We start from the raw sequence: 70,154 nt of genomic DNA, 5'->3' as shown, positions 1-70,154 counted from the left end.
ATTCTGAAATACTGGAAAAATTCAAATGGAAGCTTCTAGCTGATAACTGAAGCCCTGGGAACAGAGTTCAGGTAAGAAGGAACCCGAATGACCTGAACCCAAAGGATTAGCATGGAAGCAGAACTTAAAGCCATCTCTTCCAAAGGCTTGGCAGAGCTCTGAAGAGCCTACAAATAGAAAAGCAAAGGGCGGGATCCCTGGGTGGCGCAGCGGTTTGGCGCCTGCCTTTGGCCCAGGGCGCGATCCTGGAGACCCGGGACCGAGTCCCACGTCGGGCTCCCGGTGCATGGAGCCTGCTTCTTCCTCCGCCTGTGTCTCTGCCTCTCTCTCTCTCTCTCTGTGACTATCATAAATAAATAAAAATTTAAAAAAAAAAAAAAAAAAAAAGAAAAGCAAAGGGCCACAGCTGGAGCCTGGTGGCAGTCCAGCCAGTGGGAGGGGAACTTGACAGAAGGGAAGCTCCTCAATCCAGCCCAGACACCCCAATCTAAGGTTTCTTTCCCTGACTATACACCTGACCTCTCTCTTTTCCACCTGATTACAAGCTTCTTAAGGGCGAGGGCTATGTTATTGATTCCTAGGCCTATGCCTGGCATATGGTTGGGCCTGAGGAACGTTAAGTCAATCCTGGAAATGCCTCTGTTCCTCATGCATAAGGAAAGACACAGGATTGAAAGAGCACTGACAGTTAAAGCCCTCTTTGTTCAAGGCCCTAAAGACTAGTATTTAGACTCGGGTCTCCTACCACAGATCTACTCTCTGGTCTCCAAATACCATCCCCCAACAAGGTCACAGCAAGGGCTCTATGGGATGGGAGATTGTGGAGCAGGAAAACCCCAAAGGAGAAAGGTGCTCCATAAAGGAAGGCAATCAAAGGTGCCATGCCTAGGTCAGTACCCACACCTTCCAGAAGGCGGGCCCACCCTGTTCTCTCACCTGGGAGGCTGCAGGGGACTCCGCATTGGGTGGCTTGACAAAGAAAGGAATCCGGCCCCTCTGCCAGTCATTGAGAACCATCTTACCCACAGTCTGAAAGTCAGGCTCTCCACCCTGAAATGCACAGAAAGACTCCCCGTTAAACTCTGAGAACAAAACCACCTCCCAGTGTGGAGGCATTTCAGCTGCCCCCGGTTGTTCATCACTATCTGCTTGCCAAGTCTCATACCGCTCACACAACACATTCAAAAACAAAAAGGTCCAGGGGGTGCCTGGCTGGCTCAGTCAGTGGAGTGCATGCCCCTTGATCTCAGACTTGTGAGTTCAAGCCCCATGTTGGGTATAGACTACTTAAAAATAAAACCTTTAAAACAAACGGGCACCTAGGAGGTTCAGTCAGTTGTTCCCCTTCAGCTCAGGTCATGATCCCGGGGTCCTAGGATCAAGCCCCATATTAGGCTCCAAGCTTGGCAGGGAGCCTGCTTCTCCCTCTCCCTCTGCTCCTCCCTCTGCTTGTACGCTCACTCTCTCTCAACTAAATAAGTAAAAATCTTAAAAAAAAAAAGTTTAAAAAATAAATAAAACAGACACACAAAATACCCCAAACACAAAAGGTCCGTGCCACATATGGAAATGTGTGCCATGCCATCTGCCATGTGTGCTGGTCTACATTCTCAGAAAACCTTGCTCACCTTCAGTAACTTCCCAGTCCGGAATGCCAGCTTCTCAAGGAAGTCCTCAGCATTCTCCCAAGAATCAATCTTGTATGTCTTGCTGATATATTCCGGCTTTGCTCGTTCAAGTACAGCACCAATGTGATCTTCCGGAGTCTTTATTTTTTCAACTTGAACCTAGATGTTAGCAGGAAATTTTGGGCTTACAGACTTTATATGGAAGCAGTGAAGTTCACATTTGCAACAATATCTGAAAACAGACCTCAACACTGCGGTGCAAGTGGGGCCTGGCAGGGAGGGTCTCCAAGGTGGCCAGCCGCGGTCGGCTGGAAGGTCCCTGCACGCTGGCCACCACCATGGAGCCCAGGACTCGGTGCTGATCCCTGCTCACCACAAACTAACTGTGGTTCCACAAGCAGTCTCAAGTTGGACCGTCTCATGCTACTCACTTGCAGAAACGGTGAAAAGCCTGCCGATCCCAGGACACAAAGAGAATTCGATAGTCTAAGGAAAGAGGGGAGGAATGTGCACAGGATGTATGGCCAGTGGCCCTGGCTAAGGTTAAGTGGAGCCGTTTAAAAGTTTTGGTCGTATTCAGAAACAAGTGAGGAAACGCCTGAGTTCCAAAATGACTCAGCCCATAAACCCTCGAAGATGAATGATCACTAAACATAAACAGGCCCTGCTTCCCCCTGGATCCTGTGTGTAAACTACAAACTCTTGTGGGATGACATTGACCAGATATGCCCACAGCTCCACTGACTCCCCAAGCAGGCTTCAGAGGAAGGGAGAGGCCGCCCTACTGAGCACCGTGTTCCTAAAGTCTGGTCATATGGGCGGACTCCAAACTGTCTTCTGAATGAGTGAAACAGAAAAATATCCAGTGTTCTCCACAGAATGCTCCCCTCAAAGGCAACAAAGAGCCTCTCAGAACCAAAATACTCACCACTCCTTTTAGCACGATGTCCGTCTCTGAGTCTTCAGAGGGATAAACCACACCTGGACAGTCGATAAGGAATATCCGGCGCATCAACGTGATGTACTGCCAGACCTGAAGTCCAAAAAAAAGCCAGAGACTCCCCTGGGTCAAACACTAGGAGTCTAATTTCACAAACCCCTGATGCTCACAAAGCTAGGAAGGGAAGGGGTCAGGGCTCAAAGCCAAGCAACCTGCCAAGTCACGAAGCTAGAAGTCTCTCCTCTACTTGGGCCACGCACGAGGCACTTCCACTGAGTCTAAAACTACAGTTCCCACCAGCAAAGAGTTTAAAAATGAGACAGATAGTATCAAATCAACTGGTCCCCGATTTTTCAAAGCATTCTTGGAAGCTTAATACCAACTGGCTCCCCTTCCTTTCAGTAGAACCACACTGCTCCCCAAATACTCTGGGTTTCAGGGTCCGTCCTCAACTGCCAGAATCTACCGTAACACTGAATTTTCTTTGATAACCCAGGTACCAAATATTCTTGGGTTAGTTTTGTTTATCAAAGAATAAGGCTGGAGAGACAATTTAAAACAGACTTAAATATGAACGGCACCTCCCAGATCATGCCAAAGGCACACAGTGCCATACAAAGTACACTCAATCTTACCAAAATGGGCAGAGACAACTCTGGTACGTTCCAAACTATCACATGGAGATCAAACTCTCCATGCTGGACTTCATTCACGAGAAGCAGAAACCTCCATGTTCCACCCTCCGTGGAAATAAAATATGGCAACATAAATAAGGACCCCTCGAGCCAGACGTACCTTTGTTTCACCTGCAATGGGGGCCACATTGCAAACTTTCTTGGAGCGCAATGTGTTTATCACAGAGCTCTTGCCGACATTTGGATAGCCGATGAAGCCAACGCTGATCTGCTTCTTGTCAGTGTGCAACTGTTCAAGGAAAGAATATACACCACATACACACAGTCACGAGCATCTCTTGGGAAAAAGAGGTTGTGTTACTTTGCTGGTAAAATAAAGAACACGAGGCAAAAGTGTCACTAGAACTTGATCTGATCTAAAGCCTAGACACACACGACCTACATCGTCTTAGTGGGCTGCACACACACACTTATTAATAAATCAGAGGTGACTCATTTCCTCAGTTGTCCATGTGCTATTGTTCTTGAATGTTTTAAGGTTAAAAGTATGTAGGTCGAGTAGCCAAGGAAGAAAGAACTTGTTAGTCATCAGCTTAGAACACCATCCACAGATACACCAACTGGCAATCCCAAGACCCATCCCTCCTTTTCTCTGCACAATGCGTTTTGCGTTTTCATTGCCAAAAAACAAACGACAGAAGAAAAAGGAGTAACCTCAGAAGTTAGACCACTGGGTGAGTCAAGGAGATAGAGTTCAGCAACACTCTACAACTAGCTGAGATTTCTGATGAAAGATGGTGGACCAAGGGCTCACACTGGCCTCACTCCCGCCACAAACTCCACTATGATGACAGCAATGGGAATGAACACATAGGAACCCAGAGAACCAGGGATATAAAACCAAGGAATGAGGGAGAAGATATTTGCAAATGACATATCAGATAAAGGGCTAGTTTCCAAAATCTATAAAGAACTTATTAAACTCAACACCAAAGAAACAAACAATCCAATCATGAAATGGGCAAAAGACATGAAGAGAAATCTCACAGAGGAAGACATGGACATGGCCAACATGCACATGAGAAAATGCTCTGCGTCACTTGCCATCAGGGAAATACAAATCAAAACCACAATGAGATTCCACCTCACACCAGTGAGAATGGGGAAAATTAACAAGGCAGGAAACAACAAATGTTGGAGAGGATGCGGAGAAAAGGGAACCCTCTTACACTGTTGGTGGGAATGTGAACTGGTGCAGCCACTCTGGAAAACTGTGTGGAGGTTCCTCAAAGAGTTAAAAATAGACCTGCCCTACGACCCAGCAATTGCACTGTTGGGGATTTACCCCAAAGATTCAGATGCAATGAAACGTCGGGACACCTGCACACCGACGTTTCTAGCAGCAATGTCCACAATAGCCAAACTGTGGAAGGAGCCTCGGTGTCCATCGAAAGATGAATGGATAAAGAAGATGTGATTTATGTATACAATGGAATATTACTCAGCCATTAGAAACGACAAATACCCACCACTTGCTTCAATGTGGATCGAACTGGAGGGTATTATGCTGAGTGAAATAAGTCAATCGGAGAAGGACAAACAGTGTATGTTCTCATTCATTTGGGTAATATAAATAATAGTGAAAGGGAAAAGAAATGTTGGGAAATATCAGGAAGGGAGACAGAACATAAAGACTCCTAACTCTGGGAAGCGAACTAGGGGTGGTGGAAGGGGAGGAGGGCGGGTATTGGAGGGGAATGGGTGACGGGCACTGAGGCGGACGCTTGGCGGGATGAGCACTGGGTGTTTTTCTGTATGTTGGTAAATTGAACACCAATAAAAATTAATTTAAAAAAATAAATAAATAAAAATAAAACCAAGGAATGAGCTGGAAATGAGCCCATAAAAACATACGATGTTAACAAAATACTAGCAGCTAAGAGGTAGTATCTAATTTGGCCCACTACAAAGATGAAAGCTAAGGTAGAAAAACAAAAAACCAGCAAAAATACTGCCAAAGAATCACAAAAGCCCTTGGGAACTGGCGGGACAGCTACCGCTAAGGGAGTCTGAAATCCAGACTAGTGAGAAGTCTGCAGAGCAGTGACACCGTGCTACCCCTCCCTCCCCCAAGGGCACCCAACTTCTCTGCCCCAGGGCCTTACCAGATACTGATTTTTTGGAAACCCTGCATCTCCAAAAATAATCTTTCATTTTCAGACCTAAATGGGAAGCTACAGGCCCCTACTCCCACTGAGTTCCCAGAACCCTGGCAGTCAAGCTTATACAACTCTGAGCTGGAGACTGGGAGACTTCTTTGTGGGGGAAACTCAGATTCAAGAGCAAAGATCTATAGACACTGATACCTAGGGTGCCCTCCAACACAATATTGGGTTTCTACCTCGTTACCTACAGTGAAATCTATTGCTCAAAAACACCCATCCCCCACTTAAAACTTCCATTGGCTTTTTTTTACTGGCTCCCCCTTAAATATGATTGAAGAACCAAGACATTTCAACACAGAAAAACACAAAGAACCTGGCAGGAAACAGTCAATGTAAGGAGAGAAAACAATTTCAAAAACCACTATCCTTATTCTCAGAAACGGATGACAATTTATCTGTGAAACAAGAATAGGGCAGGACAACTCTCAAGTGAGAAGTAAAATACATGTTGCTAAAGAATGGCTAGATGACCGAGTCAGAGAAACTTTCCATAAAATACAGCAAAACATCACAAAGGCACTAAAATAAAGAAAATAAAATTCAAAAATTAAACCAGGAGATAAAACCCATGTCCTGAACGAGATGATTGGGTGGAAGCTGGGGGCATCTCCAAGAAATAATACAGAACATCAGACAAAGTCTCATCCAGTGTCAAACTCAATAAACAGTGGAAGACTCACCTTAAAGTGAGTCAATTTTTTAAATGGGAATTTTTTTTTTAAGAGATCCCATCCACAAAGAATTAGGAGTCAGCATGGCCTCATATTTCTCAATGGCCTATCAGAAGTTACCAGAAGACAATGCAGTGGTGCCCTCAGCGTTCTGGGGAGAAACAGTGTGAGGACAGAATAAAGGTATTTCCAAAACACAAGGTCTCCTCCTAAGCACTGCTTCTCAGGGAGTTTTTGGAAAATATGTTCCATTAAAGGGAAGGAGTAAACCAGGAAAGAAGAAAAACCAAGAAAGAAGATCCTGTCCTGATCCCTTGATCCCAATGAACAAGGGCTCAAGCCCAGGAAAGACCCATGGCAAATGCTCAGGATGACAGTGAAGGAGATCCCAGGAAGGAGACTCTGCAGCCGGCCTCTGAGCAGACAGTCCTGACTAGAAGGGAGGTAGCCCATCATTCTCAAAGCTCCTACCCTGCCAGAGGATTTGGTGACACGTTAGTGACAAACGACAAGGAGCTAATTAACACCAGAGAAGACAGAAGGTTCTATTAGAAAGGAATTATAATCACAGCACTATGTGGATCAGCTGTGACTGATATTTTACAGTCATAATAACGTAAACACTGAAGGAAATAATAATCTAGCCAGATGATGTATGACACAGGGAGAACACAGCGGGGGGAGCATGCACCGGGAAAGGACGGCTGTTAAGAAACTCAGTCCTTATTTTCCACAGCAGAGACTTCGCTAATGTCTAATATGGCAGGTGGCGGGGTGGAGGTGGGGAGGGTGGAGAGATCAGAAATAGAATCGTATGCAGGTATTAAAAATATGGAAGAAAATAATGGAGGTAACTAACGGCCACAAGTTGAAAGCGTCTGCTTCCAGGAAGTGGGGACGGTGGTACAGAGGATGTGCATCCTTGTGAGAAGCCAGGAAGGATGAATGAGACACACAAACACCAAGCTGCAGGTACAGAACGTGAAGCTCTGTGAACGTCCGCTAGGGCGACCTGGTGGCAGGGCCTCCCCAAGAAAGTGACATTGGATCAGGGATCGGCAGGGACAGGGTAGAAACTGCATAGGCCTGAGGGCAGAGGCAGAAGGGCAGGCCTCTTTATAAAGCCAGGATGAGGAATACAGAACATGGGGAGGCCCCATCCCCAAGCAGAGGATAGACCCTCAGGTGCCAGGGGAACAGCAGAAAGGAAGTAATGCTCGTCAAAGACGGGGGCCATGGGGGCGATGGCTGAGCTGGAAGGTACTTTCTGAAATCCCTTATGACCCTGAGGCTCTAGGAGTGTTTACATCTTCTCTTGAAAACACACTTCTCATTACCAAGATGGGGGAAGTGTGGGTAACCTTCTGACGCACACCGGCCAGAGAAATTCTTCCACAGGCCCAGACCTACACCCTCCAGGGGAGACATGTAAGGTCCCAGTACCTTGCCGAACTGCCGAAGAAGCTGAATAAATGCTCCTTTGCCAAAAGGGTTGGTAAGACTTGCGTGGAAGGCAAGTGTTGGATAATCCTGGGAGAGGACAGCCACCCAACGTTTCTAAAAGGGAAAGAGGAGATACTTGTTTATTCATAATCCAGGAAGACTCAGAGCTTGAGTTACAGACTGTATCTCAAATATACAGCTGTCTAAGGAAAATGTTAGCTGTCATTCTTAAAAAAATTTTTTTAAAGAATGACGGCTAACGCTTTATCTTTTGTCTGACAAACATGGAACAATTACAAAAATGCCTTCGTGGCAACTAAATGCAATTAATGTAACAGATGGCTGTGGCAGCTTCTACCCTCAGGGGAAGGGACACCACCCTTTATCCAGTGCGGTACTGCAGCTGTCCCTTCGCCAGCCATCAGAGGATAGAAGGTGACTGCCCCCTGTGGGTGAAGCATATTTTAGTTCTGTTTTCAGCGAGAATGCTTCCAGGACTACCATGTCAAGGAGTCCAGCGCTTTAAGGTCTTAGATTCTAAAAACCATGAAATGGACTTATTTACAGGTAACTTGGCCTCCAATGAGCTGAGCAGCCTGGCTGTCTGTTCTGGGTAAGCAGCTATACTTACTGTTGCCCAAGTTGGAACAAGGTCACATTTGTTAAGAACAAAAATAAGGTGCTTCCAAGGTTTCTCCTTCTTCAAGTAAGTCTCAATGTGAGGGGAACGGGTACCCATCGGATCTCTAGCATCAAGAACTTGAACTACCACATCTGAGGAGTCTATCACCTGCGATTCAAAGAAGTCAAAATGATTTGCTTTAGTATAAATGAGAAGTGGGAGGCCAAGGACATTTAAAGGAACCTGGGGGAAATAAAATAATAATGAGAACTTAAAAACACAAGTAGGTTGTGGCCAATCTCAATGCCCAGTCATCGGAATTCAAAACTTTTCCTGTCCTGTGAGTAGAAAAAACTTGCTGAATTTCAAATCGGAAAACTTTTTTAGGTGAAACCCACCGTACTTCGTGACTACTGTTCATTATTCAATGAACTCATTTACTTCTTAGACTTCTAAAAGTTTCTATTGTCACAGGTTTTATGTATTTTATCAAAAGCTACGCAATTTAGTTTGCCTTCAGGGTACTACTTTCCTGTTATGTTACTGCTGGATTATGGGACTGTCCTTGAAAACCTCTGTCACCGAAAATTCTCTCTAGTATGTGGACATAAAACTCAGCCAGTTGAAGAGGACTGGGCCAGGACTCAGGACACATGAAGGCTCCTCCATGAACCAGCTGGGTGAGCTGGCTGAGGTATTCAACCTTTCTAGATGCAGGTTCTCATCCATAAGGAGAGGTGCAGCTCTAACGACATATGATAAATCTAAGGTCTATGTAACATAGCTGTCAGTGTTATTTAAAAAAAAAAAAAAAGGTAGTTATCCAAAATAGTTACATGCCTAGCCACATCTATCCTGGTTTTGGTGAAGAGGGGCAGTGAGGATGCAATGGGCAGTGGAAAGTGTGCTTACTTGACAGAGCTTCCATATATCAAGATCATTTTTCTCATATAAGATCGTGAAAGCCAAAAAATAAAAAAATAATAAATAGATATATAGATAGATCATGAAAGCCAAAAGAAGCACTCAACAAGGGACGCCTGCCTGGGTGGCTCAGTGGCTCAGGTCGTGATCCCAGGGTCCTGGGATCAAGTCCCACATTGGGCTCCCTGTGAGGAGCTTGCTTCTCGCTCTATGTCTCTCCCTGTCTCTCATGAATAAACAAAAGATAAAAAAAAAAAGCACTCAACAAGAAAGAACTGAAAGTCTTACCTTATAGAGTTCTCCCCATATTCTTTTGGACTGTCCCTTTTTATATATCTCTTCTTGAGCTTCATTTCTAAATAAGAAAACAAAGTGAGCAACTGAACCCTATAAAGAGGATGTTTAAGGAGAAGTTGACCATATGTCACAGGAAAAGAGCATCAAAGCTACCTGGAGACAGGACAAAAGCACATTTCATCATTTAAAAAGTGACTATATCCAAATGTCCATCAATGGATGGATGGATGGATGGATGGATGGATGAAAATTGTGCTGTATACACAAGGGAATATTATTCATCAATGAAAAATAAAGTACTGATGCAGGCCACAACATGGATGACCCCAGCGACATTCTGGTCATGAAATAAGCCAGACACGAAAGGAAAGAGACTTAGGACTGCACTTAATATCAAGTACCTCTCATAAGAGGAGTCAAACTCCTCAGAGACAGAACATAGAATGGTGGCCCCCAAGCAGGGGAAAGTTACTATCCACTAAAGACTTTCAGTTTGAGATGACATGAAAGAGTTCTGGAAATGGACATGGAACGGTGATGGCTGCATAACCACGTGGATGTACTTAGTGTCACTGAATTGCAGGCTTAAAAATGACTGAAAGGATAAATACCACAGTAAAAAAATTGGATTAAAAGAAAAAACTCCAGAAACAACAGGTGTTCGCAACGATGTGGAGAAAGGAGAACACTCGTGGGCTGTTGGTGGGAATGCAAAGCAGAGCAGCCACTGTGGAAACCAGAATGGAGCTTCCTCAGAAAGTTAAAAGTAGAACTAATACATGATCCAGTAATTGCACTCCTGGGTATCTCCCCAAGGAATACAAGAACGCTAATTTTGAAAAGATATATATGCAATCCTATGTTTGTAGCAGGATTATGTACAATACCCAAATTATGAAAGCAGCCCAAGTGGCCATCAACTGATGAATGAAGAAGTTGTGGTATGTAGACACAATGGGTATTACTCAGCCAGCAAAAAGAGTGAAATCTTGCCATATGCGACAACGTGAATGGAGCTAGAGAGTATAATGCTCCGTGAAGTCAGTCAGTCGGAGAAAGACAAATGCCATAGAATTTCACTCACCTATGGAATTTACGAAGCCAAACAAGCAAAGAAAAAAGAGGGAGAAATAAACCTTAGAAACAGACTCTTACCTTTAAAGAACAAACTAATGGTTATCAGAGGGGAGGTAGGTGGGGGATGGGTGAAATTGGTGATGGGGATTAAAGAGTGCAGTAATCATGATGAATAAATTGATAGAATGTTAAATTAAAAATACTTAAGCCGTAGATCATACATTAAAAATATGAAAAAACTTGAAAATTTCAAAGATAACAATATTTTATTCTTCAAAGTCCTATTTTAAGATTTTGTTTTGTTTTTTAAAGATTTTATATATTTATTCATGAGAGACACAGAGAAAGAGAGGCAGAGACACAGGCAAAGGGAGAAGCAGGTTCCATCCAGGGAGTCTGACGTGGGACTTGATCCTGGGTCTCCAGGATCACACCCTGGGCCAAAGGCAGGCGTTAAACCACTGAGCCACAAACAAAATCAGGGATCCCAAGATTTTGTTTTTAATCAATCTCTATACCCAATATGGGGCTCAAACTTATAATCCCCCAAATCAAGGGTCACATACTCTACCGACCAAGCCAGTCAGGCATCTCCAAAAATAAAAAAATATTTTTATTTTTTAAAGAAGATTTTATTTATTTATTTGAGAGAGGGAGACCATAAGCAGTGGGGAGGGGCAGAGAAAGAGGGAGAAGCGGGATTCCCGCTGAGCAGGGAGCCCAATGAAGACTCAATCCCAGGACCATGGGGTCATGACCTGAGCTGAAGGTAGATGCTTAACTGATGGAGTCACCCAGGCGCCCAAAATATTTTTAAAAGTGACTATAGGTAGGGGCCCCTGGGTGGCACAGTCGACTAAGCATCCAACTCTTGGTTTCAGTTCAGATCATGATTTCAGGGTTATGAGATCAAGTCCCCAAGTCCAGGATAGGAACTTACTTAAGTTTCTCTCTCCCTCTGTCCCCTACCTCACATGTGCGCACTCTCTCTCAAATAAACCTTAAAAAAAAAAAAAAAAAAGTGTGACTACAGGTATCCAACATGTCACAGAAGATCGTGAAAATGAATCAGCAGGACCTGAATCATAACCTATACTCCCAAAGGAAGCAACAGATTTCTGATAAGGCTGAGAATCTATCTGCTAGCCTCACCGACATTTACCTAGTGTCTCAGAAATAAAAATATCTTGTCTTCTCCTCCATTATCTACTGCACGTTTTGGAGGAGGAAAAAATTCACAACAGCAGAAGCACACAAAATCCAAATACTTCTAGGAAGAAATAAACTTGCCACCTCTCTTGCTGGGCCTCAAATGGCCTGATGTTATCTCGAGGAGGCGCACAGCTGGAAACGGGCCATGGACAGCACCGGGGCGGCCCTGCTTGCTGCAGGCCAGCAATAGCACTTCAATGCTAAGGCACCTGGCACACTCACGAAGGGGGAGGGGCAACACTGGGCAGCTCCCTCCGAGGGCACTCGGCAGCTGCCTACAAACACGCGTGCTCTGACGCAGTAATCTCCCCCATAAGAAAGCATGGGGAATAGTTAAGAAGATTCAGTCACATTGATGTTTTACCCAAGCCTTATTTACTACAGGACAAAACTACAAACAGCATAAATGTTCCACAGTGGGACTGTCAATTAAGTACTGACATGGAAATCTATTCATATTCATTTAGAAAAATATATTAAAAGGCAAGTTAAAATATAGTCATAGGTATTATATTTATAAATAAACACGGAGTGTAAAAAAAGATCTAGACTCATATATACAACAGTGACTGATTCTTGATCACCTTTTGGGTACAAACCCTTGTGAGAATATGACAAAGCTATCAATCCTTTTCCCCTCCCCAAAACAAATATAAGACCAACAACCACGACCACCTTTATTCACGTACACTTTCCACATTATCTTCAGAGGGTCCCAGGAAACTCAAAGGCCGTCTGTGAACCCCCAGTGGTCCAGAGTCTCTGTTTAAGGAAGCCCTGACATTGACAATTTTAACAATTTAATGACATGGTCGGTGGGATTAGGATTCTTAGTTTCTTTGTGTTGCAGTTCTAATTTTTTTTTTTAATTTTTATTTATTTATGATAGTCACACACACAGAGAGAGAGAGAGAGGCAGAGACATAGGCAGAGGGAGAAGTAGGCTCCATGCACCGGGAGCCCGACATGGGATTCGATCCCGGGTCTCCAGGATCGCGCCCTGGGCCAAAGGCAGGCGCTAAACCGCTGCGCCACCCAGGGATCCCTTGCAGTTCTAATTTAACTACATATTCTAAATTGTCTATCCTAGACTCTACTGCTATTACAACAAAGGAAAAGAATATTTATTTATTTTTATTTTGGGGATGAAAAGAGACCTAGAGAAAACAAGCCACCTCAACTTATTTTCAGTCCGGCCCCAGCTTCATGACTTTTTCTAGTCAAAGGGAAGAAGAACACTCCCCATCTATGAGTTAAAGCACTGGGGCGCCCCGGTGGCTCAGTCTGTTGAGCAACCACCTTCAGCTCAGGTCATGACCCCCGGGTCCTGGGATCGAGCCCTACATCAGGCTCCCGGTTCGGGGGGGGAATCTGCTTCTCCCTCTCCCTCCGCCACTTCCCCTGCTTGTGTTCTCTCTCTCTCAAATAAATAAATAAAATCTTAAAAAAAAAAAAAAAAAAAAAAGGAGTTAAAGCACTGAGCTCCATGTAGGTAAAATAAAGGTAAAGACAATGTTTTGTTGCAGAAGAGCAAATGAGAGCAGTAAGAACATTCAAACTGTACCTCACACCAGTGTCTTCAGTGACCAGGTCACGATCCTTGCCCTCATCATAGCTCTCAGTGGACATTTCTGCATTTTCTAGAAGAGACTGCATATCACTCGCAAGTAAGTTTGGTCGCTTCCTCTGTGACTTTGGGCCGAATGTATTTTCAAAGCTTTCAGTATCAAGAATGTGCACCTTTGAGTTCTAAAGAGAAAAGAGAATCCTGCATGAAGCTGAGGAAGGTACCAAGCAAGAGCAAAAGTTAAAAACCGACCCGGGAAAGGTTTTCTTCTTTTATTTTTCCAAGGCTCAACCCATACCAAAAGCTACTGCATCCACATACCTAAAAGGGCAAAAGCCCCTGTTCTCTAATTGTGAAGTTCTGTAAGCCTCCTTGGAGAAATATAAAAGTAATACAAATAGTCACAGCAAGTATGAATAGTTGTGTGAGACTTGCCAAAAACTCTGCTTTATTTCATTTATCATAAACTTCAGTCAAATGTAATTAAGGCTACAATGATAAACATTAACTTATCTTTCCTGACCTTTTTTTTTGAGCTTTCAAACAAGTGCATAAAATTCTCCAAACTCACAGATTTTGTCAAGGACAATCATACTCAAATTTGTGTTTTTTTTTTAAAACCAACTGTAAATGCCAACTTTTTCTTGGAAGTTAATTTCTTTCATGGCTAAAAGGAATTGCTTGTTTTGTAAGATGCATTTTAGTTTCAGATAACATTTTCCCTAATTTAGGTAACATTTTTATTAAATGCACATGGAAAGTCTTCAGATGAAAAACATCTAGCAAAAGTCCAAAATAATACTTTAGATGTGATAAAAGGAACCTGATACTAACTAGAACTTGCTGTGCCTGTAAAGGAGTTACGGGCATAGGAATTTTTGAAGCAGGATAAAAGTCAAAGTTTGAGTTAGGATCTATCACGTAACAGACTGTGAAGAGCCGGCAGAAAATACCCTCAAAAAAAAAAAAAAAAAAAATTGCCCTCTGCCCCTCAGTACAAAGCTCCTCTATAGGCACCAGCCATTAAACATGGATGCTAGACCAACCCCCGTGGCTTCTGACCTTGATAGCCCCCCTCCAATTCCCAAAGATCCTCAAGCTATGGTCACCTTTTCAGATCCTCTAACTCATCTCTTAGTTCAGTTTTACCTGCTACCCTCCAACAAGGCAACATCCCCAAACAGAAGGGTCAAGTTTTACACGGGAACTTGGTGCTAATGTCACTGGGAAAATTGTGATCAAAGTTAATCCTTGGAAATCTCATGAATAACCTATAAAGTACAGTACACCGGGATGTGTGCGTGAAAACCTATACATTAACAAGTGCCAGGCAGTTATAGGCAGTATGCAATAAAGTACACAGATCAAACAAGTTACAGTATTTTTGCTGTATTGCTACAGAATTACAGCCATTATAATATGCATGTCGCTAAGAGTTAAAGCATATCTGATCTGACTCCCCACGGTGCAGCCATCTCAGAATTAAGTTTTACAACCAGCAGTAGATAAAATAAAATCAACCAGCAGTAGATAAAATAAAATCGGGGTTTTTCAAGGCCAAGGGAGAAAACTCATCCCTTACTCTTGAGCACCCGCCTGCAATACTAGCTGACTGCTGGAGCTACAGACCCTTAGCTCTATAGGTCAGCCGTGTAAGCCTGAATTTTAGAAGCACTGAACAACTGGAATGGGCAACAAAGCAATAAATCCATAATGAAACCTCTCTGTTCTCATAAACAGGATTCAATAGTTTGTTAAAAGATGGCTTTAGGGAGAACAGACAAAGAGAACAAGGGAAATGAGCAACTTGTCTGTGGCTCATGAATTACACTCATGTGTTTCCCTGAAAGAAAACAGTCATTCCACTAATAGGCGCCATTCTTCTAGTCCATCATAAAACAAAGCATAATTGACAAAACCTGAGGCAATAACCAGGCCTTGGTTTTTATTTTGTTCTGGGAGTAAACAATTTTCTTTGAACTGTTTAATCCATGTATGCATGTCAATGCTTCCTTCCCCTCCTTACATTGGAACTGAAGCTTATGTACTGGCTACGTTTCTGGGAATTATTATTCAATGCAATGAAAAACGTGCAAACATTAGGCCATTTCTTTGGTTCTGTGTGAAACTCATTCCACTTCAAGCTGGATTCAGTCCTTGCTGCCCTTCAAGTCCAGTAATTTAGAGCCAATGTGACCAGCACACTTTCGTTCCCTGGAAGGAATTCCAAGGGTCTCACAGAAGCTGAAAGTACACAGCACCCACGGCTTCCTTCTGCTAACTCAATCCTGACTCTACGTTTCCCCCAAAGTTTGATGCAGTTACCACTTAAGCTAGTTTGCCTACCAAAAAAACGTACAACTGGTATTAGTATAGCTATGATCCACTGAGCTCTTAATTAGGCGGCGCCCTAGGTGTTACATGCCAAATGCTTCATCTGCATCCAATCATCCAAGGAGGCAAGTTTTATTGACTTGACAGCCATGGAAGTGAAAGCTCAAGGAGAAACCTAACCAGGACACAGCAAAGACGAAGTCAGGCCTGATTCCCAAGCCTGTGCTGATCCACTATATACTGTGCCTTCCTGACACAATGTGGTTCCTACTAAGGTGAGAGCCCTGACAAAGGGAAAACCTCACTGGTACTGCATTAAAGCCACTCTTTACAGAAAAACAAGAAACGAATACGGTGGAGAGGGGTCGGTGTGAACTGTGCCTAAGAAATTCCATTGCCAGGGACATCCTCCAACTTACGTGAGGCTGGATCCGATCGTGGAGAAGAGACATGGGTAACTTGCTTTGCTTCATGACAACTTTGTATGGATCCTTCATAACTGCGCCCATTTCCTCTTGAAATTTTTGTAATGATGACTGTTTAATCACGCGTGTGTTTCCTGGTTTACAGAAGAATGCTGCCATTTAATAAATAACTCCTTTTTGCTTCTACATCCTTCTTCCCATCGACACAGGGAAAAGCAAGATTTTGAATTACTCTGGCTTACCCAAACACCGATACATCCATCCCATGGAGCCATTTTCCAACTTAAAAGGGGGGGGGGGGGGGAACAAAAACAAAAAAACTGCCTCTCCTGCACTCATACACTGTGAACTAATCCACCAACCCAGATACACAAAAGGTTTCAAGAGTTTTCCAAGCCCAATTTCCTGACTGGATGAAACTGAAAAATCAACATCAGTGAATAGAACTGAGATTTGACAAATGTCCTACACTTCCTGCTCCATCTGGCAAAGAAATTTGGAGCCAATCACAGCAGACCTATCGATATACATAAGGAATCCTGAAGCACAGAACCGGGTCACAGTTACTGCTTTTTACGCTTATGAGGGTTTGAAAGGACTATGAAATGAGCCAATAAATCCACGCTAGGGAGCAAAATAAAACTATATAACACTACCTGGAGAACACCTTATAGGTGAGGGAGCCTGAAACACACATTCAATGGGACAGCGTGTTGCAGCAGAAACGCAGATCCCAAGATGGTTAGGGTTATGAAGCCGGTGCTGAGGACACTGGCAGCGTTTACACTGTGCTCACCAACTGCTGCCCAGGACTCTAGGCACCGCACATGTGGTCACCCACGTAATCCTCAGAGCAGTCCTACAAGATACAGACTGTTTTTATACTCATTTTAGAGACAGGAAATGAACGAACAGAGAGTCGTGATACCTTGCCCACGGCCACAGAAATGGCCGGACTAGGATTCACACCCAGATGGTCTGGACCTAGAGTCACAGTATACAGCCACCAAGCTAAACACCCCTCTAAAAAGTTTTCTTTGACACTTTCCCAAGTTGCAGCTTCCTAGAGGGTATCCTGTCAAAAATATAAGACAGTGAATGGAGCTGCCATCTGCCGCCAAGCACAGAGGTCAAGTACCAGGCAAACAGTGGGGTATGACCATCTGATCGGCCCATGCACCTAGCAGGGACTAAGGGGAAAGCTGAGAAAAAGCCCTGAGACTGAAACGAAGATGGGAGTTTCCAAGAAAGAAGCCCTGATCCCATCGATTCACTCCCGGGAATGACCCATGAGAGATCCTTCTGCTGCAACTGAGCGCAAATCCCCATTAAGAAACGTTTCAGGGACGCCTGGGTGGCTCAGCGGTGCATGATCCTGGATTTCCAGGATCGAGTTCCACATCAGGCTCCCTGCAGGGAGCCTGCTTCTCCCTCTGCCTATGTCTCTGCCTCTCTCTCTCTGTCTTTCGTGAATAAATAAATCTTTAAAAAAAAAAAAAGAAAGAAAGATTTCAAAGCAACTGCCAGTAAATGCACTTACACTTCAAGTTAAAGGCAGAAACACATCTGCAAGGCACCTTTCAAATAGCCATCACTCCAGGCCACCAGAAATTAAGAGAGAGTTCTCAGGTCTGTGAATGCTGGTCAATAAGGATGGCTTTATCTGTTTAAAAGGGTTTACGTACAACTAAAAATAATGAGCTCTTTACAAAAACAACTTATCTATGGAATCCACCACCACTACTACTTTTCTTAGCACTTTTCCCACTACAGGTACTTCTGAGCCCTTTCTCATATAATCCTTGACAGTTCTATTTACCCAAAAACTTCTGCCTTTTATATACCTTTTAAGCCTCCCCTTTTCCACACAGCACACCAAAGTGACAGAGGATGATACTCACCGAACCACTTAATATTTGGCTCCACTCTCGCCACCATGCCAGAAGCCACTGTGGACTGATACTGCAGAGGCTTAATCACTTTACCACGGCTGTTCCTAAATTGAGGAAATAACAGATTCTGGTTGGTTACAGAAGAGAGGCAAGAGCAAAGCTTGGTTTCCCGAATACCCTTTCCATCAAAAGGAACTTTTTCCTTTTTTTGGTTTTAAATGATCATGAAATACAGACTTCAGTAAACAAAAGTACGTCTACATTTGAAACAGATTGTCCAAAAGTCATTTAACCTCTTGCAACAGAGCACGTAATGATTTCTGCTGGATGAATAACAAATAATGCTGATGTTTAAAAATCTGTTTACTGTTTATTTGCTTAAAAAAAAAAAACCACATACTTGAGGGGTTTTTTTTTGGTAATTATTTGAAGACTGGTTTAAATGAATTTTAAGTAGAGGGTGATTTATGCTGGAACTCAAAATTCTTAAACAACAGAGTAGGTGACTAAGGTAGATTAAGTTCATTGACGTTTGTGTTTTAGACACATCTTTCAGAACGGATGAAGAATCTAATTACCAAACAAATTAAGACCAGCTAGCAAAATGCCACGCTCAGCAAGTCTCCATGGTAGAGGCTGCCTCAGCAGAACTCACAGTCGTGATGAGTTTCCAAGTGCCACAATGTTGTGATCTAAAGTTCCGCATTAAAAAACAAGTTTTCTGGCTGCTTTCATAATCACAGTCCTATATAATTTGTTAAAGAAAACCAGATTTCTATCTGAAGGATATTTAACTTGAGATTTAATGTGCTATCCATGGAGGCTGAAGCTGTGAGGAATAAAACCTCCACTGGTCATAGAGTTTTGTGACACAATCACTGTTTCACCACCCGCTGCCCACGTCTTGAACCAAAACTCCGCCATTTATCATAACACCACCCATATAAGATGATATTTGAAAACATACTACTCCTAGTTGGGGAAAGTGGCAGTGGGAATGTCAAAGGTTACGAGGTCTCAGCGACAAGTCCGGGGCATGAAGGAAAGGGGAGGAGGACAATGTGTAATGCTCACCTGCGCTCCTTTTGCCTGTACATATTCAGGCGCCGGATGGTGGCCCGGTCCCTCATGTTTTGGCCCCCTGCTCCCTGCACTCGATCTAGGAAAGACAGAAGCCGACCGCAAACTATTTGATAACCAAGCTTAAGTAAGGTCAGAGCCTCAAACACACCAACTAGTTCACTCAAAGTAGGCAAGCTGCCTCCTGGCTGCAATATCTCTTTCTCTTTCCCTCTATCATTCCAACGGAATTATTATCATTGGAAGCTACGTGGTAGGACAAAGCTGACCTGATCTTTGATCCTCAGTATGACTGTTGTTTGATAAGAGTTAATAATTTTGAGCATTAATTGTGGCACTGTGCGATCCGCATTACAGGCATCACCTTGTGTAAGCCATATGATAATCCTATAACGAGATACACTATCCTCATTCTGCAGGCTAAGAAACTGAGGTACAGGTGGCCAGACCACCTTGTCCAAATCGCACAGCTACTAAGTGGCAGAGCCAGAATTTGAACAAAAGCGTTACATTACCATCTGGGCTCTTACCTGTGGGTCTCAGTTGGAACAGATTGAGTGCCTGCTACAGGCAAGGCATCGTGGAGACTACAAGTTTGATACTCAAGTGTTCCTTACCTACCAGTTTCTTCATTTCTTACTGTTTTAGTTCGATAAACAGCAAAGAAAGTGGAAGTTTTTGCTTTACGGCTCAGAGAGAAAGACAAGGACAAATCAGCATTGCTAACACTAGCCCAGCTTTCCTTTTGGGGGATGACGTCAAGTCACCTGTCTACTCCTGAAGTGATAGAGTAGAAACCAGGCTGACATCACAGTACTGGCCGCTCTGCTGCTCACGAGCTGCGCCAACCAACCAACAGTGATGAGCCACTTCCCCAATTTTGGCTCCATCTCTTCCCCCTGTAACATCATAACCTCTAAAAGGCCTTTTCAGGGTCTAACAGTCTAAGATTCCAGTCTACGCATATCGGATAATTTATCAGCAATCCAGGAAAAACATTCGACGGGAACTAAAGTTCTCAAAAAACTTTATTTAAAAACAAAGTTTTGTTAACTAAACCCAATAGAAGGGACCCTCCCTACCCCCCACCCCCCAAACCACCTTGTTCATCCTGCACGTGGGAACTCAGAACTAAACATCTCTAAAAACGCCCTTATTTAAAAAAAAAAAACAAAAAAAACAAAAAAAACAAAAAAAAAAGCCCTTATTTAGGGATGTCTGGGTGGCTCAGTGAGCATCCACCTTCGGCCCATGGCGTGACCCCGGGGTCCCGAGATCGAGTTCCCCCATCGGGCTCCCTGCGTGGAGCCTGCTCTCCCTCTGCCTGTGTCTCTGCCTCTCTCTCTGTGTCTCATGAATAAGTAAATAAAAATCTTAAAAAAAAAAAACAAAAGAAATCTTTGGGACGCCTGGGTGGCTCAAAGGTTGAGCATCTGCCTTTGGCTCAAGGCGCGATCCTGGGGTCCCAGGATAGAGTCCCACGTCGGGTTCCCAGTGTGGAGCCTGCTTCTCCCTCTGCCTGTGTCTCTGCCTCTCTCTGTGTCTCTCTCATGAATAAATAAATAAATAAAACCTTAAAAAAATAAAAAAATAAGTAAAAAAATAAAAAAAAATAAATCTTTACCGGAATGATCACCAGGTATCCATCTGTAGGGTTTTCTGTGCCCTTTACAGGCGGGATTTGCCTCCAAGGGCCAAATGTAGAACCCCCCACCCCCCTTTCTCATTTAAAGGGTCAAAGGCAGTCAGAGGGGCAGGCAGGTGCGCCAGCCGGGTCTGCCCTACACCAACCACCCTGTAATGGGACTTTATCTAATTTGCTTCTAGCAATTCCCTGGGCTGGAAAGCTGCAGTCCTACGGGGCTGAAACACACTGGGGAGGGGCTGATGCCCCACACAGGACCTCGGGCAACTGGAGATGGCCCAGGGCTGCCGGGCCTGAGCGTTCACTCCCCCCCGCCCCCCCCGCCCTGAGAGCCGTGCAAGAGGTCAGGGCCCCCGAAAGGAAAGCACCACCTCGGCCCCGCTCGGCCCCAGCATCCCCCGGCCCCGGCGCCCCTCCTCCCTCTCGGCCTCCTCCGAGCCCCCCTCCGGAGCCCCCGCCGCCCGTACCAGGGTTGGTGCTGGCCTTGGAGGGGTTGATGGTGCTCCGTCCTTTGTACCTGGGCTTCACCATCTTGCCGACCCGACGGGAACCGGGGCGCTAGGCCGAGGGAGCCGTGACCGGTCAACTGAGCCCGCAGCACCGCAGGACCCGCCGAAGCACCCCCTTCCACAACCACGCCGGACCACGTGGGCGCTGGCGACGTCACTTCCGCTCGCGCCCCGCGCGACTTCCTGCGAACGCGCGGCGCGCGCCGCCGCGCCCCTGACCCCGCCCCCGCCCCCGCCCCGGTGGAGCCACGCCCCCTTTAGCGGCCGTCCCGCGGAGACCCCGCCCCCTTCGCTGCCTAGCAACCGCCAAGCTGACGCCTGGGTACCAGGCCCCGCGCGAGCTCCGGGAGGGTGCGGGGGGGTCCACGCGCACGGCCCAGGCTGGCCGGCCGCACAAGCTTGTGCTCCACTGTCTTCTGAGGTTGTCCTCTAACCCTTACACAAGGCGAGGACCATACAGCAAAGTAGCAGTCGGGGCTTCTCACTTTTCTTAAAACTCCAACAGCGCAAAAAAACCCAAAACCAAAAACAAAAACAAAAACAAAAAATCCTCCAACAGCGCATAATCATCCTCCCTCTTAAAGAGAGATTGAAAGAAACTGACAACCCCTTACCATCCCTACAGAATTCTGCAGGGTCTGGCTCCTGCCTATTTCACCTCATTTGCACCTCCCTCCCTCCCTCCCTCCCTCCCCGGATTCTGACATTTACACTAGATAACCTCCACCTGAGTCTCTCTTCCTTGAACACTTGCATAGCTGGTTCCTTCTGGTCTTTCCCTTCTCAGCTCGGATGTCACCTACTGGTAGGGTCACAAGATTTTGTAAATAAAAATACATGAGACCTGGTTAAATTTGCATTTCAGATAAATATATATACTTGCTGCCGAAGCGAGCACTGCATTTCAGGTAAACGATAATTTTTAGTGCAAGTATGTTCCATGCAATATTTGGGTGATCCTTTCACTTAAAAAAAAAACCTAATAGTTTATCTGAAATGCAAATTTAACTGGGCATCTGGGATTTTTATCTGGCAATATTTTCTACTGGGAGAAGACTTTCCTGTCTGATCTTTCCAAATCAGTCATCTACTGCCCTTCTGCAGTTATTCTGTTTTATTTCCTTCGTGGCATTTATCACAGCTGCAATTATGTTATATACAGGTCTATTGAGCATCTCCAAAGCTAGAATATAAGTTTCTTGAGAGTAGGGGCCTTGTAAGTTTGTTCACTACTGTAACTCCACATCTTAGGATAGCACTTGACACACACAGTAAGGACTCAATAAATATTCACTGAATGAAGGAATGGATAGATGGCGTTTTTAGCTCAGTCTGTTGTAACAAAACACCATGGACCAAGTGCTTTAAACAACACACATTTTTAAAATTTTTTTAAATTTTTAATTTATTTATTAGAGAGAGAAAGAGAGAGAGAGACAGGCAGAGGGAGAAGCAGCCTCCGCGCAGGGAGCCTGACATGGGACTCAATCCTGGGTCTCCAGGATTATGTCCTGGGCTGAAGGCAGCACAAAACTGCTAAGCCACCGGGGCTGCCCACAACACACATTTATTTGTCACAGTTCTGGAGGCTGGGAAGTTCAAAGGCAGGGTGCCCGATAATTGCGTTTCTAGAGCTCTCTCCCGAGCTTGCAGACAGCTGTCTTCTCACTGTGTCCTCACAGGTTGGAGAAGGAAGGAGAATCTGGTCTCTCCCTCTTCTTATAAGGGCACTAATCCTACCAGAGGGGGTCCACCCTCACGCCCACAGCTAAACCTACTCACCTCCCACGGGCCAAATACCATTAAGTTGGAAATTAGAGCTTCAGTGGATGAATTTCAGGAGGACACAAACATTATTCAGGAGCAGATGGGAATACTTCTTGCCCTGAGGATGAATGAGGTAAAGCCTAGATGTTGCTATTTCTTCAGCCAAGATACAGAAAGTCTCTAGATGCCTGTGTTTCAACTTCAAGTTGTCAGGAAGTGCCCATCCATCATTGTGCCTTGAGGATAGGCCAGAGAATAGGTGGTTAGGCAGGAGGAAGGTGGATTCCCATCTGTGGTGTGGCTTATTCCCTAAAAACAAACAACTTGGTATAAAGTGAATACTGTTGGGGGTAGGGGGTGATGATTGAGTCTATTTCTCTGAGTCTGAAACAAACCAAAAAAACATGCTTTCTGGAGCAAAAGCAGGTCGTGTCATTGACAACAGCGGGAAAGACCTTCTCTTCCTGGAGATTCACTTTTATCACCCCAAGGATGAGTGTCATGATATTAAGCACAACTTTGCTACAAAGGCCCTGACCCAGACACGGTGTCCCAAGGGAGTCTCTGAGAGCCAGTCAGAAACAACTTCATGCCCAGTGAGGGTCCAAAGTCCCTTCTTCCTCACACTGTCCCTTTGGCCCCCCAAACGCAGATACAACAGCCTATTCCTGGAGAAAAGACTAGGATAATGTGTTTCTGATGCCTCAATTTGGTTTGAACCAGAATAAACACGAATGGCAAAAATCAGCCCATGAGCTCATTCAGGCTTTGATCAGAGACATAATTTCATTATGAAATTTTGAATCCGGCTGTTGTGAAGTCTTGCCAAGGAGTTTCATTTTCCCAGATGATATGGTAGGTTGTTTCTCTCCTGTTCTCAGACTCAGCTGCATTTATCGTACGAACTCTCCATCTATTTTTATAATCTGATCCATCAACCCTTTTACAAGTATGTGCCGATCCCAAACAACCAACCTCAGTTCACCCAGCCAATGATACGTTTGATCTAGGAAGGTCAGGCCAAAGGTACTGGTTTGGTTTGCCTACCCTGCTCCCTGCAGTTGTAAGACACTGACTATTTTCCACCCTCCTTCCTCCTGTCATGGTGACCAGAGGAGGCAAGACGCAACTCCAGGCCTAGCATTCCTCAGCTTTTAAACAGATGTATTTATTTAACTATCCTGAAAGGTTACAGCATGGTCATATGAATTATGGTATATGAAAGCATTTGCAGGCATGCTACACGCCATACAGATGGGCTGCTTGCTCTTTTCCTCCAGACCCTAGAACCCTGCTTCGATCCTCAGTCCCTAGAATCGTGCTCCCCTAACCGCAGGTTGGTCTGAATGAAAGATCACAAGAGGAACCAGCTGGAGATGCCACCTTGCTTGAAACAGCCTCATGCCAAGTTCTGATAGGAAAGGGTGGACGTTTTCACAGGAAGCAGAGAATCTTGCTTGATCTCATGTTCTTCTTCGTTCTGTAAAAAAACTTTTTCTCCTTTGGGATCTAATGGGCAAGTAAGTAACCACAGCTTCTACAGTAGCATTTTTCAAAGTCTGAAGACCACCAGCATAAGAACCACATGGGGGGACTCATTACAAATGCAGACTCCTGGGTTTTGCCCCAGAGCTACTGAAAATCAAACCCACTGGGGTAGGGCTGGGGTCAGGGGTAGGATATGAATTTTAATGAGCTCCTCAGGTAATTCTGGTGTGTGCAAAAGTTAGAGAACTGAGAAGCAATTTCCTTCCCCAAAGTCACCGTGAGGCTTTCCGACCAGCTGACCAGAGGGCAGCCCAAGTACAACCGGCTCCTTCCCCACCTACCTTAAATCCTCTTTTTTCCCGCAGAGCAAGGGCGAGGAAGGCTACGGTGGTGTCTAATGTACTCTGAAAATATATGTCTTGGCTCAGCCCCAAATGTCTTGATATTTATGCCGTAGCCCAAGGGTCGTTATCCTTTGGCAACGCTCCATTGTCAGGCCATTAGCTCTTACTTAGTGCCAGCTTGTTGGTTTATCCTTCTCAGTTGAACTGAGAGACGAGGCTTCTCTACTCTGTCTCCTGTGTCTCTCTCCTGGCAAGTCCGTGATGGACTGACCCCCACCGGCTGGGGCCAAGAGTTGGGCCCCTGGCTGGTGCTGCTCCATGTGCAATAGTCACTGGCCCCTGAGCAGAGGCTCTGACCCTGCAAGAACAGAGGGGCTCTCGGAAGAGACTTTCAGGGTTTTGTTGTTCTGTTTCCTTGGTACAGAAACAAAAGGGAGACCCCTTGGACGTACAAGCTCAACGGTTTAGAAGGGAATACAAGAAAAAAGGATGTGTTACCGGGGTGCCTGGGTGGCTCAGTGGTTGAGCGTTGGCCTCTGGCCCAGGGCGTGATCCTAGAGTCCTGGGATCAAGTCCCACATCGGGCTCCCTGCATGGGAACCTGCTTCTCCCTCTGCCTGTGTCTGTCGGTCTGTCTCTCATGAATAAAAAAATAAAATCTTAAAAAAAAAAAAAAGATGTGCTACCTGGGAGTTTTGTGGGGCTAAATTGCCCTCTGTTTTCAGACTAGGATGCCTGGGAAGTTTGGGGACAAGGGTAGAGCCAGCCAGTGGGCTGAGTGGCTATGAAAAGTGGCTGAGAGGCTCACCTCCAGGAACCTCAACAGGCTTCTCCACGTGAATGATGTATCTGGTCACTGCTTCTTTTTTTTTTTTTTTTTTTTTGGTCACTGCTTCTAAGTGTAAAAACATGGTCTGTATTGGTCTTGGCATTCATCTTAGCGCCAGGCAAGGAGCTCTTCAAAAAGATCCCTAGATTAAGCTTCAGAAAAATAACTAGCAGCAGTTTGCTCCTTCCTAGCTCTGAATCCCTGTGGCCCTCAGCATATTCTGCTTATGAAAATCTGAGAAGCTATTTTATGAGAGGCTATTAATGGCTTCTAATTTTCAGCCTGGTTTAGATAACTCGAGATTGCTGGCCGCGTCCCAAAAAATGGATCCAGAACACACACCGATGTGGGAATTTAAAGTATAATTCCAAGTCGTAGGTAATTGTTTAAGCTCCAAAGAGACTGTACGGTCCATATTAAGTCATCTCCCCAGGATCAGTGTGTTTCCTATTACACTTGATGTCTATCTGTCCAGTGATCCTTTTGATTCTAAGCCGTTAGACTAAATCTGTGTGTAATCTTTACCCTCTCTTCTCCTGCCTGCCTCCCCCCTTTTCCTTAGGAAAACACTTTTTAAAAATGTTAACCAGGTCCCTTGGATTGCTTCCAGAAGAATAATGTCACGTTACAGAATCTGAAAAGTCGAGTCGTGAAACCAGCATTTGGAGGGGGGGGCTCTCTGTCTGTCAGAAGGTCACTGGTGCCCTAGAGGCGGCTCCTGCCCAGCAGAATGCTAAGGTTCTCCTTGGCCTGGTGCATCCCGCCGGCCCCCTTGTCTGGTCTAGTCTAGACTGGAAACAAAATCCGCCTCCCGAAGTAGAGACTAAGGCTGAGGTGTGGAGGAAAGTTAAGATGGATACCTTTTTGAGCAGCAGCAGCAGCAGCAGCAGAACAGATCAAAATCTCGGTTTATATAACTTTTTAGAGGCTTGATTAGAAAGTGACATGCCTACCAGTCCCTCATCTCGAGGCAGGGTTGGGGGAGGCAATCCTTCAGACTCAGTGCGCAAGCAGGTTGCAGGAATGCTTAAAGACCTTTAAAAGGTCTCTTTGGGAGACTTTAGAGTCATCCGTTTTGCTTCCAGCCAGGGCTGAGCAAATCCCCACGATGCCCGGACATGGTGCCCAGGCCCTGGGGTCTCAGGTTTTTGCTGTGTCCCCTCCGTCCCGAGCCACCTGGTGCACCAGGCCTGAACCAAGTAGGCTCATCTCTAAGAGCAAACTGCAGCCTGCCCACCAAACCCTACCAGCTGCCTGCTTTCCTGTGGCCCACAAGCTAAGAATTATCTTTATATTTTTAAATGCTTGAAAGAATCAAAATAAGAATATTTGAGGGGGGGCACCTGCGTAGCTCAGTGGTTGAACATCTGCCTTCGGCTCAGGGCATGATCCCAGGTCCTGGGATCGAATCCCAGGGAGCCTACTTCTCCCTCTACCTGTGTCTCTGCCTCTCTCTCTCTCTGTCCCTCCTCAATAAATAAATAAAATCTTTAAAAAAAAGAAAAGAAAAAAGATTTTTTTGTTGGGGCAACTTGGTGGCTCAGTCGATTAAGCATCTGACTCTTGATCTCAGCTCAGGTCTTGATCTTAGGGTCATGAATTCGAGCCCCATGTTGGGCTCCAAGCTGGGTATAGAGTCTACTTAAATAATAATGATATTAATAATAGTAATAATAATGTTTTGTGACACATGAAGATTACATGAAATGTAAGTTTCAGTGTTGATAAAGTTTTATTGGAACATGGCCCCACCATTTGTTTACACATGATCTAGCCTTGCTTTTGCACTGCAAAGGTAGAGATGAGTAGCTCTGTGGCTCTTTATAGGGAAAGCTTGCCCACTCTGGTCCTGGGGCTCTGGTGTATGTTGTGTACACTGACCAGGCATGTACCTGGCTCTAGCTGGCTGCCAGTTGTCTCTGCCCTGTGAGAGTGAACACTGTCCATCCCAATAGGGAGGTACATTGTGTTTTTCTTTCTGCCCTGGGGGATTCGAATGAGGGGGTGAGCTGTGCCCCTAAGTAGAACCGATATGTTGTTAGTGGACTAGCAGGTTCTCTCTACAGAGGTTCAAATTTCCTGGGGAGGGGGCGGTAGTGTAGCCAAACTTCCTAAGTTCCAATCCTGGCTCCACCATTCATTAGCTGTGCATCCTTGGTCATATACCTTCACCAATTCATCTGCCAAGTGGGCGTTAACACAGTATTCACCTCTCAGGGCTGTGTTGAGGATTAAGTGAGGCGATGCAAGTCCAAGGGCTGTATATACATTTGCCACAGTTATTATTAGCATGCCTCCCAACAGCACCCACACCTTGGTGGGACGTGGGTAGGAGCAGAGGGTGCAACAATGAATCCCACAGCCCCTGCTCTCAGGAGCTGGCAAATGGCTGGGGACATAGACACAGGTATGGTAAAGGTACACAGACATAGGAATACAGAGAGGGGAGTAGATAGCAGTAAGGGGAGCTTCTTCGCACAATTATTCGGGCTGGGTAGGACGTAGAAGCAGAAGATCCACAGAGAAGGGCGTGGGGGGGTGGGGAGCACATTTTCGTGGGGAGGGAACAATGCAGACAAAGACACTGTCTGGAAGTTCATTGGTCTCGGGCACCGCTGAGCAGTTCTGAGTGGACAAGTAGACTAGCTGGGGGATGGGAGTAGCTGGAGATACCTAGAGCACCGGGTTGTCCTCACTGCTGTTGGCCAAATGACAAAGATCAAGGTCAGGTCGCTTTTTGGTTCAGCATCCTAATGAATGTGGATGCCGGCCTTATTTTTCCTCCCAGAAGGAAAAAAAAAAAAAAAAAAAAGAAGAGTAGTCCCTGTCAACAAGGATGATCTCTGGGGATAATAGGAGAACAAACTGATTCAAGGGGGAACGTTTCCATTCATTCACTTTTTTTTTCATTCATTTATTCAAAAAACACCCAGGCTGTCATCACAGAGGACAAATATACAGGGGAAATAGGGACGGGGCAAGCCACAGCTGGGAAGGACCCGTGGCTGCACATGGAAAGAACAGGTGCCCACATGGAGAGTGGCCTACATGGAGAGGAATCAGTAGGGTCAGATGGATGAGCGGGTTGTTTGGTTTGTTTCTTCCTTTTTTTCTTCCTTTTTAAATTTTTTTTTAAGATTTTATTTATTTATTCATGAGAGACACAGAGAGGCAGAAACACAGGCAGAGGGAGAGGCAGGCTCCATGCAGGGAACCCGATGTGGGACTCGATCCCAGGACTCTAGGATTACACCGTGGGCCGAAGGCAGGTGCTAAACCGCTGAGCCACCCAGGGATCCCATTCTTTTTTTTTTTTTTTTTTTTTTAAGAGGGAACTAGGAGAAGGGCAATCCATGGGAATGCGAAGAGAATGTGCTTGTGAGAAATCGAGATGCAATGTCTGTGGACGTTCTGTTGGTTTGGTGGCAGGAAAAGAATTATAAGTATGCGGGGTAAGCAAATAACTCGTACAATAAAGTACCTTGTGAGGACGAGCGTGAGGGCAGGAGAGAAATCGCTCTATTGGCCATGGTCCTGCCCCCAGGAGAAAAATCGAGTATATGTTCGAGGCGGTGGTTGCCAGTGTCCCAGCCCCTGGGATGGATCCAGGGTCTGACTGAGATGGGTTCTAGTATCTCAGCTGGCACAGCGGCTGCTGGGCCATCACCAGGCTTTTGTGTCCCGTATGAGAAGGCCCTGCTCCCGCCCTCCCCTCGGAGCCCAGCTCTGGGGTGGCCGAGCAGGCCATGATGCCGCTCAGGGCCCAGAGTGAGGTGGCTCTGGCTTCAGGCCAGCCCCAGAGTGTGGCTCACTTTGGGCTTTGCTCTGCCACTGGCTCCCCAGTCACTGCCACTGCCTCCCCAGTCACTGCCTCCCCAGTCACTGCCACTGGCTCCCCACTGGATCAAGTGAGCCCGAAACAGCCTGATGCCATTAAAGGTGTGGCTTCCTCAAGCCCCCGGAGGTACAGAGCACAGAAGGAACCCAATGGCTCAAATCAGGAACCACTATCCAAATGCAAAGCCCTCAGAGATTTAAAAAAAAAAAAAAAAAAAAAAACTTAAAAAAAAAGTAGAGCAATAGAGATATTCAGATTAAAATGCTGGGTTCAGCAATCATGAGCCGGATCTTCACTTGGCCTTGGCGCCTAGGTCCTCCTGCTTCCATCCTCTAACGTCTCCACTGCCCAAGTGTCCATCCCCATGTGTCCACAGGACAGTCCTGGGGCCAAGCAGAGCCAGAGCCCAGGGATCCACCAACCTCGCAGCCCTAGCCTCTTTCTACATTGGTGTCTCGCTCCAGCTCCCAGTCCTTGAGAGGACACTTTCCATGGTCCCTGCGATTGTGACATCCTTCTTGTGACCACCTTTGCCAAGTGAGCTTTCCAGGGCTGGCCTGGGAAAGCACTTTTCTTTGTTCCTGGAGCTGCCAGCTTGTTTGACAGGCTTGGATCTGGTCTGGCTGTTCCAGCATCACTTAACCCCCTCCACTGCCCCCAAACCCCTGTTCCTCCCTCCTCCTGCTCCCCTGCCCTGAAGGCTGCCGGCTTATTCCTTTTGGAGATGAACTCATTGTTGACTTTAACTCACTTCGATGTTTCCCAGGGAAGCATGCTGGCGGGGAGCCCACCCCAGCTCCTTGAAGAAGACAGCCGGGCTAGTGCCAAGACTGGGTGCCAGGGGCCTTGGAACTGCCAAAATGCCTCCCATTTTATGGATAGGCCTGGCTCAACCTGAAGACATTCCAAGTATTTAATCAGCAGCCCATGGTACATATTGGGTTGCAGAGGGAGCCCTCAGAAGCCAGGCTTTTCGGCCAGAGGAAGGAGCTGGCCTTCTCCTTGGGCCAGGCTGATGCTCAACAGATGGAAAAAGCACATCCCCAATCACCATAATCAATAATCAAAGGCTGGCAGCTGGTGTGGCCTGGCCTGAGGGGCCCTCAGGGACCTTGGCTCTACCCTCTTTCCCACACCAGCTTGAGTCTGGCCAGGAATCCATCTCACCCACCTCGCTGCACCAAGCTCCGGGAGAGCGAACAGGCGAGGGAGGAGCCATATTTCACATACTTTCTCTTTCAAAATGTAGCTCAGTTTCGCAATTTCCTACTTAAGTTCTGGAAGGGCTCGAGGGTAGGACCCAAGCCACCTTCTCTAGCCACTGGCCCGGGTCTCTTACTCTTCTCACCACCGACCTGGCAGGCTAGGGGTGCCAGAGAAAGGGGTTTTGTGGCTCGCCTGCCATCCCCATCAGCGGCTGCACGTCCAGGGTGTCTGTGATGCTGAAGGAGCTACAACCAAGCCTCCAGCCAAAACCTGTTTATTCTTCACCCCATGTGGGTTCTTTCCCTTGGGAGAGCCAGGAGGTACACCACACCAAAGCGGGTGCACCCAGCTCTGGTATGCTCGGCCTCAGCAACCCTAGAGGCATCTAGTCTTTAGATCTCCTCTATTCCCCCTAGAACAAGGCTTTTGTTCCTGCTCACTTTTCCTGGCCAGACAGTACTCCTCCAACCCCTTCGCAACGGATCTCTTTAGTTCTCCAACATGGAACTTGTACTCGCTGGTTGCTTTTCCCTTTCCTTACCACCTTTCACCAGGGTTTTCACCTGCTGCCTATTTCAGTCTGGTCTGGACTACAGCTGGAGGTGTCGAGGCATAAAAGCCAGCACCTCAATTACTGGCCCCAGGTCAAAGGCTTGAAACAGGGCCCGGGAAGCTGACCGTTTTCCTAAATTCCCTCTCAAGTGCTTCTAAACCCAACCAAACCAAACAAACCAGAGAGGAGGAGAACCACTTAAAAAAAAAAAAAAAAAACCAGAAAACAACTCCATCACTCAAAATACTGAAGTGGAAAACAAATCCATTCTCTAGAGACGTGGGCTGACACATACCAGGGCTGGCACCGGGTCAGGTGGCCAGACATGTATTAGTCTGGGCACATCCTCAACCCTGTAGAGGGAAGAGCTAACGCTTCCCAAATGACAGTGTGGACACACCTAACAGCCACAAGGAAATCAGGCGCTGTTTTTGCCTGAACCCGGGAGAGGGTTAGGAACCTTGCCAGGATTCCTCTCTCCAGCACCTGCTCGCTCTGAAAACCACCAGGTGTCAGGATGTCTGGCCAGTCCTCACGGTCTCCAGCCTCAGGTGGGCTGCTCCTAGGGCCATGCACAGGTAACTGTACCCCATTGTGAAACCCACACACCCCACCACCAGCTCAGAAAACCACTCTTAGTCTTGAAAGGGTAAGAGTGAGACAGGGGTGAGAGGCATCCAGGAGGGCCTGGGGTCCCACCTGGGAGCACCCAGCATATTGGTATCAGGAGAATTCCCTCCCACCAGGAATTCTGCAGGTGTGGAAGCTCAGGACCCAGGGACACCCACATTATATTCTCTTCCATAGCGGCTGAGAGCTTCAGGAGCAGCTGTAGGGAGGCCACATTCAAGGGGTGATGCAGAGGAGCGGGATGTCTCAGGGCACCACCAGGGTGACACCAAGGCGACACACAGGAGGGTTCAGACCATTCCATGCTGCTAAGATCCTGATTTTTGCTTTTATGTTGTTTTCCAGGAAAGCTAAAGGCAACGCATCCCAAATATTGGATGCGCACGCGGTGACCTGGGAATCTAAGGCAGATTCGGAGTCTTCAGGTCTAGGAGGGGAGTGGGATTCCGCAGGTTTCAGCTCTGGGGTTGCGGCCCCACGGCCCCACGCCCGAGGACCAAGGGGATCCGGGACATTAGGACAAAGCTGAGCTGGAGACAGCTGGGACACGGACAGGCCAGGGGAGAGGCAGAGGAGCAGAAAGAAACAGCGGGGTGCCCACCTAAACTCAGAGACCTGGGTGGGAAAAGGGAAAGACACCGTGACCCAAAGCGGTGGGGGACAGAGACGCAGGGAGGGGCTGAGGCAGAGACCCAACCCAGAGACGGAAGACGGAGGAGCAGAGAGATGTCAGACAGCGCCGGGGTCAGAGAGGGGAGGCCCGGGGCAGCTGGACACCCCCAGCCCGCCACCCCCCATCCCAGGTCCCAGCTCAGGCTCCAAGTCCTGGCCGGCGGTGAGGGGGCTCTGTGGCATGGGTGGGAAGAGCCCCACGAGTGTCAGGGGCACACACCTGAGATCCCCCACCTGCCACGCCCCAGCCCTCCCTCCCCTGCTCCAGCCTCTCTTGTGTGGCTCCCGTCGGGCCCTTTCCTGGGCTGGGAACCTCCCGGCACTAATCTCCCCCTTTGCTCTCCTGAGGATTCAACCTCTTTCTCTAAACTGGACGCTTCCCCGGGGGGCTTAAACATTTTCAAGCCTTTTCCACCTTAAGAGAGAGAGAGAGAGAAGAAAAGAGAAAAAGGGCCCTCTCCGCCCCCTGTCTCTTTGCAGTGCCATCGGGCTGCTTGGCTTTTCTTAGCTGAACTTCCCAAAGCAACTGTGGTCCCGATCCCTGTCCCCTTGAGCGGCTGCAAGTGGCTCAGCCGAGGCTGCCAGGGCACAGGTGTTGTCAGTCCCACGGGCGTCTCCAGGCGCTGGAGCCCCTCAGGTCCTCGCTCGCTCGTCACCTCTCTCCTGCTTCGAGGCTCCCTGGCTCCCTCTTGTCTGCTCCCCGTCCTGCATCCCCTGCCCATTGATCCCCATTACACGACCTTTCATGCCTGCAGGGCCACCCCGATGAGTCCTGAGCCCCCCCCCCAACCTGTTCTCTTCCGAACCCACAGCCTTAACGACCTTCTCTAACACCCGGTTCCTGCTCCAGCTCAGACCTGCCCTGCGCACGCTACCTCTGCGTCTGCATCGATGCGCCATTGCCTCGCCACGGTCCCAGGGATGTCCCAAAGTCACCTCGTGCTCCACATGAGCCAAACCTTGTCCTTCCAGACTGGTCTTCCTCGCCCGCTCCCCGCCTCAGAACACTACACCATCACCCTGCGGGTGTTCCAGCCAGAAAGGGGGGGACTCTGTCCTTGACGCCTCCTCTCCCTCTCTCCCCATCTTCCACATTCCGGTTATCCCCCAACTCTGCCAACTTTATTCTCCGAATGCCTTTTGTGTTTATCCACTTCTCTCCGTTTTCACTCCAATCCATGTCTCCGACACTTCTCACCTGGATGACAGCAACAGCCCCCTATGCAGCTTCTCTCCAATGTGTTTTGTACACAGCAGCCACCAGGATCTTTGCATGATACAAATCTGGCCCTGTTGGCTTGCTGCTTAAAAGCCTTTAGCAGTTTCCCCTGGCTCTGAGAATAAAGACCCAACTCCGGGAGACCTTTCTAGAATCATCTCCCCTCGCTTGCCCTCCAGGCCTTCCAGCTGCATTGGCCTTCTTTTAGTTCCTTAAATACCGTGCTCCTTTCTGCCACAGGACATTTGCATGTGCAATGCTCACTATACAGAACTCTGCTGTCCAACACAGTCACCACTAGCCATGTGTAGCCGGTGAGCGTTTGAAACACAGCTGGTACGACCGAAGAACTGAATCATTAATGTTACCTAATTTCAGTTATTAAATTTAAAAATTAAGGGGTGCCTGGATGGCTCAGTCAGTGAAGCATCTGCCATAGGCTCAGGTCATGATCCCAGGGTCCTGGAGTCAAGTCCTGCATCTGTATCAGGGTCTCTGCTCAAAGGAGAACCTGCTCCTCCCTCTCCCTCTGCCTGCTGCTTGGCCTACTTGTGCTCATGCTCTCACTCTCTCTCTCTCTCTCTCTCTGTCAAATAAATAAATAAAATATTTAAAAATAAATAAATAAAATGTAACACATAGTCAATTCAATCGTTGGAAAACTGAACTATTCCTGAAGCAGGAATTCAGTGTGTGAAAAGCAAACTTTTCAGTTTGTATGAAATCTAAATATGAGCATTTCCAGTGACAATTTCGTATCCAAATTAAGATATGCTCTGAAGCGTAAAAATACCTGGAATGTAACTAAAGAGCTAGGGAAAAAAATAAAAAGGAGTATAAAAGATGTTGTTAATAATTTTTTATATTGATTGCATGTTAAAAAGATAACATTTTAGCATACATGTGGTTTAATGAAAGCTATAATTAAAATTTACTTCACCTGTTTCTTCTTACTCGTTAAATGTAACTAGAAAAAAAATTTAAATTACATAAGTGGCTCATCTGGTATTTCTATCAGACAGCACTGGTCTAGAACATCGTTCCCTCTGTCTTGACTCCTACTCATCCTTCAGAGCTCGGCTCAAGTGCCACCTCCTCTGAAAAGGTTCCCTGAGATAAAGCCTTATTTTGGTTCACTTTTATAGCTCTGTGTATGTGCCAGGGGTTGCCTGGCCTTCCCCCCCACACACCCGTTTGCAGCGACACATTTATTGGAACGATCACCTGATTCATGCCTGTCACCTCTACCAACTTCTAATTCCACGACAGCAAGGTCCTTGCCTGGCTCCCCCTGGCAAACCACGCAGTCCAGGGCCTGGTGCATGTATGGCCACCAGTGGACACTTCAGATGTGGCACAAGGGGTCATGCTACCTGTTGTCCTGCCTTTGGATCCAGTGGCCCCCAACTGTCCCAGACAGCCTGAGTGCCCCATCCCCCTATGGCACCACCACAGAGCTCTAGGATTCGGAGTCTGCCTCTCGTGGGTGGGACGTCCTCCTCTACAGCCCACCAGATCCCTCCTGTGGCAGGCTGGCCAGGATCTTTGTTCCACCTGCAGTGCTTCTTAAACTGGATCGTGCACGCTGGTCACCTGGGACCTTTGCTACAATGCAGCCTCGGGCTCATCAGGTCTGGGATGGGACCCGCGACCCGCCCTCCTAACAAGCTGCCCGGTGATAACGGTGATGCTGGCCACCGACCACACTCAGAGCAGCGAGGCTATAGAGGAGCTGGTGGTCACCCTCAGAGTATCCCCGAGGTTTCCTTCCCGCGCCGGGCCCTCCGTCCAGGAGGCCACGGGGAGAGGGAGGCCCCTGGCAACTCAGCCCTGTGCCTTCCCGCACCCACGTACCCCGCCAATCCCTGCGCCCCCTGTAAAGGAATGTGGTGCCTGTGGCTACTGTCGTCGTTTGGTTTTGTTTTTAATTTGAAATAAACCTGTAAGCAGTTTTCAGAGTCGGGGCAGCCCTGATACGGATCATGGGTGTGTAACAATACTCTCCAATGATAAAGTCACACAGCTGGAAACGCTGAACAGTCCTCAAGCTTTGGTTCCTGTAGCCACGCTGGGCCGATCCTATCAGCTCCTCCAGAAGCCTCCACTCTGTTTGGGCTCGGACACTGGGAAACGGGCTCTCTGGTGTGTCCCTTGGGAGCATCGCAACCCAAGCTCATGCCGCTGGGCCCTCGGCCAGGCGAGGGTGACCCTTCCACCTCCCCACCCTGTTCACACGGTGATGTCCGAGAGATAGAAGCGTCTTCCGTGGCCTGGATGGTGTGTCTGTGTGTCTGTGCACGCGCGCTTGTATGTTGGCTGCATGTTGGGACATGGGTCCTGTGTGTGTGTGTGTCTGTGTGTCCGTATACGTATGGAGAGTGTGTGCACGCTTCGCCCCCAGCGCTCCAGTTCCGTAAAGCTTCCATCACACAGAGCAACGCTGGACTCCTTCCGCGGGGCCTGCAGGTGCGAACGTCCCTAGGTGGGCCCCGCGGGCGTGACTGGCCCCGCTGTCCCCTGGTGCTGAGGCTGGTGCTGGCCCTTGCGTCTCCGGGAGCCGGCGCCCGCCTCCTTGCCCTCCTTCCGGCTGGGGTTCCTGTTGGCGCTCTCACGGCGGCCCTGGCCCCCTTTCCTCCTCTTCTGCCCTGCAACCCCAAGAGCAGGAAGAGTCAACAAAGGATGTCCTGCAGCCAGTGAGGAGGCCCCAGGCATGGCCCAGGGCTCTAGGAGCGGGTGGAGAGAAAGCAGGGAGGGGGACAGGAGGGGGGCTGGAGCCACTGCCCTTACGCAGTCTCAGGGTCCCCCGCCAGGCCTCCTCTGACTAGCAGCCACTTCAGAGGACCCTGCAACATGGGCATGGAGACGGGGGTCCCAGGAGCCTCTCTCCCTCTGTCCCTCGATGAACCAGACACCCTCCTTTTTCCGTGTCTTCTTCAGACCTTGGATCCCAATGGGCCAGGATGTTCGGTGCAGCTCTCAGGACAAGCAAGTCCCCTGCCCCGCTCCACTGCCTCTGGGGGCAGCAGCCACATCATTGCCAGCTACAGGCTGTGTGACCTTGGTCACATGGCTACACCTCTCTGGGTCTCAGCACCCCCTTCCGTGGCCCCCTGTGACTTCTGAGGATCCTCCCAATGCCAACATCTGCTGGTTCAGAAGACATGAGGAAACCCTGGGACATGGACACTGAGGCTTCAGCTGCCATCACACCGGGTCCTGGGGCTGCGGTCTGCCAGTGTCTGGCACTGGATCCCCCTGCATGGCACCCTGTGCCGGGGTCCCCGTGTGGCCCTTTCCCGGGGGCCTGGCAGGAGGCAAAAGTGGTCAGACCTCCACGGCTGGCCCTGACCCCCAGCCCTGGGGAGGCAGAGGCTGCAGCTCACCCTCGGGACAGGGTGTCCTCCGCACCGTGCACTTGCGGGTCTCCTTGGTGTCGGAGCAGACAGCGTGGTCCCCACCAGGGGCATGGAGCACCCTGCGCGTCCGCTCCTCAGAGCCCCTCCGGAAGCCACAGAGCCTCTTCTTCTTGGAGCACGGCCCCCACAGAGACCACTCACTCATTTCACATTGTGCTGGCAGGAAGGGGGGGAGGAGGGAGAGAAAGAGGGAAGAGGGGGTCACAGCTGAGCACCCCAGAATACCCCAAGGGGGCCTCTGCCACCTGCCCTCTGGCTGACCCTGATGCTGGAGGCAGCGTCAGTCCAGGGGCAGAAAAGCTCGGAGACAAACCCCACAGGGCGGTCAGGTGGGAGCGGGTGGGGGCTAAGCTTTCCCTGCACAGCCCCCAGCCCAGGCTCTCCCCGCCCCTCCCCAGCCCCCTCAGCCCTCAGCTCCCCACAAACTCACCAGGACTGCTGCACTCCATGGTGCCGTTGGCCGCTGAGGAGCCCTCGGGACAGGCCGGATAGCAGCGGCCCTTGTGCAGGTACAAGCTCTCCTTGCACTTGGTGCAGAAGTTGTGGCTGAAGCAGGCCTCACAGTGCTCAATCTTGCACTCTGAGGAGAGAGCCGGATTGAGGGCCTCTGGCTCATCCCAGTCCCCAGTGCCCCCCAACCCAGAAGGCAGCCCCACACACACCGCGACCTCGAGGGCAGAACCATGGCCTGGACCTGCCATGGCTGCAGAAGAGTCCTGGGAGGGAGGGAGACAAGGACAGGCTGGGCAGAGGAGGCCCGAGTGACCATACTTCAGGGTTGGCTGGGACAGTCAGCTCACTCCTCCCCAAACCCAGTCAAGGCCCTGGAACCACCTTGTGAGGCCCCGGAGAGCTGGTTTCAGGGGAGGAGGGGGGTGGGACCCTCTGGGATTCGTGGGGGTGAGAGAGAAGGGTCCCAGTGCGTCCTGGCACCCCAGAGGGCCACCTAATCAGATTTGAACTGAGGGATGCAATGACCCCTGCTCGAGGCTGTGTGGTTTCTGCTCCCCCATTGCTGGGCATCTGCAACACCCCAAACCCCAGTTCCCCTCCTGCCCTGTGAAAAGAATCTGCTCGGAGAGGGGAGGAGAAATCCCAGGGCAAATTCCTCACCCTCTGCAAGGCCCAGTTCCAGGAACCACCTTGGTTGGACTCCTGGGTCCCTCCCTGAGCCCCTCCCGCCAGCTCTCCCCACTCTGGGGAAGTGGGGGGAGGGAGGGTCACAGGGCCCCGGCTGGAGGCAGGCAGAGTCTTTCACAACCTCTCCCTTCCCAGACCGTGGGCAGGGCTGACTTCCTCCCAGGCTCTGGCACCTGAAGCTTGGGCTGTCAGTTTCCCGGGAGCTGGTGCAGCCAGAAACTCCTACCCCAAATACCCTGAGGACCGAGAGGGCAGCCCCAGGGTCCCCCCTCCATCCATCACAAGCTCCCCACCCCACTGCACCCCACCCCTCCTCTGTGCCCCCTGGGCTCTGCGGCTTCGCTTCCTCCACTCCCTCCTCTCTTGCTTGGATCCCCGGGTTTGGTTGCAGGTGACACACAGTAAGAATGGCCACTACTGTGCGTCCAGCGCGGGACACTCAGGGCTTTCCATATGCCTCTGGCGACCGCCCTAGGGGTGAAAACGAGCACCCTCATTTTAAAGATGAGATTGTGCGAGGCTGCAACACGCCCACCCAATGTTATATAAAGAATAAGAAGCAGAGTTGAGATTAGAACCCAGGGCCGATCGCGGGTCAGCCATTTCCCCTGCAGGCCTCCCTGTTATTAGCCCCCCCAAAAAGGAACACCTGTCACTTAGGTCCCATCTCCCTCCAAAGGCCATTGGGAGGCTCAACTGAAATGCATCTCATCTCCAAGGCTTCTGCACCAACGGGAGGGGCACTGGCATTGTTCACCCGAGTGTGTTCCCTGTCTGTCCCCCCAGAATGTCACAGTGAGCCTAATCTAACAGAGGTGGGACTGCACGTGCCCTGGGCATGGGCACCGCAGCTGTTGTGCGGCACGAAGCCCAGGCTGCAAGAAGCCTTGGGCGCGGGGTGGGGAGCGGATGGGCTGACAGTTCCCCGCAGTCAGTGGAGCCGGGCGGTCCCCGAGCAGAAGTGTGATGGGACAGGACACAGGTCTCGGGAGCATCTTTCTGGCTGCAGTGCGGAGGGAGGGTGGAAGGGACCCACGTGAGTGTTGGAGAGAGAAGCAGCCTACTGGGACGGTCCGCAAGAGGGGCGCTGGGAGCCCCGGCGAGACGACGGCAAGTGAGGATGGGAAGGAGGAAGCAGGTGCGCTGTGGGAGATGACACGAGTGACAGGCTGGCTCTCAGGTCAACGGCCCGGGTGGCCTGGGACACTGCGGGTGGGAGCAGGTCTGGAGGGAGGAGGTAGGGTCCCTCTACGGCCACAGTGGGGTGGAGAGGTGGATGGACTCTTGGGCCTGTCTGGCTCGCAGCTGGATACTTGAATCAGGAGCCTCGTCTCCCATCCTCGGTGTCCCCTCTACTCTTCTTGCCGCCACCAACGGGTCAAAGCACTCTCCCCTGGTGTCCACAGCCTTCTCTGCCACCCCGTCCCCCCGACACGCACACACACACTCACTGATGCACTTGTTCATGTCGGGGTTGCGGGCATCGAAGTATCCAGGCGGGCAGGAAGGCAAGCAGACGCCCACCTGGCGAATGTCGTTCCTCTCCAGCAGGATGAACAGCTTGGGTGAGCACTTGAGGCAGCCGTTGACCTCAGAGCAGAGCTCACAACCTTTGGCGCAGGCCTGGCTCCCCTCAGCACTGACTGCAAGAGTGGGACAGGGGTAAGAGGGCGGCTATGTGGGAGCCCTCCGTCCTTCCCGGGCTCCCACCAGGGTGGGGAGTGGGTAGATTGGAGTTTCTTTCTACACGACGAACGTGAACGTGCTTCTCAGAAAGCACAGGCCAGGATGGCAGCTCCCTGCAAGGCTGCTTTACAAACCTCCCAGCATCATCTCTCAGGGGGACTAGCGCCGCGGGGAGGGGGGGGGCCTGACGCATGCATCCCCATGCCTCCCCAGGTCCAGGCTCAGCAGAGACCCACTCTCCAGGCTTGCTCTTTCCAGGAACCTCCCCATCCCTCCCCAGAGGAAGAAAAACTCAGCCTCAAATGTGGACAGAGGGGATTTTTTTTTTTAACCTGGAGAAAGTTCTAAGGTCAAGAAGGACAATGGGTTAAACGATCTGAAAAATAAGTCATCTTCTCAGAGACTGGAAAACAATGCAAGAACTTATGTCTAGAACAGTGGCCTCAACAAGAGATGATTTGGCTCCCAGGGGATGTTTGATAACGTCCAGAGACATTTCTGATTGTCACACTGGGGAGGGGGGTAGGCGATGCACCAGGGGTGCCACTAAACATCCTACAAGGCCCAGGGTCACAGGGGGAGGTGGGGGGGGGGTGCCCACAACAAGTTGTCTGGTTCAAAATGTCAGTGATGCTGAGGTTGGGAAATGCTGGCCATCCTGGGGGCAGTGTGATCTCTAAGCCCAGCATGAGCTCTCAAACCTTTGATGTCACTCCCTTACCTACTCCTGTAGCAACACCCCCCGAGCCCCTCCAAGTACCCTGTGCTGCGTGAGTGCTGGGGACATGGTGGGAGGCTCGCCTGACCACCCCAAGCTGACCTCTCAGTGGTGCAGACAGACCTGCAAACAAATGCTGACAACTGCAAGGCCTAGCTAGAGTGAACCCAAAAAAGAAGAGAGGGAAGGACAGGAACCTGGGGGTCTCAGTGGTTGAGCATCTGCCTTCGGCTCAGGGTGTGACCCCGGGATCCTAGGATTGAGTCCCACATCTGGCTCCCTGCCGGGAGCCTGCTTCTCCCTCAGCCTGGGTCTCTGCCTCTGTGTGTGTGTGTTTCTTATGAATAAATAAAGTCTTTAAAAGAAGAAGAAGAAAAAAAGAGAGGGAAGGAGTCATAGAGGAGGTGCCATTTGGGCCAACTCTTGAAGAATTAGTAGAGATTGGTCCATCAGGAAGTTGTGATAAGGGTCCTCCAGGAGCAAGGACCACAGAGGTAGGAAAGAACCCAAAGGAAATTGCAGATGATTTGGGTGCAGGAGGGGAGTGGCGGGGAGTGGTGAAAGATAATCATGCTAAGGAACTCAAACCCGATCCTGCCAGGCAGCGTGTCCCAAAGAGCACTCCTGGGGACACACTCTCCCCTAGATGTTCACCGGAGGCTGTAGAGAACAGGACAGGGCGTCAGGTAAGACTGCGAGCCACCGGGTCTGAGGGGTCTAAACAAGATTCTTTACTGTAGGGCTTCTTCGACCCTTTATTATGCTCCTGTGCACAGTGACTCCCTCAGAGGGGGACGGAGGAACCTTTGTTTTCCAAGCATTTTGACCAAAGAACGGCTGTTTTGCAGATTTTTCCCCAGAACTTTTCTCAGAACTGATTAGACAGTAGGAAGAAGCTATGGGCACAATGCAGGATCCGAGCTGATTTACGCGTTGGGAGGTTCCTGGATGGAGACCAGAGATTCAAGGACCATTTGAAAGGAAGCTGACCAGGGCGCCCGGGTGGCTCGGTCAGGCAGGCCTTCGGCTCAGGTCATGGTCCCAGGGTCCTGGGATGGAGTCCTGCTCAGCAGGGAGCCTGCTTCTCCCTCTCCCTCTCCCCCTCCCCCTGCTCGTGTTTTCTCTCTCTCTCTCTCTCTCAAATAAATAAACAAAATGTTAAAAAAGAAAGAAAGGAAGGAAGAAAGCTAACCAGATCATCCAGGAGGAAAATATGAGAATGTCATCAAAAAATTCTGCGCAGCTGGATATGGACAGCAAAAGATTTGAGAGAAGTGTAGGCGATATAGTGAAAGTCCAGAGCCCGAGGTGACCGGCAGGAGGGAGCAGCCTGGGCTGAGAGCTAGGGTATGTGGGGGAACAGCGGGCCGGTCCCTAAACGAGGCCCACCCCACGGGAAGAGAAGCACGTGGAGAAGGGAACGCAGAGTGGTGGTGAGCCGCGTGGGAGCAAGCACGTGGCGAGGAGCTGGAGATGCAGGCTGGGGACAGAGCGCCGGGGGCGGGGGGATCAGAAGAGATGGCAGGAGATGGTGCAACATAGTGGGCCCCGACCTCAGGCTTCCAAGTCGGGGGACCTGGAGCAAATCCCCAGCCCGTGACCCCAGGGGGCAAAACACAGGGTCTCATGTGCCTCCCTTCCCACCACTGGAAACGGACAGTGAGGATGTCCACTCTGGGGGGGGGCCTGCTTGGAGGAGCATCTGCCGCGGGGGTTACCCTGATTCCAGAACAGGAGAGAATGCGTCAGAGTTAAGGTGAGTGGAAGGGGCGTCCAGGGGGCTCAGGGGTTGAGCATCTGCCTTCAGGGTATGACCCCAGGGTCCTGGGATCGAGTCCTGCATTGGGATCCTCGCAGGAAACCTGCTTCTACCTCTGCCTGTGTCTCTGCCTCTCTCTCTCTCTATATGTGTCTCTCATGAATAAATAAAATCATTTAAAAAATAAAAAAAAATTAAAAAGAAGCTGAGCGGAAGGGGAAGGGGCAACAACAAGCACAACCACGTAACCCCACTGTGACCACAGTAGTGGGTGCTGGCTCCTCCGTGTGGCACCTGACTCCGCTCCCAGGGCTCATCAAGCATTCACTTATTCAATCCTTACACCCCACAAAGCAGGTGCCATTATTAATTTGTAAGCCTCCTTTTTTTTTTTCTAACAGAGGAGGACATGGAGAAGTTAAATGACTCGAATGAGGCTTCGCAGCCAGCAGGTGTTCCAGGCAGAGGGAATGGAATTTAGGAAGGCCATGGGCAGGACCCCACAAGCTGATGCGGAGACTGGAAGTACAGGGAGATGGATTTTTTTTTTTTTGTAAATATAGAACTGATATGTATATAGAGCTGATGTTAATGAATCGATACATTTAAAAATTAATATTGTTCTTGGTTTAGTTCTAAGAGCAAAGATACTCAAATGTTCCATTGGCGTCATGAGGGAGCCCTTGGGTTTATTTTTCCACTTTGGGCCTTTATCTGGCTGTATTACAAATTAATAAGTTACTGTGGATTTTAGGTACTGCTTCTGCTTCAGAGATATTGTAGCCTCTATCATTCAAGGTTTTTACTGAATTCATTGCTGAAATGAATGTTCTTTTTACTCTTACCTTGGTTTCAGTAACTGAAGTGACCCCAGGTAGTGACCCGTGCTCATTTATCCCATCCTTGTCACTTTTGTTAAAGACAGATTTGCAAAAGGCCTTCTCCGAATCCTGCCGCCCACCTCCCATCCAACTAACAGCACGTCTCTGTGCGCATTTCTCTGGATCTCTCAGTGACACAGCAAGAGAAAGCATGGAGTACTCGGGGTCTGAAATCAGCACTGGGCAGGGGGGTTGGGGGTGTGGAGGGAGCTGCTGGGCATGAAGCTGGGGAGGGAGGCATGGCCAAGATGAGGAAGGGTCTTGAATCTCTCCAAAGGAGTTTGGACATTGTCCTAAAGGCAGTGAAGAATTGCTGGAGGCTTTAAAATCAGAGACCTGGCCAGGATGGCTCCGTGATATGGAGAATGGGCTGTAGGGGCCACAAGTCTGGAGGCAGGAAGATGCCTCCAGCTTGAAGACACAGAGCTGAACCGAGAAGACGCAGAGTGGACACAGGGATGACACTCAGGTGGGAGAAGCAACAGGCCCAGGGGATGGGCTGGACACGGGGAAGGCGCAAGCCGAAGGTGACCCCGAGGTGATTCCAAGGGCTGGTGTGACAGGGTGGCCCTTGGCCCTTCCCCGAGGCCACAGGAGGAGGAGGAGGAGGAGGAGGAGCAGGTTTGGGTTGGGGAAATGATGAGCAGTCAGCTCTTAGATGTGTTGAGGCTGTGGCTTCTGTGGGAATCCGGGGGAAGGTGCCTATTAGGCAGTAGAACCTGTGGGTCTGGAACCCAAGAGAAACTTTTTGGCTGGAGACTGTGGGCGCGGAGTCCTTAACGTGAGAACAGTCGTAAAGGCATGGGGGTCCACCAGACGGTCAGGGTAGTGGGTGGAGAGATGAGAAAAGGAACTAGGACTTCAAGGGAAGGGCAGAAATAAAGAAAGGCCACTCACAAGCATGGCGTATATGGAAGCCAAGAGAGGAGGACACTGGGCAGGGCAGGGGGCATCACTGTGCCAATGCCACTGGGGTGTCAGGTAAGGAGGCAGCAAGGGACAGGTGTCGGCGCCCCGGGTGGGGGCAGGAGGCAGAGGGTAGTGGTCCAGGAGGAGAGGAAGGAGAGCCACTGCATTCAAGCAATCAGCTGTGGAGCAGAGGCAGGACCCCAGGGATCCATCCGTGGAAGCCGTGGTCATCGGTGGTCCGGTTGTGGGAGTGGGAGTCATCCCGAGGCAGAGGCTGAGCAGCGGGTGGGGGCAACACTGACTCAGCAGGGCGAGCTGAGGGCGAGGGGCTCAGAGAGAAGCGGAGAAGGAATCCTGGGTGGGAGTGGGCTCACTGAGGGAGAGTGGGCCCAGGAACCAAGTTCAAAAGGGGAGGGGGGCAGGGACAGCTGGGGGGAGGCCAGGGCCACAGGCGCTCCAGGAGGTGACTGGCTGGCTGGCTGACCCCCCACCCCCAAGGGCGGTGCGGTGGCTGGAGAGGAACGGGAAGTGAGTGGGAGGGGTGGAGGTGGGGGTAAAGGGAGGAGGGAGCCAGAGAGCAGAGAGGGGAGACCAGCTGCGAGCAGGGGCTGGGATCCCGAGACCCCCGAGGCTGAGTGAATTGATGGAGTGAGGACCCGAGGACCCCAGGATGCGGCCTTGGGGTCCGAGGTGGGGGATCAGGGACAAGGACAGAGGGAGCTGATCCTCATGAAATGTGGGGGCTCAGGGAGGGGGAGGAGAGCCTATGAAGGGGGAGAGGGACTCAGTGATGGGCAGGGGTCAGGTCAATGAGGAAAGGGATGCTGGTCAAGGACAGGAACCCAAGGGTGTTCTCAGCTTGGCGAGACAGATGCATGGGCAGTGGGGTGCTGATAGCCCCGGGAGGGCGGTTCTGTGTCGAAGGGGGAGGAGAGGAGGACCCAGGGACACGGTGGGCGTTGGGGGGTGTCCAATGATTCCAGGGGAAAAGTGAGGCTCGTGCACTCGGTAGACATTCACTGCACACCTAGCACGTGCCCAGAAGTGCTGGGAGCTGGTGGCTTGGACGGATAAACCCAGGCCTACCCAGGATGCCCAAGCCAGGGCTGGCTAGCCCCTGCGCCGCGTGAGTGGATGAGCAAGGGCAGGCCCTCCCTCACCAGCTGGAGAGGTGACGGGGGAGGGCCACATGGGAGGAACAGCCTGTGCAAAGGCTCTGAGGCACCGAACACCCTAGTGCATTCACAGAATGGGAGACAGGGCTTTCTCCTGTCGGCAGGGAAGGGGCCCTGGAAGGGCAAGACCACATTGACCGTATGAAAGGTTCCTGTGCCTATGCCCGGGCGAGGCACACAGGGGAGGCAACCTTGGAGGCTTGCAGCCTCACTGGGGAGGCTGGGTGGGCTGGGTGAGGTGGACAGCACCCGGAGAGGGGCCAGAGCCTGCATCCCAACCTCTTCCCCAAACCCCATCACACAGCTCTGCCTCCCCCAGTGGAGCCCAGTTCCCCAGGCCAGGAGGGCAAGGCCGGTACCCTCCTCCGTGCCCTAGGGCTTCTCTGGCTCCTTCACCCATCTTTGCAAACTGACGTTCCTAAAACCAAAACCTAAAATCCACAGTGGCTCCCTATCGCCCGCAGGACTAAGGCCCATCAGGTCTTACTAACTTCTCCACCTGGCCTCAAAGGTCTCTGTGAGCCGATCCTGCGCGCCTCACCTGTCAACACTACCCTCAGCCACGTACAACTATTTCTGCTTGTGGGTCTGGGCGCATCGCACGATCACACACCTCTGTGCCTCTACCCGGGTTGGTCCTTCTGCCTGGGATCCTCTCCGCCAGCTTCCTGAGCCTGGCTCACCCCTTCAAGCCTCAGAACTAAAGTTGAGTCCTCTGGGAAGTCTCCTGGCGATCTCACTTGCCCACCACGTCTGGATGGGGAGTAAGGCCTCAGGGAAGGAATGAGGGCTTCATGGGGGCGGGGGACTGAGTAGGGCTCAGGAACCAGACCGAAGAAGCGTGTGGGCAAAGGGGACTGAGTAGTGAGTAAAGGTGGGTAGTACGAGGGGCAGGAAATCCAGGGCGGAAGGCATCAAGGAGAGGGTGAGGGCCAGGGAGGAGACAGGAGGCCGAAGAGGGGGCTCGGGGAGGGGACCGGGTGGCCCCGCCAGGTTCATGACTCACACCCGCAGCCTGGTTCACTCAGTTCCCCACTCTCCGTGCAGGGGGGACCGTCACCCAGGCCTGGGATCACCCATTTCTGGACTCAAGACTTCCATGTGCCTCTTGATCAGAGCCCAGCTAGGGGTCCTCTGATAGCCCTCCCAACACGCAGGGACTGACGGGATGGGCAGCATGCAGAGGCCACAAGCCCTGGCTCCTCCGCTGCTGGCTGCCACTGCCACCCCGACCAGTGGCTGCAAGCTCACGCAGTATCTTGCTCCCCTTCCTTCCCTCCCCACTCCCCGGGAACCCTAAGAGCAAAACGTCCACACGTTGTTCGTTGTTCATGTAACAGCAACGTGCACCCCGACGTCTACACAGAGCTTGATATTTTACAAAGGGTTCCCAACCAACACCTACATGCAAACAAACCTCACGTAGGCTTTGCTATATCCCCTTAGAGTTGCCGTTTCGGCTTTGTGGTTTCTGTTCCACGAGCACCGTCTAGCAACATCTACCCTCGTATCCCTCTCTGGATCCTTCAGTGTGGACGCTCGCTGCACCCTGAGTCGCTCCCCACGCCTCCCCCCACCCTCACATGGCTGGGGACTAGGGACAGGGCTGCGGCTGGGGGCTCTGTCGAAGGTGGACCTAACTGCTGCGTTCGGCTGCCTGTTGCAGGGACCCGGCCTCTCTGCCGCTCAGGCCAGGACTCTGTTTTGGTTTTATCAGCACAAGAGACTTGAACCCAGGTCTCAGGCCCCTGGCTTAGGGAGGGGGTGTGTGTGGCTCTGCATGTGAGCTGGCGTGCGTCCCAAGAGCACGACTGGCTGCTCTTGCTCACTCTCTCTCTCATCTCGGAAACACAGGAGACTGGTTCTAAACCGCTAAACCGCATCTGGCCCATGGAGTCCAAAATACGGGCCACAACAGATGAGGAGGGAGGAAAATCAAGGCGTCGCTGCTGATGAAACCTAATAGTCCCTAACTGTTTGTTAAGCCAGGGATTTTCAGCTTCACCAATTCTCCGAGCTCCTCTCCCCGGGGCCGGGTCTGCCTTTGGCCTCGGAGACCCAACAGAACTCGGCCGCCTGCGTGGCGACCTTTCCTGGTGGGGAAGCAAGAGGTGGAGGAGCCTGGGCCTGTGGGACTGACATCCCTTACAGGGGACGTTGAAAGACAGAGAGGCCTTGGGGTCTGTAGGGTAGGCCTCCTCCCTACTCGCTAGCCTGTCCTTCGCGTCCCCAGAGGCCCTGGGAGTGGCCAACCACTGGGCAGGTACATACATCCCCATCCCCCATGGCAGGAGCCAGGCCAAGGCCCCAGAGCCACAGGGGATGGGATTCTGTGGGGGCAGGTTAATCCTGAACTGCATCAAGCTGTTTTTAGGAAGACAGGGGTTCGTGGGAATTGGGTCCCAGGATCGGCCGACTAGGTGTCCCTAGGCCTATCTGTACCATAAGAGATCTTTCTTTCTTTCTTTCTTTCTTTCTTTCTTTCTTTCTTTCTTTTTTTCTTTCTTTTTTTCTTTCTTCTCTTTCTTTCTTTCTTTCTTTCTTTCTTTCTTTCTTTCCTTCCTTCCTTCCTTCCTTCCTTCCTTCCTTCCTTCTTTTTTTAACTGTGAGAACCCTCCTTCCAGTGACATCTTACATGGAATTTTATGGAAAGCAGCGAAGAGCGATGCATTCTAGTTGGCCGGGGCCATGGGGCCAGACTCCTTCGGCCCCCAGTGCAGCCCCCCGAATCCCACTGCGCAGAGTTCATAATAACGACGGGAGTGGCCAGTGTCATGAGCCTCCCGACTCCGCTGCAGGGGAAGCTGTTGCCCAAGCTGAGCGGAGTTCCTGGCCCAAGATCCCCGAGACCCTGAAGAAAAGAGCCATGAACTCCCTGGGGCAGTGAGGAGGGGACCTAGCACCCTGGGGCCCGGGCCACAGCAGGGGCCACATCTCCATGAATACCGCACAAAGCTGGTGTTATGTCAAAGGGCATAATCCACACAACTGGATCCTCATAAGAGAGGGGTTAATCTAGAAAGCGGAGTCTACAGAGGGGAAAACAGATAAAGTGGGTAATCTCCAGAGTGGGTCGTCTCAACAAATTAATCCACAAACCGGATCATCCACAGGCAGGCTAATCTACCGAGCGATCCGCACGGCTGTCAGGGGCAAAGGAGAATCTGCAATGGTCATCATGGGACGAAAACACCACCGATGGCCCTCGGGTCCCCAGGTGGCCCCCTCCCGCTCCCACAGCCAGGGGTGGTCCAGCCCCCCCTCCATTACTCACTCCGCCTCTGCCTCTTCCCCTTGATCCCCCGGCTGCCCGCAGCAAGATGCATCCAGCTCAGAACCAGGGCCACCACACACAGCCCAAGCCGCATAGTCACTTGCCAGCTCCAGGCCCCTGGTCGGAGGGGTGGTCTCTGGGTGGGGAGGGGGAGGTGGACAGCGCAGGGCTCTTGCTAACGCCTGCGGGGCTGGGTCAGCAGCAGGAGGCCCAGGCCTGGGCCGTATCCCAAATCCACCATAATCTCAGCTGGGGACAGAGAGGGTGTGGGGAGCCCACTTCTTCATCAGCCCATAGGGAGGTCCAGAGAGCTTTCCCCAAAGGCACCTCAGGGTGTCACATGGGAGAACTCTTTGTCGCTTCAGCAGGGACACCTCCAAAAACCAACCTGTTGGGGGAGGAGAGAGAAAGGTTAATTCTGGGGAACCATGGGGTCCCCCCAATGTTCGCCTCCTACCCTCCCACAGGGCCTCCTACCCCGAAGACCGACCGTGAGGATTCAGAGTGGTGAGTATTACAAGTTACCCACCTGACGCCCCCGTAGAAATCTGCTCCTTTTCCCAGGAATTTCGCAGAACCCCCCTAACCTGGGACTGGAGCCGGCTACCCAAGCAGCTGAAATATGATAGACACTCAAATCAAATCTGTGGGTCACTGGGAGCCAGCTGGCCCTACCCCTGCCCAATACTGGGCAGCTCTAACTGGAAGTCCTTCCTTGAATCTACCCTCCAGACCTCATGCTGCAGTCACAGCCCGTCTCTGGAAGAGGAGCTCTCTCTGCCCTTCTGTGAGTGACCCCTCAGCCCTCCCTTCCCAGTGCTGAGTCACCCCTGTGCCTTTCACCTGTGGAGCTAGGGCAGTGGCCCCCCGACACGCTGGCAGACTCTGCGTGGCCCTCTGGGCTTGGCGGGAGAAAAGGAAGTAAGGCTTCCCCCGGCCACAGAAACTCTGACACAGCAGGCCCTGCGGGCCTGGCCTTTGTGAGAGGATAAAAGAGGCAGCGATGCCCGCCCTGGCCAGAGACACAGAGAATGGGGATAATCCCCCAGCCCAGCGAGAGCCAGGTCTCTGGACCCGCTGGCCGGGTGATGGGGGCAGGGGGAGCTGGTCCCTCCCCGGTAAAATGTGTCTGGAGCCCCATCTGGGAGTCCGGGCCCCAAAAGCCCTGCTTCACACTCTGGGATCACGCACTCCCATCCCTTCTCCCAGCCGAGGCCACGCACGCACCGCCCCCCACACTTGGCTGCAGATCCCCCCCCCCCCACGGGCGGGCGCCCTGGGAGAGAAGGAGGCAGGCAGGCTTCAGAAGGCCTTGTAGTGCCAGGGAGGCCTCGCCCTCCCACCCACTGCTTGGATGCCTCTGGCCCAGCCCCTCAGCCTCCCTGAACGTCAGTCTCTCCATCTATAAAGTGGGGCTAAAGATGCCCGTTTCAGGGGCTTTGCTCTGAGAGTTGGCTGAGTTTCGGCTTACTAATGAGAAATCCGAAATGCTGGAGCGGCAGTGCCCCTCCCACCACAGCCCAATCCCTTTCCCCTGGCCTCTGGGGGAGGCCCCAGGGAGCCCACCTGCACGGGAGATAAATCATTAGCCCTCTAGGGAGTTCAGCACTTCCCTGCCTGGCCTCTCCCACCAGCTTTGAAGGCCAGTCACACTCAAGTGGTTAAGCTGCCCTGTGAGAAGTGTTTACATGAGGCTGACGGGTCCCACCTGGTGCTGCAGCCCAGCCAAGCAGGGCAGGGATGCCCCCAGCCACCCCCAAACGCCAGCCCCTCCAGGCCCCTCCAGTCCTCCCTGCCCCAACTGCCGGAGCCTTCTGTCCTCCCCAGCCCCCACCCCACACTTCCATCGCCCCCAGTCTGCGGTGGTCTCGCTGACCTTATCAAACTGGGGTCCGCAGCCAGAGGCTGGCCGGAGAGCCTGATGGTTAAGGGCAGGAGCAGTGTGCTTGCCTTCCCATGTTGGCAGCCCTAACGTATTAACTCTCACCCCGGCCTGGTTGCTTAGCTGACCTGAGCCTCAGTTTCCTTATCTGCAAGACATTGGTTGTTTTTTATAGTTTAAATGAGCTAATACATGACACCGCTTGGGGTGGCGCCCGGCCCATCATGGGGACTCACTAATAATTGCATCCTTTACGACCAAGAAGACACAATTTTGTGTCTACACGCCAATGGTTATCTAAAAAGCAATACAGGTGTTCTGTTTCGCTTTGGTATCATCTGGATACCAGCCTTAATACCGAGCACTGTTATGCAATTTCCATATTGGCATTTATCCCGGCGCGATCACTCCATATGGCAGGGTTAGCATTTAATTGAGGCATTTGTGAAACTGAGGTCTGAAGACTCTTGGCAGATACATTCCCAGGGTGCCATGAGCCCTCGCGCTGGCCAAACACCGGCGGAGGAGGCCGCACCAGACAAACGTGGTGCTAAATCTCGGGTCCGTGAGAATTTGGTCTCACTGTGTGATCAGTATCAATGGGATCCTAGAGGTGGAAAAGAACACCTTTGCATCATCTCCTGCACCGGCCCAGGTCGGTGCCTGGCACACCAGGCTGGGTGCTCAACAAATGTCAACTGCCCCTTGCCTTCCCCTCTATTCCACCCTCCTACATCTTTGCTTTCAGCCTGGCTCTTGCCATGCTCGTCCGTCCGGTCCTGACCCACTCCCACACCAGTCACTATGGGACCCTGGTCTCGGCTGGGAAATGGACAGGAGGATCCAGGTCTAAATTTCATTGGAGCAGCTGACTCTGGCCTCCCTCACCTGTCACTGGATGGAAAGAGCTTCAGGTACTTTTAAAACATATGTAGGTATAGAATCAATTCTGAGAAGGAGCTAAGAGTTCATTATGCCCGGGGTATGAGTAACAGATAGGGGACCAGCTAGCTGTGGAGGGGGTGCTCTGGACGGCAAATATCCCATCTAATGGGAGCAGGTGCTAGTCAATTCCAGGTGACTGTCGATAGGCAGAAATAATGATTTAATATTGTCAGATCTTCTGATTTTTTTTTTAAGAGAAGTTGAAAACTCAGAAGTTTGTATGAAAATCCAATTTTAAAAGATGGACATGTCTGAGACTAAGAGCTGCAGTAGCAAGCCCCAGAAGATCACAGGTCCCTGCATCCATCTCCCTCCAGCCAGTCCCTGCCCCCCTCGCCCGGTCCTCCACCCCATTCAAGCACAGTGGGCACACGCAAGCGACCCTGGGCTTGGCGACCTAGGGCAGGCAGAGCCAGCGATGGGAACAGCTGGCAGTCACCAAGGTCTCAGGCATCCGTGGGGGACGGAAGCACATTTTGTCTCTGCCAGGGTCGGGGTGCAGAGCTCCCATCCATGAGGTACCTATCCCACCTGCCATGTGTTAGGGCCTCAGCACAATTCTAGGAAGGAAGTAGAATTATTCCCATTCTATGGGCAACCAGGGGTTAAGGGTCTCGGGGTGACATGCCTAGTCCAGTGATCCCCTAGTGGGGTTTGTTGCTCAGGACTGGGTGTCTGGAGGGGAGCTGACCTCGGAGGTGGGGAAGGAACTGGCGGCAGAGGCAGAGCTGGGGTGGGAGACCTGAGAGAGAGGCCGTGCACAGGCTAGGTGGTCTGGGAAGGGGGGGACGCAGGCTGCCAAGGGGAACCCCGTGGGTGGGTGGGGGGTGGAGCTGAGGGCAGGGATTCGTGCCCCCACAAAGCTGCAGTTAACTTTTACCCTCTTGCCTGTAACACTTTCAGGATAAATTGGTACTCCGTCCGGGGCCGGATACAGACCCAAAAATGTAAACCATCCCGATAATTTCTCATTAACCCTCCCGGGGACCGGCTCCGGATGGCAGCGGGTGGGGGGCCGAGGTTGTGCTGGGCGAGGGGGTAGGACCAAGGATGTGCCTGCCCGACCTGTCAGGATTAGCCTGTCGGCGGAGCCAAGTCAGGTGCTGGGGTTCCCCCCCCCAACACCCACCGGCAGCAGTGGTGGGAAAGGCTCCTTCACGTCCCTCCAGCTCTGCCCCACGCACCCAAACTCTTCTTCCCTCCCCACTACCCTGGAGAGGCCCGGCAGGTGCAGGGGGAGGCGAGGCGGACCTGAAGTCCCTCAGACTGTCCCCCCCAAACCCAAGAGAAGTCTCCAAGTCCAGGAGGCCAGTCTGGCCACTAAGCCCCTTCCCTCAAGCGCCCGCACCCAGAGTGGGTCTCAGCCATCCTCTGAACCCCGGGGTGGCGGTGCTGGTGCTGGTGGTGCTGGTGGTGCTGGTGGTGGTGGGGACACATCCTCCAGCTCTCCCCAGCCCAGCCCGGCCCAGCCCAGCCCAGCCCAGCGGCACCATAGTCCCTCTGGGCGACCGACCCGGGCCAGGGAGTCGCGCCACCTCGCAGCGCACTGGGGGCCGTGGTGCCAGCAGCCTGCCACGTCGGACCTGACCGGGCTGCGGGTCTGCGGTGGGAGGGACCCGGGGTCATGGGACTGGGAATCCGAGGCGATGACACCAGGGATCCAGAGCGCGTTGGGGAGGAGGGGGGGGATAGGGCTGATGGGCTTGGGGGAGTCCGGAACCACCAGTTGCCATCAGTTCAGACTCAGGGTCGGAGATCAGATGGGAGTGGGGACGGCGGCGAGGACCAGCGGACAGGCTCCCGGGTGCGCCCTCGCGCGCTCCGACCCCGCAGCAGCCCCAGTCCCCTTCCCCTCGCTGTCGGCCCCCCAGGCCCCCCGCCCTCGGCTCGGCCGGGCCCCGACGGGAGGGCCCGGGGGAGGGGGCGCTGGGGCGGACGGGGCGGCTCGGGGGCACTCACCTCGGCGCTGCGGGCCGCGGCGGGGGCAGGCCCGGGAGGGGCTTGGGCGCGCCGCTTCCCGCTCCCCGCTCCCCGCCGCCGCAGGACTGTCCGGGCGCCCGGCTCGCCCGCGCTCCGCCCGCGCGTTCCTAAGTTGCTCAATCTGCGGGCGGCTCACGCCCTCCGGGGCAGCGCCCCACCCGGCGCATCGGTCCTCTGGGGCGGCCCGCTCCGGCCCTCGCGCGCCCGGGGTCCGCGCCCCGCTCCGCGCCCCGCGCCCGCGCTCCCCGTCGCGCTCCGCTCGCCCGAGCTCCCGGCCGGGAGAGGGGCCAGGGCTGCGCTCGCACGAGGGAGGGAATCCCCCCCCTTTGCAGTCCCACCCCCCGAGCCGGCCCCCCTTGCCGGGATCCGCAGCAAAAAACGGACTGGAGTGCCAGGCCCCGGAGTCCGCAGCCCCCTCCCGCAAGCCCTTGCCCGCAGCCGGGGCGCTGCGCTCGGAGCTGCGCGGGGAGCGCGGGGCTGCAGAAGCCGCTCGCGCCCTGGGGCCCCGGGCGCCCACCCCGGGGGGCCCCCCGCAGCCGCAGCTGCAGCTGCAGGCAGCTCTGGCGTCAGAACGGGGTCTGAGCGCCCTGCCGAACCTCAGTTTCCCCGCGGAGACTCTAGAAAGTGACCAAGGCACCGCGCTCACCAGGGCCTGGCCACACCCTCCTCCTCTGGGGGTCAAGTCTTCAGAGCATCTTCCCCGTTCAAGGAAAGTATAAGGCCGCAGGATCCTGGGAATCCGGGTGAGCTGCTGCAGAAGGGTGAGGGGAATGTTGAAATGAGCCCCTAGATTCTCGAATCCCTGCTCTGCCGCCGCTTGCAAGCTGTGTGGCCCCACCTAAGTTCCTTAACCTCTCTGAGCCTCAGTCTGTTTTGAGGGTTCAGGGGGGAAAGGAAAGCTTCCAACAGCCTGGGAAATGGGGAGGAGTGGGGGTGGGGGCTCCGTGAATGTGTGCAGAAGCAGACACCTGCAGTGATGCGGGAGCTGTTGAAGTCAAGCCTGAGGAAGGGAGGGAGACCCTTCTCCAGGGTGGCAGACAGCTGTTCTCAGCTTCGTTTCAGATCTGGGTAAAGGGAGATGGGCTAAAACTGTAGTTCGCAGGAGTTAGTTAAGTTAGAGCAGAAAAGCTATACCGATGGGGGGGGGGGGGTGCGTGTGGCTGGTGCGGAGAGGGGTGGTGAGTAATCAAGACAGGCTGTGGAATCTCCTGAGGAGGGGAGGCGGGAGCCCTAACTCTTGAGACAAGGGTGCGGGGTGCTTTACAGTGACAGGGGACAGATGGAGTGACCCCTGGGGTGTCCCGATGGCCCGGGAACGGAGACGCTGGGCGGCCAGAGAGTGTGGAGCCATTGGGCATCCAATGCCCAGTGTCTGGATTCATTCAGCCGCAGCCTTGCCAAGTGTGCAGGAGGATCACAGCCACTTCCAAGTGGCTCCAGCCCCCACCCCCAACTCCCTCTCAATGCAGCTCCCCTCTCCCCTAGGCCCTGAGCTCTCCCTATGTCTCACCGGCCCTTGGCTCCACTCTGCGCCTAATCAAACAATCCTGAATGCCGAAAACTCAATGTTTATTTTATTTTATTTTTTTGCACACTTGCATAACTCCCTGACAAGCAACGCCGGGCGTTGGGCTTTTTGTTTGGTTTTATTTTGTTGCATTTAGGGGAAACGAGAGAGAGAGAGAGAGAGAGAGAGAGAGAGAGAGAGAGAGAGAAGGAATCACACAAACCACCCAGCCCTAGAAGATGTCTTAGGCCAGACCGTGGGCTCGGGTTTCCTGCCTGAGGAAATGTCTGCGGGAGTTGGGGGGCCTCACCACTAGGCTGAGGAATGAGTAAGGGAAGAAAGCCACCTGGGTCAAGGAAGATAATGAATTAGAACCATGTGACAATAATAAAGGGCATTTCTTGTGCACCTACTATATGCCAAGCCCTGGGCTTTGCATCTATGTTCTGTTGCCTAATTTCGCAAGCCCCTTTACAGTCTTCCTTTTCTCCTTTCCTTGTAAATGTGAATTCTGAGCCTCAGAAACATCAAGCAATTTGCTCAGAGACATATGACCTGTAAGTGGCCAGCCCGGTTCCCATTATGCTAAATGACTTGTAATTTCCCTGAGAGCCTGAGCTGCCCTGAGTTTGCATATGTTGTTCATTCTGCCAAGAAATGCCTTTTTCTCTGACCCTTCTCCAATCATCCTTCAAAATGCCTACAGGGAGTCTCACCCGGCCACCTTGCACATCGGGCCCTGGACCTTGTGTGGACCTGTCCTGCACTCATCACTGGCCTGTGATTGCCTGTCCCGCTGCGCTGCGAGCCTCTCATGGGTGAAAAGTGTGTCTGATTCATCCCTGCGATTCCAAGCACCACGGACGTACCTAACTGATGTGGGGTGAGCTGAAGCCCCAGGTGGTTGTGACTGTACCTTTTGTAGATCCTGATCAGCTCACTCAGATGATGTCACAGGTCATTGTCATTCCTTACCTAAACCAAGGTCACCATGAGAAGACCTAAGGTCAGTGGATCCAAGCCTGCGCAGTGGTTCCTAGAGAAGAGCTAAATTCCTTATGGTGTATGTCATCCTTTTCCAGGTGAGACCTATTCTCCCACTTGGGTTGTCATTTGACCAGTATACTTCCAGCGACAAGTAGTAGGAGACTAGCTCCAGATAGCTTAGACGGCAGGGTGGTTTGTTATCTCACGTACCAGGAAGGGCAGAGATAGGAATGATCCAGCAGCTCAGCAACCATATCGAGAATCAGAGTTTCGGGCACCTGGGTGGCTCAGCGATTGAGCGTCTGCCTTTGGCTCAGGGCATGATCCCGGGGTCCTGGATGGAGTCCCACGTCGGGCTCCCTGCATGGAGCCTGCTTCTCCCTCTGCCTGTGTCTCTGCCTCTCTCTCCATGCATCTCTCATAAATAGATACATAAAATCTTAAAAAAAAAAAAAAGAATCAGATTCTCTCCTATATTCTCCTTCTACCATCCTCAATCTCCCAGCTACTGCCCTCCCGATCGCAAGGTGGCTGCAGCTGCTCCGGGCTCTGCATCTTCACCGAACAGGTCTGGCAGTCTCCTTTTTTAAAGAGTTAATTGGCATTTAAAAATGGTTAAGGTGCTAAATTCTGTTATAGATATCTGCCACAATTAAAAAAAAATTCTTAAGAAGCTCACAGCATCACATGAATGAATGAATGTGGTGAATGAATCAATTGCAGACAAGAAGGATGCTGCGGCTAGGATTAGTGTGCACCAGTCACGATTACACAGGGAAGAGTGTTCACAGATAAAAGCAGGTCTCTGCTGCCCTGAGGAAGGGAAAGTGGGCTTTGGGGTGGGCAAAGTGGGCTTTGGAATGATCATCACTGTCACTCAAAAAAAAAAAAAAAGCTGACTTTGTTATCGTCAGTTTATCGCAGAGTCCCCTGCACCCTAGTCTCCTTGATTGTGTTATTCTCTGAGACCTTGTCATACTCTTCCATGGAGGCAATATAGGATAAAGGCTGATGGCATGGACACTGGCGTTAGCCCCGAGTTCCAAGGCCATTTCTACCTCTCAACTAGCTCAGTGCCCTTGGGCAAATCGCTTTACCTCCCTGAGGCTCAGTTCCTTTATCTGTCAAATGGGTATAGGAGCAATATCGACACCAGCCTTCTCATGGGGATAGCATAGGGCGAGGCATTCAGGGAGCGTCACACGGTGCCGGGGACCACAGTACTTAGTACGCGCTGGCTCTTAAAATAAGCTAGACATTTGTCCTTTCCTTCATTAAATATTAACTGAGTATGATCTGTATCCCAGGGGCCAGGCTGGGAACAAAGGACAGAGAAATGAACAGCACATTGTCTGTCTTCCTAGGAGCTGCAGGTCTGGGGGAGAGACGGGGCGTATAGGACGAGGAGGGTGGGCCCAGAGGCCTGATGCGCTGCGGTGCCCTTGGAGGCCCCAATTGGTTCTGCTGTGCAGAGATTTAGGATGAGAGGGGTGGGAGCAGAGCAGTACAGGAGATCTTTCCAGAAAGGGCCTTATGTGTCAAGCCGAAGAGCAGGGACTTTACCTCGAGGGCAGCGCACAGGCCCTAGGGTTTGTGACCTGCGTGAGAGGCAGGTTCGGGGCTGCCCGGCAGCTCTGTGAGGGCCGAGATTGAAGGGGGGGGATGAGAGGGGATCATTGCAAAGAGCATGGGGCTGCTTTGCTCCCCAGTTCCCCTCAACGTCCCTTCCAGAGGGCGGCCTGTGTCCCCCAGGAGCCGGGACACCAGAAGCGTACCTTCTCTGATGCTCTACCTCGTGTGGCAGAAATGGGGCTCCCCTCACACACACCTGGGACATGCAGCCCCCATCCCACTGGGCCTGGAAAAACCACTCATTCTTCCCCGGGAGGAGTGGGGAGCCTATGCCATCGCCTCCCTCCCCACCCTGATCTTCCTTCCACATCCCTCACAACGCCTCCCAATCTTTCTACCTCCCTCCTCTTCTCACCTAAGGCACCTGCCGCACACCTTGGGGAGCCTGCTTCGCTCACACAGGACGTGGACAGCAGGCTCCAGGTCCTCCTCTCCATAGCATCACCCCCGGGGCCTCCTTGTCCATGTCAGAGCCACTTTCACCCCCTGGCCCGTGGGGACAGCGCTGGTCTCGCCCACTCCACTCCAGCCTCCCACTCACACGGTTGATCCCTCTTGGCCTCCAACGGCTCCGTCGCTGAGACCACAGACTCTAAGACCCCCAGACCCCTGCCACCACCGCCTTCTGCTCCAGACCTCTCGCTCCCTTCCTCCTAATTCAGGTCCTCAACACTTGGCCCACTCAGTAATGACTTTGGGCGCTGGCCTTGCCCCTGGGTCTCAAAAGCGCAGCAAACCCCCTGCCTCTCTCCGTGGAGCTCCGCAGGACAATCCCCCAACTCCCTGGGGTGGTGTCACTGCGAATCCACAGCCAGGCTCCACTGGGCCTCGGCCACTGGTGTTGACCCCTCAAAGCCCCCCAGGGCCCCTCCCTCATCAAGACAGCTGGGACAAGCCAGGGGACTCCTCCGATTTCCTTCAGCTGACACTAAACTCGTGATCCCTGCTCAGAACCTCTTTCTCCCCAGATTCCCCCTTCGTGGTAAACAGCAGTGAACCTGATAAACAGGAAACTGGGGTTTGTTTTCCTGCTCACCCCTCTCCCCTCCCACACCCACTCCATTGGCAAATCCTGTTGGATCTACCTCCGGACCATCCCCAATCCGGGGTCCTGCTCACCTCGCTGCGCTGCTTACCTGGACGATGGGCAGCACCCCCAACTGTCTCCCTGCTTCTGCTCCCCCCACCAGACCAGGCTTCACACAGTAGCCAGAGAAAAATCTTAAAAATTATAAGGCAGATCCCATCACTCACAACCCTGCTTAAACCTTCCAGTGATTTTCCATTGTACTTGGAATCAAATCCAAACACCATCCCTTATAAGGCCGCATCCCTCCGGCTTCATCTGTCTCCTCTCTCGGCTCCAGCCTCACTGGGCTTCTTTCAAGTCTTTGACCACTTCCTCGTCTCAGGGCCTTTGCACAGCTCTTCAGATGGGCAGCTTCAGCATCCGTTTGTCGGAAGGGCCACCCTGACCTCTCCATCTCAGGAGCTCCCCCGTCCTTCCCGACCACGGCCTCCTTTCGGTTCTGTTGGGTCGGTGTGTTGGGTAATTATCTCCCTGCTGGCTCCCCTCCCAGCCTCAAGTTCCAAATCCCCGGTGCCTGCGTGTGATAGACCCTCCTCTCCCTCACGGCCCCCTCGCCCTGCAGGACCCTCTACTAAGGTCACCAACAAGCTCTGAGTCACCACATTCTGCAACTCCTTTGTCTTCCTTCTTCTCCAGCTCTCTGCAACTCTTGACATCCCCCCACCCCTTCTTGGAATGCTTCTCTCCACCATCCTGGTTCCAGTTCCTTGTCCCTCTGCCCACCTCCCCTCCAGGCCCTAACCGTCGGCAGGTGCACGGTTACTCCTGGCCCTCTGCCCTTCCCTTCAACCATGCACTAATACAGATAAAAAGCACAATATCCAACAGTAAGAGAAGCAAATGTGATGGTCAAGTTTATACGTCAACTTGGGCAGGCCGTTACAGACATCCTTCTAGATGCTTCTGGGAAGGTAGTTTTTAGATGAAATTAACATTTGAAAAAAAAAAAAAAACAACAAAAAAACATTTGAGTCTATGGACCCTGAGTAAAGCAGATGACCCTCCATGGTGTGGGTGGACCTCAACCAATCAGTTGAAGGCCACCAGGGAACCAAGACTGACGTCCTCTGAACATGAAAAATTCTTCCAGCAGATGCCCTTTGGACTCCTATTGCAGCCCCAGGTCTTCCTCAGATCTCCAACCCTACCCTACAGATTTTGGACCTGCTAAACCTCCACAGTCATGAGACAAGTCCTACACACACACACACACACACACACACACACACACACACACTCCTGGTTCTGTCTCTGGGAGCTCGAATAGAGTAAGCGATAACTAAACATAACTAACACCCTCCTCAACTCCTCCCCTGGATGAGGTTACTCTCATAGGTCCAAGCCCGTTGGGCCTGAGAGTCCGGATACCCAGGTCTTAGTCTGGGGTCTGAGGGGATGATCCCATCCAAGACCCCGTCTTGCTCATGTCAATAAACCGCAGCTCCAGCTGCCCAACCGCACCACGTAAACCCCCAGAGGCTTGGCTGGCATCTCCTTTACTCCCCAGGTCTGAACCATCAGCAAGCGGCTTCCCTGCCACCTCCAGAGGGTCTCCCGGATGCACATGTTGGGCGCCATGTGCTCTGCCAACACCCTGCTCCAGCCGCAGCCAAGGTCACCGCCTGCTGGTGCTGTCTCCCGCCTTCCCTCCTGCCCCCCAGTCCTCTCCGTGGCATCTGTGTTATGCTAAATCTAATCATAGCACTCGCGGTAGTTTCTAGGGCTGCTGTTAGAATCGCCACCAACTCAGTGGCTCCAGACACACTCATGTCTCATCCTACAGCGCTAGAGGTCAGAAGTCTGAGGTGGGTTATGGGGGCTGCCTGCCTCTTCCACCTTCCAGAGGCCACCCACATGCCGCGCTCGTGGGCCCTCCTTGCATCCCTTTGACCTTTGCTCCAGTCATCACCTCTCCATCCTCCCCCTCCCATGTATAAGGAACTTTGTGATTATTTGGGCCCACCTGGATGCCCCAGGAGACCGTCCCTCTCTCAAGATCCTTAACATATGTGCAGGTTTTGGGGATTCGGATACAGACATCTTGGGGGGGGGGTGTCTAGGACAGCTCCTAAATCTTCCCAATGGGTCCTCGCTGCACGTAGAGTTAGAGGCGAACATCCTCACCCCTGCACTTCACAAACCCTCCCAGGGCCCATCCCTTACTCACCTACTCTGCCGTGGCAGCCACATCACTGTCCCCTGTGGGGGCCGGACACACTTTCCCTTCTTCCTGCAATGTTCTTCAGCTCCTTCTCATCATTCAGGCCTCTGCCCAAATGTCACCTCTTCAGAGAGCCTTTCTCTAGTCCAAAGTAGATGAATTCGCATTCATCATGTTGAATTATTTTTCCTCATTGCCCTCAATCTCTGCCTGATGTTCTCTTGTCGATGATTTATTTGTTGGCTGTTCATCTCTCCCATTAGAACGCAGACATCCTCACAGCTAGGGCCCTGTCGCGCCAGGGTCACTGGCTCTGTAACTCAACTAGTATTGGTGAGCCTTGGTCTCCTCATTTTCCCAATAATCATACTTTCAGTCTCATCAGCTTCTTTTTTTAAGATTTTATTTATTTATTTGTTTATTTATTTATTTATTTATTTATTTATTTATTTATTTATGAGAAAGAGAGAAAGAGAGGCAGAGGGAGAGGAAGAGAGGATCCTCAAGCAGACTCCCTGCTGAGCCCAGAGCCTGATGTGGGGCTCCATCCCACCACCTCGAGATCATGACCTGAGCTGAAATCAAGAGTTGGACACTTAACCTCCTAAGCCACCCAGGTGCCACATCGTCACCTTGTTTTGAGAAGTAAATGGGGTAATGGTAGCTGCCACGTTTTGCTGCCTGTAATGAATCAAGCCCTGCCCTGGGAACTTTACGCGTAACACAGAACGTGCATGTCTTAGTTCAAGGCCACCGGCGGCGAGCCAGCTCAGGGAAAAGGAGGTTTATCGTAAGGCTGCAACCCATGATCTGCAAGCATCCAAAGAGAGAAGAAACAAAAATAAGAGAGTCGGGCTGCTTCCCGGGGACCAAAGAGGTGATGGCTATCATGCCCCATGCCTCCCTCTATGAGGCCACCTGGTCCTTCGTCACCGATCTGTCCATGCAACTGTGCCTTCTCTTGGAAGACCAGCTCCTTCTGTGTACATGTGGCCACTCGCGGCCCAACACAGCCTCAACTCCTTGCTGCCTCCCAGCGCAGCTGCCCAGGACCTGTTCTGTCTCCCAGGGCCCCCAGCCCATTCGGGGGCATCCGACTGCCCTGAAGAGAGTCCATCATCAGCCCTTGTGCCGTCACCTGTAGACGGAATGATGCAGTCCTGCAGCTGGGGTGAGTGACTGTGGATGGAGGAGGCCTCTCCTAAAAAAAGAATTGTCACTAGGCAGGCACCCCCAAAACACAACTGCCGGGACGCAGAGCACCTGTCACATTGCAGCATGCAGTGCGTCCTCTTCCAGAACTCTCCCCTTCCCACCTCCCTTCCATTTGCCAGGCCCATCATTCCCGGGCTTCCTAATACATCTGTCTCCAGCCTGGTTCTCTTATCTTCACTCCCGTCAATACTTGAAGCTGCCCGCCTTGTCTTCAAATTCAGCTTGGAGAAAGCCACATTCCTCTTCCCCCCAAACTGGCTCATGTCCCCAGTTCTCTAGTCCCTGACCCAGCCCGACTCTAAACCCTGCGTCTCCCTTCGCCCATCTCAGGGTCTCGGAAGGAGCGCCTGCCTTTCTGCCCCCAGCCCCAGACACAGAGCCGGCTCCTCCTGAACCCTGGTCTTCATCACCCCAGACTGAGTGTCCACAGTCACCCATGGCTGGGGAGCGCAAGGTGGCGAAGCCCAGTGCCCTGGAGCCAGACAGGTCCGGGCTCACGTGCCGGCGCTACTTGTCCATTTTGTCTCTTGAACTTGACAAATTCGGTTTCCTTATGCGTAAAATGCTAATAATTATAGTTCTCGCCTTATAGGGTCATTGTGAGGACTGATACAATTCACGTAAAGCAGGCATATGTGTATTTTCTCAGTGATTGATTAGGTTCTAGCAATGTGCCAGGAACACGACGATAAGTGGGATGCAGTCCCTGGATTTAAGAAACCTGAAGTTTCCTGCGTCACTCACGACAATAGCTTTTTGACTTCCTGCCGATCTGTCCATGCAATTGTACCTTCTGGCCCTTCTGGCAATACACGAGCCGTTCATTATGCTGTATAACATTAGTTATACTGGTCCCAATTATAAGAGCAATGATGATTATTTAGAAAACATATAGGAGAATTAGAATGGCCCTTAATTCCCTCTTTGTGGTAGAACTTGGTCCTTCCGGATGTGCTGTTTTGCAACAATTATGTCACTCATCACATACACTTTGTATCGATTGTCATTTTGCAAGTATTGGGCTAGGCCATTAACGGTCCTTTGAAATATCATTTTGAACAGAGTCTGTAGGAGGGACGCCCAGGTGGCTCAGCGGTTGAGCATCTGCCTTCAGCTCAGAATGTGATCCTGGGAGTCCCTGGATCGAGTCCCACATCGGGCTCCCCGCATGGAACCTGGGTCTCCCTCCCTCTCTGTGTCTCTCATGAATAAATAAAATCTTAAAAAAAAAAAAGAATCTGTAGGCAAAGCTATGAATGTAACGACACATACTTGCCCCTCTTCCACTGTTAGCCACTTGGGAGGGTTTTGCCCCTGTGACAAATAATGCACAACGGAGAGCGTTACTCCACAGGGTCTGCCGCAGGAGGCCAGGTGTTTTATTCCTGCGGTTCCCTTCATGCTCACGACAATGCTGGGAGGAGATATTATTATCCTCACTGGAAAGGTCAAGGAAACTGGGTTTGATCATCCCGGCTGCGACCCGGAGGTGCCCCAGCTGCTGCTGACACACCCTGGGTTTGGATACTCAACTGTGTGTGTGTAGATGACCACCCAGCTCCACCCTATCAGTACCATTAGACGTGACTACTACTTCTTCTTCTTCTTCTTCTTCTTCTTCTTCTTCTTCTTCTTCTTCTTCTCCTTCTCCTTCTCCTTCTCCTTCTCCCTCTCCTTCTTCTTCTTTCATTGCTGGCGTGAGTGCTTTGAAGGCTCTCCATCCCTATTGCCAATGCGCTTTCCAGCACCAGGCTGCGCCTAGCACATAGCAGGTGCCTGGGACATACTGAACTGACAAAGGAAAAGTGGCAAGTGTTTGTCTTTCTCATAGTATCACCTACACTGGGTATTCTCTTTAAAGAAAAAAACGGGCAGCCCAGGTGGCTCAGCGGTTTAGCACCGCCTTCAGCCCAGGTTGTGATCCTGGAGACCTGGGATTGAGTCCCATGTTGGGCTCCCTGCATGGAGCCTGCTTCTCCCTCTGCCTGTGTCTCTGCCTCTCTCTCTCTCTCTGTGTGTCTCTTATGAGTAAATAAATAAAATCTTTAAAAAATAAAGAAAAAATAAAGAAAAAAAACTTAGCCAATTCGACGGTCAGAAATGCTATCACTGCTTTTCTTGCATTTCTTTGATGGCTGTTAAGATATGTTTTATGAAAGTCTCTTATTTCTCTCCTGAGAATTTTGAATGCGTATCCTTTCCCCATTAATCTACTGGGATCTTTACAGAGGTTCCCCCCCAACCCCATTAAGTATGTTTAAGACTGTTATATGGCAAGAGTATCAATTATCTGCTTATAATAGTCATTGCAACTATTTCCCTCCGCCTCTTACTGGCCCTTCACCTCAGATTATGGTATTTTGGTCCTGCGTGTGCATCCCTTTGCTTGGTTAGGCCGTGAGTCTCAAAAAGCAGCCACCAGCTGCACCTCAAACTTTTCCTGTACCTTTCAGATCCTTGTCAGGAGCCTGAGCACAAAGCAGGTCTCTAATAAATCATTCTTCAGGGTCACATGACATGCCGTGTGCTTTGTGGACACTCTCACTTCTTTGGATCAAAGGCTCCCCCCCCCCCAGGGAAGGGATTACCATTTCCATTTCACTGATGAGGCACAGAGAGGCTAAGTGACCTGCCCATGAGCATGTCGATGGTCAGTGGCCAGGCCTGGACCTGAATTCAAGCTGCCCACCCCTACATCCGTGCTTCCTGGAAAGCCCAAAGCAATACCTTCAACAACTGGCTGCTGGTCCGGGCCCCCCAATCCCTTTTTCTTGCAAGTTGGACTCACAGCTTCAGCTCTGTTGTTTCGCCCAGTGTGCATGACTCGTGTGTGCGTGTGTGTTTGGCGCATGGGATGAGGGGAAGGAATGAAGCGAGGAAGAGAACTGAGCTGAGAATGGATTGTGGAATGCCAAACCAGAGAGTCAGACTTTGTCCTGTCAATGAAGGGATGCTCAGATTCTCCACCCACGTCCCCACCCCTCCCAGAAAGCAAGGGCCAGCCCCACCCGGACCCCAGGGCCCCCCAGTCCAGAGGCCTGAGACCTTGGGCATGTGAGGTAGCAGAGCTGGACCAACCTCAGGACCACCTCACCATCAGTGCTCCTCCACCGCACAGAGGAGGGAAACGAGCCCAGCGAGAGCAGGTGACTTGCCCAAGGTCACACTGCAGCTTACAGACCGGTGGCCAGGCATCCCAACCCTGAGCCGGAGCCCCCATCTCCTACTCACTCGGTGTCTCCAAGCAAAAGCAGGGTGTCTGTAAGGAGCCGGGGTAAAGGTCTCACTCGTCTCTCACTCATTTCATTTACTCCACTCGTGTGTACGAAGCACTTACTATCTACCAACTTCTGATCTAAAACCAAACAAAACTAGACAACAATGGCAAACAAAACGGACCTGGTCCCTGCCCTTGAGGGCAATCGGGAGGAGGAGAGGGACCAGTAGTGTAGCGGGTCCAATCCAGGGGAGTGATGCTCCCTTGGGGATGAATCGGAGGTAGGGGGACCCCTGAGCAGGGTGGACAAGCCATTGAGGTTCCTGAAGAAAGTGACCCTCAGCTGGGACTGAAGAGCACAAGCTGGAGAGGTCAAGAGTAAGAGGGGAAGGTCTACATCGAGGGCAAGATCCCGGGGGAGGTCCTGGGGCTGAAGGTAAGTTATCATCAGAGACCCCCAACAAGAGGCACATGCCTGAGTGTACGCCCAAGGGAGAGCAACAAGAGATGATGCTGTAGGGGTGCCTGGATGCCTCAGGTCATGATCCCAGGATCCTGGGATTGAGCCCCACGTTGGGCTCTCTGCTCCACGGAGAGCCTGCTTCTCCCTCTCCATCTGCTCCTCTTCTCCCACCCACCTGTGCTCTGTCTCAAATAAATAAATAAAATCTTTAAGAGAGAGAGAGAGAGATGCTGGGGGGGCGGGCAGGTGGCCCGAGTCTGGGTGCACGAAGGCTTATGCTTGCCTCTCTTCCTGGCAGGGGTCACCCAGAGCAGGGGGGCCACACAGCTCATTGGGTTCAGATGCTGTGGCCCCTGGACCCTGGACAGGGGACCACAGACAGCCCCTCACCCTCCCACGGAGTGAGCCCTCGGTTTAGTTCAGTCAAGCCGCCCCAGGGCAGTTCAAGGCCTGAGCAAGCTCAGGTGTGGGGGAAAAGGGTGTTGGTGGAGGCACAGGCTGGATGGGGCAGGTGTAGGAGTCGGGGGGAGCTCCTCCGAGGAGAATGAACCTGTCCAATGTGACATGTGTGTCTGGATCTGCATGCTTGTCACTGGGGCATGGGGGGGGGTGTCCACCTGATGTCTGTGACAGGACTCTGCAGCCGTGGGGATGTGAACCTGTGTCAGTGTGTCCCTGCACATTTGCCATGGGAACCGCACGTGTGTGTTTATACACATGGGAATCAACGGCTATGGGCACCGTGCTTGCACCAGCGTGCATGTATGTGTGTGACTGTGTATGTTTGACTGCGTGCGTGCTCTCACTTAACTCTACATCTGACGTTGCCCCTCTTCATCTGGGAGTGGGGGCGAGGGTTAGGATTTGCTAAGCCCCAGCCCAAGCACCACTCCCCGGCCCTGGTGCCCGGCCCCAGCTGCCCGCTCTGTGTGGCACTCCTACCCGGTGGCACCAGGCCTAAAGCTGACCCCTCGGGGCTCCTTCCCAGGACCCTGTTTAGCCTGCAAAGAGTTGGGTCTTGATGCAGAAGCAACTCAGGCTCACATACACACACATACATACATACCCAACACACACACAGGCACGTGCACACATGCATGAGTGCAAATATCCACATGCATTCATGCCCTCTGGACGCTGGTCAGAGAGACAGAAAGAACCAGCCAGGTCACAGTGTGCCCCCCAAGGCCCCAGCCTGCGTCCTGCAGCCGGCATCCCATGTGCAGCCCATATGCAGTGGGTGCCCAGGTAAGCTGGAGCTGGGGTTGGGAGAGGCCCAGCTTTCTGGATGCAGGGCGTACGTGGAAGCCCTCACAGGGACACTGAGGCACGAGAACACGTGAGGATTTCTACACGTGTCTGTGAGACGCGGCCCTGTCATCTGACACACCTGGGCTGGGGGCACCCAACCCTCCCAGAATAGCCGTGGTCCCATGGGCCTGCTTAACCGTGAAGCGGACAGAGGGCTTTGCAGCCAGACAGGCCCAGCTCTGCTGCGTGACCTCGGGAGAGTCACGTAACCTCTCTGAGCTTCAGGGGAGGATGGTCATTGTACCCACCTCACAGAGTTAGGAGATGATCACAGGTCCAAATGCGTTTATTCCACGTGTATTTCCAAGCACCTGCCATGTGCCGGGCACCGTGATAGGCACTGGGGGTTACTGACCAAACCCCGAGAGAAATCTCAGCCCTCGTGCGGTTAGGTTCTGGTGTGTACAGAGTGACACGTGCATCGTCCCGAAGCAATGCCTGGCACACAGTGGGGACTCGATAGACGCTTCCTTCTCGCCCTTTCCTCCGACCTGCTATTATTTCCAAGGTGAGGAGCAAGGCAGGAGACCCTCTCACTCCGTCTCCTCCCTTGGCCATTCTTGGCTCCAGCGCACACTCTTGCAGAAGCCTTCTTCAAGGGCAGGAATGGGGTGGGAAGGGCTGTGGACCTTGCAGGTGTGCAGGAGTTAAAAGCACAGTGATCGCCGGGGCTGCCCTTGGCCTTGGGGTGGGGAGCAGGAGAAGGGCTCTGTCCTGGCTGCCCCCCAGCCCCCGTGGCCGGGAGGAGAGGTCCCCATCACATGCCACTGGGCAGCTCCAAGCATCACCAGCACCCCTGGACACCCAGCAGCACCCCTCCTTTCCCAGGGGCCTATGGTCCCTAGGGTTCGGGGATGGACAGGAAAACCATAAGAGCCAGAAAAGGCTCCTTGAGGGACATGCTGCCCCTCCTCCCCCAGGCAGGACGCCGCCCTCCTGAGGAGGAGGCCCAAATGGGAGTGGTTGCCAAAGCAGAGAATTCCCAAGGTCTCAGCCTGCCCTGGAGTGGGGACGGGTCACCTGGTTTCAGGATTGAGTCAACAAGCTTTTACTGAGCACCTACTTAGGAGCAGGTGCTTGGATGGCCACGTCCTCAGAGGGTCCCCTCTACAAAGCCTATATCATGCCCGTCCTGCAGGGAGAGTTGGAATGTTTGGCCCCGTAACACAGAGCAAGTCAGTGGCTAAGGATGGGACCCTGGGTCTGTTCGGACTCCAGGGACAGAGGAGAGGGGAAGGCAGAGGCCTCGGTTGGCCTAAGAGCCCAGAGTATGAGCAGGGAAGTGAGGGCCTCCAAGTTGGGGCCCCCAATGATCATGTGTGCCGAGCTCACTGCTGGGAAAGGGGGTCCCCACGGCTCTGGGCTCATGGAGATCTAACAAGGAAAATCCTCCCACCTGCTTTGGAGGTCTGGGCTGGGGGAGCGGGGTCAGCTCGGGGGAAGCCGGGGGGTCGGGTGGGCCCTGGAGACCCCCGCTCCTTGCTCTCCGGTCCTCGGAGCTCCTCAGCCCCACTGCAGCCCACCACGACGCTGATGCTTGCCCGCCCAGGGGCCTGGGGAGCCTGGTGGAGTGCCCCAACTGGAGCTATCTGGTTTGGTCTGACTGAGCCATGATGGAAGCCACCTGTGGTTGGGCAGGAACTGGGGTGGGTGGGAGGGCAGTGGGGGTGGGGGGAGACTCCCGTTTCCAAGTTCATGGCTCAGACCTGGGAACTAAAGTTGGTGGGCAGGAGGAGCCAACGCATGGACTATTGGGGCAGGGGAGTCGTCACCCTGACCTTTCACCCTATTGGATCACCCCTCCCCCCACAGAGCCTCCCTTTCACCTGGAGCTTCTGGAGGGTTCTCTTGGGATGTGTGTGCATGTGTGTGTGTGTGAGACTCAGGTGAGCCCTGCCAGGCATTGGGGGAAATGTTTATCATCTCCCACCCCGCCTGCCCCAGGGCCCCCAGAGGCAGGTGGGGCTGGTCCCCCTACTGTCATGTTCCCAGCCTGTGCAGAAGCAGGGGAGCCATTGATTCCTTCCATGGCCCCCAACCCAGCAAGTCCACCTCTGGGCATAGGAACCCAGCCACCCCTCCACCCATCTAGCCCCCAGGCCCACCCTGGGCCCTCCCAGCAAGTGGAGTTGGGTGGGAATGCGGGAATGAGCTGAGCGTGCAAGCATGCACTACGGTGTGCATGAGCCTGTAGATAATTGGGGGGGGGTGTTAAGGAGTGTGGGTGTGGGAGGTTTCCCTCCCGAGCGTACGTACCCTCATGCCCGTGTGTGTATGTGTTGTGGGGGGACGGGGGTGCTGAGCTCACATGCATGAGGAGCTCAGATAGTGGAGGACCTGGGGGGGTGTGCATGGAAGGCCCCCAGAGGGGACAGGTGCCGGGACCCCGCAGGCGTGAAGCTGTGCACACGGGGCGGTGTGTGTGTGGGCTCGCGACCATCTGTGGCAGGTGTGCACACCCGCGCGTGGAGGAGTGGGGGTGAACGGACCCGAGTGCAGGGAGGGTCGGGGGTGCACCCGAAGGTCTGGGTCGGCGGGACAGGGAAGAGGATGGGGGAGGGGGGAGGGGGACGTGCGAGTCCATGTGCGTTTGACGGAGGGTGTGTGAAGCTCCAGTTTTCCTTTCTTCTCTCTTCACTGACTTCAACCAGGAACAGATGTCTGAGAGGCTAACGAATTGGAAACATCTGAAACAACTGTCCGAGCTGAAGGATAATAAATAGACCTTTCATCACGTTCCCGGGAAGGGGGTCGCTGGGAACAGGCTCCAGGGAGCACCCAGAGGGGCTGGGAGTCGAGAGCGGCCGGAGGATGGGCCTGGAAGGACAGACAGGCTGGCCTCCCCGGGAGGGAACGGCTGTCCCAGGAGGATGGGAAGGCGGCCCTGCCCCAGGCCCTCCGAGCAACCACAAGCCTTGGGTTTTCTATCTGCCTAGTGGGCTCGCTCTTAGTTCTGGGGCCTGACACCGGCTCCCTGAGGAAGAGACATTTTTAGCTTGTTTTTTGTTGTTGTTGTTGTTGTTCTTTTTTTTTTTTTTTTTTTTTTTTTTAATTCATGAGAGACACAGAGAGAGAGAGAGAGAGAGGCAGAGACACAGGCAGAGGGAGAAGCCGGCTCCATGCAGGGAGACCGA

At 51.9% G+C, this 70,154-nt stretch overlaps 2 protein-coding genes across 2 annotated transcripts in view; both read right to left on the bottom strand.

Moving 5' to 3' along the window:
• The window catches only part of GNL2 (G protein nucleolar 2), a 25,683-nt gene extending 4,366 nt beyond the window's left edge, over positions 1-21,317 (bottom strand). Inside the window, exons 1-12 of the mRNA XM_025991727.2 lie at positions 21,085-21,317; positions 18,967-19,051; positions 17,902-17,996; positions 15,995-16,134; positions 13,239-13,423; positions 9,377-9,443; positions 8,174-8,332; positions 7,543-7,656; positions 3,364-3,492; positions 2,557-2,661; positions 1,629-1,787; positions 937-1,050 (exon numbers count right to left, since the gene is read on the bottom strand). Coding sequence (XP_025847512.1) covers positions 937-1,050; positions 1,629-1,787; positions 2,557-2,661; positions 3,364-3,492; positions 7,543-7,656; positions 8,174-8,332; positions 9,377-9,443; positions 13,239-13,423; positions 15,995-16,134; positions 17,902-17,996; positions 18,967-19,051; positions 21,085-21,148 — 1,416 coding nt within the window. The 5' untranslated portion in view covers positions 21,149-21,317. The remainder of the gene's footprint in view (positions 1-936; positions 1,051-1,628; positions 1,788-2,556; positions 2,662-3,363; positions 3,493-7,542; positions 7,657-8,173; positions 8,333-9,376; positions 9,444-13,238; positions 13,424-15,994; positions 16,135-17,901; positions 17,997-18,966; positions 19,052-21,084) is intronic.
• Positions 21,318-35,580: 14,263 nt separating this feature from the next.
• RSPO1 (R-spondin 1) lies at positions 35,581-53,518 on the bottom strand. Its single transcript, XM_072723796.1, has 6 exons — positions 53,417-53,518; positions 48,631-49,018; positions 39,680-39,871; positions 37,519-37,668; positions 37,056-37,244; positions 35,581-36,317 (listed from the first exon to the last, which is right to left on the bottom strand). Exons 2-6 carry the CDS (start codon positions 48,722-48,724, stop codon positions 36,151-36,153), a joined length of 792 nt encoding a protein of 263 aa, XP_072579897.1. The 5' UTR covers positions 48,725-49,018; positions 53,417-53,518; the 3' UTR covers positions 35,581-36,150.
• Positions 53,519-70,154: the final 16,636 nt, after the last annotated feature.

Source organism: Vulpes vulpes, chromosome 10, assembly GCF_048418805.1.
Source record: "Vulpes vulpes isolate BD-2025 chromosome 10, VulVul3, whole genome shotgun sequence".
In the NCBI taxonomy this organism is placed as follows: Eukaryota; Metazoa; Chordata; class Mammalia; order Carnivora; family Canidae; genus Vulpes; species Vulpes vulpes.
This window is presented reverse-complemented; position numbering and strand designations above follow the sequence as displayed.

Excerpts from the sequence above, each read along its gene's own strand:
- RSPO1 (XM_072723796.1), bottom strand. The coding sequence starts at position 48,724 with ATGCGGCTTGGGCTGTGTGTGGTGGCCCTGGTTCTGAGCTGGATGCAT. Across the intron at positions 39,872-48,630 it reads GGGGAAGAGGCAGAGGCGGA|TCAGTGCTGAGGGGAGCCAG; the intron begins GTGAGTAATGGA and ends CCACTCTTGCAG. Across the intron at positions 37,245-37,518 it reads CATGGAGTGCAGCAGTCCTG|CACAATGTGAAATGAGTGAG; the intron begins GTGAGTTTGTGG and ends CCTTCCTGCCAG.